Below are 71,822 nucleotides of genomic sequence, written 5' to 3' on the forward strand. Positions count from 1 at the left end.
CGGTTTTTGTGGAGGGAGGAAAACCGGAGAACCCGGAGAAAAACTCTCGGAGCAGGAACGAGAACCAACAACAAACTCAACCCACATATGGCACTGGGCTGGAAACGAACCCGGGCCACATTGGTGGGAGGCAAGCGCTCACACCACTGCGCCACCCCCTGCTCCCCATAACTCTTCCTTGTCCAAATAAGCATAGTTTCAAGAGTTTTGGTTTAAACTAATTATTTAACGGTAAACAAAACCAGACTATTCTCACGCAACATGAAAGTCGGTCGGTCAAAAGAATCGTCATTTTTACTATGTGCCTTATCTCAGAATTCCTTGAGATAAAGGTATTTCAACTGTAAAAGGAGGATACTTTCAAAATATGCAATGTTTGGTTTGGGAAAATGATTAAGCACTTGTAATTTTTTTTAAATCGTACAAAAACGGCATAAAATCACGCCAGCCTTCGAATGCGTAACCAACATTATTACCACCGTATTTGTTCTTTAAATCAATTTAAACGCAATACTAGCATTACCTAGGCATAAATCATAATAAATATGTTCAACTTTGCTTGATTATGATGTCCTGACCGTTGCAATACGTTTCTTTCCTGTCATTTATTCAATGGCTTTCCGTTCAGTTCGCATGTCGCTTGTTGAATCTGTCTTGCGACTGGTGAATTTGAAGCAACCACTAATACGTTTTTTATCCAAATATGTAGCGCCATGATTAATGGGCGCTACTTGTGTTACTTGATTAAGCCATATTTCAGGTTATAGCCGGCAAAGCGTTTTCAATAAGCCACTTTGCAGTGCCTGTTGACAGCCATTATTATACTAAGCGAAGTATAAATTTGCATACTTTCGAGACAAGCCTGACAGTTTTTTATACTTAAGGGGGTGGGGTGAGGTAAGGGTCTTGGTTTGAAAGTGCTTAGCGTTTAAGTTCTGCTTATGATCAAAATCAAAGAGAGAAAACCGTGAATTTATTGGCAAAAAGCCTCTGTCAGGGATGGTCATAAAATACGACTCGACTCTCTATAAGGCCGACACCTCTCTAAGACGGACAGTTGGGGCCGGTCCCGACGGTGTCCGTCTTAGATAGAGTTGACTGTACTCAGTTTAAGTGGCCCATCCCCAACTATATGACAAAATTGTGTCCACGCCATAAACTGGTACAGAAAAACCTAGTGTTAGAACCCCTGAAATGCTCTTTAAGGGAATTCAGCACTATCATAGATGCCGTTCAATGGATAACTGTCCCACGCCTAATGCAGTGCATTGTTTATTCCTGACCCACCCTTTTTGACATGTTGAAAAATACCGACCCACCCCCAATTTTTCAAAGTCCACCCACCTCCCCCCCTATACTTTATGACCAGGCCCTCAGGAAAAAAGTGTTTGTAATCGTTTTAATTAAGCCTTTCCAAAATGTCGTTCGCTTCTCGTTTCCGGTTTGGTGGTAGTCTATAATCTACTAATTGCTGGTTGCTTCTACTATAAAAACTAAAATTTATATCCATATTTCAGTTATGTACTTCGTTATTCTCCTAAACAACAAAGTAAAATATTTGACATCGTGTGTGCGAGAATTCGCATTGTTTACTTTTAGGAGACGAGGCTAATAAAAATTACTAAACTTGATTATATATTTTTTTAATAATTTATTTTTTTCTCACGGCACAACGCTGTCCCAAGGCTGTCCCCAGTCTCTTTATTTGTACTTGGTATACTAATAAAAGTTTCTTATTCTTTTAAAACGATAGTTGGCAGTCCTTGCTTATATGATCAACGGGAAGTCCCTTTGCTGTCTCGAAACAAGGATATAGAAAATCATAAAATTAAAAATGTAAGACCCCACCCCCACCCCCTCAGTATAAAAAACGGTCACGCTTTTCTCGAAAGTATGCAAATTTGTACTTCACTTTTCGAATAATAATGGTGCCAATTAACGGGCATTGCAAAGTGGCTTATTGAAAACGCTTTGCCGGCTATTACCTGGAATATGGCTAAATCAAGTAACACAAGTAGTGCTCGTATATCATGACGATACATATTTGTATATTCCTCTTAAGGAGTAAGAACCTCAAAAACCATATCCTATCCTGCTACTTTTTTGCCTGTTTTCTTTCTTCTTCTTCTTCTTCGCGCTAGTTTCAGTGCGCTTAAACTCGTCTCCTTGAGGATAAATTTACTCTACTTTACTTGTCGCCAAAGACATAACTAGATTTCGGAAAAATACATATTTTCTCAATATTTATACTTCGAATTCAGACCACTTTACTAAACGTTTAATTGTCGTTTTCCAGCCTTTATTTGGAAAAAACGGCACACCATTTCACCTTTCTCCCGCCTTTGTTTTCCATGTCGTTTTGTTTTGAAATTTGCATCGTTAATAACCACTGCATTTGTGAAAATCAAATTACATTGTTTTTTGATCAGAATTAGAAAAAATAAAGGGACTGGGAAAGTGTTATCTGAGCAATCGAAATTTAAGTGCCGTCTTATAAATAAAGTAACGACAATAACTTTGCAAACAAGAAAGTATTAGTGGTGAATGGTTGCTTTAAGTTTTTTGTTAAGGTGTTCGCGTTTGCATAGTGAAAGTGTCGTACGGACGTTTGGACGGAGGGACGGACAATCACGTGGCAACCACAATTTTTCAGCTCGATGTGTTTACCAAAATTTCTTTGGTATGGGGCTTTCAGTAGCTCAAGCCCAGACATTATAGTTGCTTAAGTAACATAATCATCATTCTATGTGCCTTTCTAAACAGGATTACAAACGATAGTCACACTTGTTACGAGGGATTTAAATGGGATCTATCAACAATAGGTGGCTCACAAGACCTGCTGATGTCTTGTATTATATTGAAATATGAAGGGCACTCGATTCCTTAAGGGTGACTTGAAAGCTTTCGAAAGACTACCTGTTATCGCTTGATGGTTTCAATGATAAAGGCGAAGGCTCTGTTATTGACGGGAGAGACAGAAATATATAAGTGTTTAGAGTTAGTTAGTTGATTATCCCCTTGGTAAGTAAAGCTTACTGCCCACAACTATGCCGCAAATTGGAGCGCTTGCATTGAGAGCTTGGATAGTTCATTTTTACAAGTACATGCAAATAGTCTCATTCTCTTATACTAGTATGGTGCAATACAATCGACTTGAAAACCAAAACCAGCTTTTATCAATTCCAAACCAGATTCATGGTCTTTGATGTTATTTACGAAAAGAATCGTGTATATTGTTCTAAAGTCCAGGTTGGGCCAAAAGACAACCTTTCTCAATCTTTAGGCACCTGCTACCCAAGGTCAAATTGTCATGCACCGAGTTAAGAGCTTTTAAAAAAGTACCGGTTATCGCTTCATGGCTTAAACTCAATGTCGGAATTAGGTAATTCTTCTCTGACATTTTCTTTCAGATCCACATTCTTAAGTCAAAGTTGAACAGTCATCTCAAAGGATGAGGATAATTTGTTTGTAGTCATATTGTTATTTTTCTATATATAGATGGAATGTTAATTGCCTGCTACCGATTGATATAGTACTCTGAAACCCAGTGAACTATCTGTTAAAAACAAACGTTTCGTTCCTTCCAGGTTGAAAAACTGAGTAATCTACATTGTCAGATATTTTAGCGCTAGTGGTTACTCATGGAACTTAGTAATCTATGACATTTATACGAAAACTTGGGATGGTCTTCTTGGTCTACGAGAACGTTAGCTTCGCAAATACATGCTGAAAATGCAAGGCCGTGCAGCGCATAATGCCAGGCAAAAAATGTACGAAAATTTGTTTTTATGTTGGAACCTCTCTAATCAAAGAAAATAAACGTCTAGCAAGAAGTAATCGGAAACAGGCTAAAGCACAAATATGCAGCTCGATATGAAAGAAACGCTTTCAAATGAAGTGTATTTTATTTTGCTCACGGCAGATTAAAGGAGAAGTTCACTCCAGAATGGCCATTTATTTTCTTTACGCAAATAAAAAGTTTATATAAAGATATGTTATTCACCAAAATTTCAGCATCCAACGTGCGCTATAACCCTGCGAAATATTTCCCAAAACTCGACAACTGAACGCCGCTATCTTGGAGCTGGTAATGTATGCGTGTTGTCAAAGAGCTCAGCCTAAAGTTTGGCGGGAAAATGTATATACTCAGAACTCCTTGTTTCTTCGTAGTTTCTCTTGTTTGTCAAAATGCCTTTTTGTGCAGTTCAATTTTGCTCAAACAGAGCTTCAAAAAATTCAAAAAACAAGGAGTTTCGACTATTAAAATTTTCCTGCCAAACGTCATGCTGAGCTCTTTGACGTCACGCATACATTACGTGAACTTGTCTCAGAAGGACAGGAAATATAAGCATTTTTTGTTTGTTGTTCTCATAATGGAAGTGGGTAAAGCCACTCTCCACGCAGAGTGACGTTTCGGTGAACTGGTTCCAAGCGCGGATACTTGATTTAAAACTAGGGAATATGGCTCTTATTACATACGCTGTCTTTAAATGTCATGACAAAGGAAAACTACTCCCTAATTCTTAAATAAGCTAAACATATTGCATTTACTCTGCCAATAAAGAATGAAATTGAGTGAATTAAATGCTAAAAAACCTTGTCAAATGTAATTACAATTATCTCGAAAACATGCAATCGTGATTTCCTTAAGAGGCGAATGAATTACTGAGGTCGGATCGGTGAGCGGTATATATCAAAGTACTTGAAATACTTACAAATCGGCTTTAGAATTTTTCACATCTAGATGAATAAACAAGTCTATGATCACCCTCGACAGATCTTTGACATTTGATACCTTTAGGGTTTTCCATTTGTTTGTTAAAAGCTTTACAACGGTCTACTTGTTGATGCTTAAAGGTTCAGTTTACTGCTGGGCCGTGACAACATTGGTATTTACAATTTTTTCACGTTCGTCAGACAGTTGGAATTGCACCCGTTCCTCTCAGCCACCAAAGAAAAATTCACAAATATTTTGTCAGCTGGTATTTCTAGTTAAGGCAGGGAAAATAATCTATTCAGTCATCGAAGTTATTATGATTTCACATCACTTAAGCCCTTCAGCCCTTCAGCCCTTCAGCCCTTCAGCCCTTCAGCCCTTCAGTCCTTCAGCCTTTCAGCCCTTCAGCCCTTCAGCCCTTCAGCCCTTCAGCCCTTCAGCCCTTCAGCCCTTCAGCCCTTCAGCCCTTCAGCCCTTCAGCCGCAAGTGCCGAGATTTTAACTAAAACATCCGATGTGCGCCATGAATAAAGAAACATGCATGTTTTTGGTACTGGAGATGTCTTTTCATCACATGAATTTATTTTTTTTCTAAACGACACTAATAAAAATCATTTTACTAATAAATCTGAATAAAACCAAAATATATCTTTAGTTAGCTTGAGACGTAAAGGGCACCTGAAGGCTGATAAAACACGAGCTTTTAGCTTTTATCGCTTGAGGGTTTCGTCTCTCAAGAGTCTGACGTGACGATGGGGGAATGTAGTTATAATCACGGTCACCGTGCAGGATAATGTATTTCAATGTATTTTTCCGTCAATCTCATTCCGTTTCGTTCTTCAAGGTGCAATTTAAATATCTTAAAATGTAAGTATAACTAACTACACGTTTCACAGACAGATCTAGACCAAAAAAAAATATTTTTTTAAGTTAGCCTTAAGACATAAAAGGGTGTACCATGCAAGCTTTTAGCTTTTATTCTTTGAATATTTTATGTGCCTAGAGGTGCCAGTGGCGAAATATGCCAATAAATATCGACAAGGCAATGCATTTATATTCATTCTTTCCGTTGATCTCGTCGGATCCGTTCTAAAGAAGGTTAGTATTTAATTTTTTCCATATAGTCTATCTTTGTTTCTGACGTAAAAAACTCATAGATATGATTTCGAGTGAGGAGTTTGACAGACTAACACAGTTCTTATTTATTTACTGTAAAATAAGGCAAACTTATTTATTCATCGAAAACTCGACTTTGCGAGAAATTAAGGTAGGGAATTCGAACGTAGAACATTTATCCAAGTACACGAAGACACTTTGTTCAATATTGTTTTAAAACAGTAATGCGGGGATTTTAGTCACAGGAGAGAACATTGTAAAGGTTAAGGTGTTGGAGCTAAGACATTGATATAAAAGTTTCGATAATATCGACGAGGCATCCACGAAAATGTAACAAATAACCTCATGGAGAAAGGAAGCGTTTTTCCGTTTCATTTATTAAATACTTCTAAAAAGTCTTACAGCGATTCCTTCAATTCTATTTTTACGTGATATTGGCGATATCAATTTGGCAATCAAGACTTATTTTTTTTTACTTTTTGTATCTAGTTTTTTTTTTTTTTTGCTCTATTGGTTCTTTGATATCATAAGAGTCTTATGTTCCTGTTTGAATATATTGCACACATCCCTACTCTTACTTACAGTGTTTTCACGAGAAACAAGTACAACCCGACGTTTTAAAATGACTTTGAACGTCCCACTTTTCAAGGTAAGTAAGTTTGTCATGTACCGTTATACCTGGATTTGTTGATCTTCTGTCACTTTTGTTTTTAAACTGTATAAGTGTAATTTGTAAATTAAGATATTAAGGGCTAAATTAATTTCTGACTCACACGTCAAGTGATCTCACAAGCTGTCAATCGAGCATGCAATTTTTGCACTGAGTTTCCCTATTTTGCCGGTGAGGTTTTCTTTGTCTTTTGTTACGGCAAAAAATCAACCGAATTTTTCCATAATCTTCACCCTGATTAAAATATCGCCAAAAATATCCAAACCTTTCCGATGAAACCACTCACCTGTGGCTTGTGGGCTCAATTAAGTTTTGAACATTTCATCACGTCATAACTTTGGTCTTTAAAAGTTTAGAGCACAGAAAAATGTAGTCGATATTTAAACGAACTTTCCAACAGATGAAGGGGAGTAAGTAAGTTGGTCATCTGTCCATAGCATTTTGTGGGTACGCGTCCCACCGAAGGATGTTTTTTTCTTGCTGTGCGTCTTCCTCTATTTACTTACTATTAATTAAGTTCAGATAATAGACTTTGCAAAACACAAAATGGTACCACATTTTCAAGTTGATATTTTTAAAAAAGCTCCATTGAAAGTAATGTTTCAATACACAGCGATGAAGTTATTTGTTTTTAACATAATTCAGATTGAAATTAAAGGGTTTTTTCCAATAATTAAGCATGTGTTGTTCGATTATCACACATCCGTTTAATCTTCAACGAGTTGCTTCGCGTGTTAATTTGGTAAATTGTCTCAGACTTCGCTTAACAGTTACAATCACAGAAAATTAAAAAAAAAAAACGTTCGGTCTAAAAAGATCTCAGAAGGTCCCCATTCTTTAAAGATTGCTTGATTTCGCTTTTTACTGCTATTCTGATTCTCCTTGCCGTTGCTCCTTACAGTTCGTCTGGCTTCTGTGCGGCTTACTCGCAGTCATTCAACCCGCTTTGAGCATAAAGTGCTACCGGCAACTTTGTGATGGCACAGATTGTTATGGAAGAGATGAAACAGTGGAATGCGAATCAGACGCCGACAGGTGCGCTATAATGACCTACAAAACAGACTACGACACCAACAATGTCAATAGGAACTGTGCAAGATCGTCCACTGATTGTGACCAAAGCCCTTGTGACCACTTGGGAACTGTTATGGCCGAATGGGATCTGAGTTTTTCAGACTGTCATAACACTTGTTGTGAAGGCGATGGTTGCAATGCTCCATCTAACGACGAGGCGAAATTCTTCAAAAACCACCACCACGTGGCAGGTAAGAAGATAGGATGGATGATAGCTGGATATTTTGCAATGTCAGTGGTCGAGAGAAATTTTTACGTTATGTCCGTCTAAATTTACAATCAGCTGAATGTTAAAGCGATTTTCACTTGATAGCGAGAAAAATTGATCTTACCGTCTATTGGCTTTGCTAGAAAGAAAATATGATGTACTAATCGTTGCACAAGAGAAAAATGTAAATTTAAAAACTCACACAGCAAAGTGTAAAGAAAGATTTGGACACTTTCTATCGATATAAGTTTTCACGAAAAGAAAAGTCCAATCTGGTAGTTATTTTCTATATTCTAACTGTGTCATGGCATTTTTGTGCGTACTTCAATCCTCTATCGAGATGAAGATTTTTTTTCATGACAACCGCTCAATGCTCGATATTTATTTAATTTTAGTTTTTAAACCCGCAATTACTTAAGTGGAAGAGCGCAACCTTTAGGCCCTCTCCAAGGCAAACCAATTGGCAATCACTCATTCGAACTTACAACAGGACCAACAGTAATCACCAACTAATTGCCACCCAAATTCCACTAAGATCGTCAAATCCCATACCCACGACAGAGAGTAAAATACAATAAAAATACCTGATGATAGGCGAAAATATCTTCATGGTTAAACAAATTATCGTAACTAGTGCTATCTAACCTTATGGGAGTATGTCGAACAATTTGCATGTTGCATTGTTAGCGGAGTTGAAAAGGGTGATTTTAAATGTCGAATTTATTTCAATCCTAATATATAATAGTAAAATAAGTCGGCATTCTTCGTCACGTAAATAAAAGCAGAATCCAAACAAAACACAAACTTTTGGAAAGTGGTAAAGGAAAATACAATGGATTGCGATTGTTTGTCGGTCTTTTTTATTTATAAGTTTTTATTGTTTTTGTTGTTGTTGTTCATTGGATTGTTATTAATTAATTAATGTTAAGGTAATAAGGTGAAAAGTAGGAAAGCGAAGTTGGCCAAGCTGTTATCCAGTCACATCTAAAATAACAGGTGCGTATAACAAACAGGAATGTTGGTTTGTTGATCATGAAGCCAAGTTATGACATCTACCTTAACCCTATTCAGTCCGGGCTTTTTTGGACCTTCTCTGACCGGGGGGAAGGGGAGGGGGGCGCTTCGGAGGCCCCCCCCCCCTTATGTAACTTCCAGAATATTTAAGCAATCACAATAAAACTTATAGGATGCATTGTATGTCCAAACATCTATCTTTTGGTATACGTCACGTGGGATGATAAAGTCACATCACGTGAAAATTACATTATGATGTCAAAACAGTCGCCATCTTGGATTTCAAAATTTTTCCAAAATGCCAGAAAACCACCCAAATTTACTTCAAAGTACACAAAAACAATAAAACTGTGCTTAAAAACCGTAGAAAGGTAAAAAAATTAATTGCATTTAAGTCAATTTTCATTAATATAAACACGAAAATTACAAATTTGGGAAAACATGCCTATCAAACTGCCGTTGCCATGGTAATGTCAAGTTCCTGACACAACATCTTATCCTACCAAATTATTCCCAGATAAATTTTAGATAAACTCACAAAGTTTGGCAGGGTTTGGTTAAATCTTGAGAAAGTTATAAGCGTTCAAATTCAGCGTGGGCCTCAAAAGCCCCCCCTCCCCGGTCTGAATAAAACACTCTGTTGCCGTACCAAATCGAAGCAAGTATTGCAAGTACTCAGTATGTGCGTTTTGATCACACCCCTCCCCCACCCTGTGACTCCCTTTCTTAGCCTAAAATAAGAAAAAAAAAGTAAACTAGCCCTATTACCGATATTGTATTTCAGTTAATAAATAAACGATTAATAATGATGATAATAATGACGATGACGAAGAGAGTGATAATGATGATGACGATGACGTTGATAATTTATACTTAATTTTATAGATTTTAATCCAAAACTATTCAATTTAATCGAGTAACATTTCATTTGTTTTCAATTTCTTTAAGGTCTCATATGCTAGATTGATCTGGACAGAGCCGGAGAACACAAAAGCTAAATATTATACGTAGATGACTCAAAGTCTTAGTTTGAAAGTAACTGATGTCTCCAAAACAAACGTCTATAATGGATTTATCCATGGATAAATGTGACTTAATACGATGAAGTGAATTACAATAAACAGGCTATAATAAGTACTGGTATGTTTTGAGTTGCTAATTGGTAAGCCTTATTTTTCTCAATATTTCTATTTGTTCTTTTTACTCTTAAGTTTCCATTTTCCCTCCTTTAATACATTTCCCCATCATCCTCTCCTGTCCTTAACGGTCTCCGTAGACGTGCAGTCAAGACGCAGGGAAATGTCGCAGCGACGTGAAGCAGCGACAAAATTATGTGTTGTTCACACTGAGAGGACATGTAGCAGGGACGTGTAGCGCAGACATGTAGCAGCTACAAAATCACAGTGTGTACACATGCAAGAAAATGTAGCGGGGACATGTCGCAGCGACATGTCCCCTTGTGTGTGCTGATATTTTTGGCGCGTACAAAACGAATTCTTGCAACATTTTGTCCCTGCAACATGGTGCACGCAGTCCATCGAGTTTAAATCCGTTCAACATGTCGCAGGGACAAAACTGCCGCAAAAATCGTCCCTGCTATATTGTCACCTCCGTGTGAACAACACATAATTTTTTCGCTGTTACATGTTGCTGCAAAATGTCCCTGCGACATGTCCTCACGTGTGCGGAGACCTTAAGTAAACCGTGCGTTGGCATTTATGTCTGCATTTTTTTTCTGGCATTCCTTGAAAAGCAAAAAGAAAAGGGCTTCCCTTAAAGAAAATGTCAACCGACATTGCAATGCAACTCCAAAAAGCACAGAGTGCAAGAGCTAGATTAAAGTAACCGTCGTCCCCAATTCCCCAATCATCATCAACAAATCTCTTCGTTCCAGTAGGCGCATAAGGCCGTCACGCTTTCTGACCAACACTCCATCTTCCGTGCCACCGCTTTGGCTACTTCCCAGCTTGCTCTTTGCTACCTGCCCTGCCCGTGTTGTTTCTGCCATGGTCCTCACATTCCAGCAACCGATGGTCGTCTGTTGCTTGGGGGATACCATGGGGCCCATCGGCCTTTGGGCTTCCCACTGTCTTTGACCCAAGAGCATCGCATCATCGCAGCCCCAGCAGTGTCACCCCCAGCTAGTGTTGTATCATTGTCCACGTTTCGAGTTTCTGTAACAATTCTGTTTTTATGGCGTAGGGTTGTTAACCCTACGCCCAACCACCAACCTGGAGGACCCGGGGTTCACTCTTTGTCTGGTCTCTACCCTTCGACCTGTTCGGCATGGGTGGCCCTACCAGGAGTACAAGACTCCAGCCGACATAGCTCATGGGATCATTGACACACACAAACCGCTCCACCAAGATAAGGTGGTGACCCCATTCGGAGCATCTTTATGACAAATCGACGTAATGAAACGCAAATAGAAATCACATGATCATTAAGTCATATTTAACAATTATCCTGCGAAATTGCGAAATAATCGGCCATATATTGGGAATTGGGACTTTTTGTTAGATAAGCTCCAAAGGTCACTTTCAGTCTTCCGTTGAGCGCCGAAATTCACATGTGGTTTATCTCTGACTAATACGTGACGGCTTGTGGATATTGTCGCCATCTGTACGCGTTTTATTTTTTATTTTACTGGAATACTAATTATAGCATTTATAAAATGCACTACGAGAGTTTTAGAATTAGGTGTTTAAAGCCCATTTGCAGTTTAGTTTAGAATTAAATTTAACAAAAAAAAAAAAAAAAAAAAAACGTAACCCAACATCTCCCATCGTCGGAACGGCCAACAAGATGAAACGTGATGGAATTTTTTTAAGTGTATGGACAATCGACGGCAAGGTATTAACAAAAACTTCGGCCGATGGTACCCCCTATCAATATAATCTGCCTTCACCTTGGATAACTTTCAATCATAACTTGTGTTTACAGTTTTTGAACTATTTATATTAATTAACCACTGATCATACTCGTTGTTCAGTCTAGTGAAGTTAATATGTTCAATATCAAGGTACCTAATAACAGGGCAAAATGAATGTATGGGATTTGTTTTAGGATTTTCATACTGAACATGTGGCTATACCTGAAGCGACCGCGCGCGGTGAGAATCGAAGTGAGAATCCGATTCCGCTTTTCTTTATAAGAACGTGATCGTGATCCCAGTCGATGTAATAGCAATAAAGAAACGATGCTACTAATAAGTTTAAGTATTTTTTCACCATTTTATTAATACAGCCATGATGTATATTTAACGTGCAAAAGAGCAAACAAAATAAACCAAACCCAAAATGAAGAAAAATAATAGGTGCCAAAAAGCACTTAATATCCATTAAAAAGTGAGTGTCCTGAGGTTAAAATTAATTCATTGCCGTATGATACAATTCTTTTCTAAAAAAAACGCCAAGTGCAAAAAGATGCCTATATAACACGAAGAAAATGTATCAAAACCAAATTACAAATATTTGCAGCTAACAACCGTCTGACCTCACCAAGAGATTTAAATAAATCATGTTAGTCTCTCCCACCAGAGTTTTTTTGTTTTTTTCGTTTTCAAAGTTTTTCTACTATTTTTCCTATTAAATGTAAATCACTTTCACGGTGGTGGTAATAATGTCCCTGTGCCTCCGAGCGTTAGGAAGCTTGTCGATCGTTGTGGCTTTGCTACTGAAATCGGAGCTCTTTTCTTGTGCTTGCTGTTTAGCTTAGAGTTTAATTTAACACAAAAAGCAAAAAGAAAATATAAGAAAAAGAAAAAAAAAACAGCAACACTAAGCCTGGTAAAGTAGGCTCATTCCCATTATCATCCCCCTTTCTGTCTTCTGGAAGTTCTTCAGCAGAATATCACTTGTTTTCGACATGGGTTTTCCGAAAAGTTTTGGAGCCCCCATTTCTCCTCGACCAATACGATCAAAAGTATTCATCAGATCATAACATATCGTTTCTCCAACAACCGAATCTTTTTTGTAGTCCGGATGTGCCTCCACGAATACGCGAATCCACTGCGCTGTTGTAAGCAGTTCACCTAATGCACATACGAAAAAGGTGCGAGTTACGTATTATCACTATCTATTGATGTAGTCAATGGTGTTTTCTTAACACACAACAACCCTGTTTCTAAGGGCCTGTTTACATGATTTCGGAATGACTTTCATTCCGGAACGAAACTCGTTCCGGAATGAAATTCATTCTGCATTAACATGACAGAGTCGACCGGTTCAACCAAAGGCATTTTCACGTGCACGATTTCCGCGCGAGATCAAAACAAGGTGGCGCATGTTTCGCGCGAGATCAAAACAAGATGGCGCATGTTTCGCGCAAACATGTTTTTGTGCCGTATCTGCAGTTTTGACGAGTAATTTGACCATTCATTGGGCTAAACAGAAAATGCTATTACGTTTTTTCGCTCTGAATTCGAACTGTGGACTCCGTATGCGGTTCAACAAGTTGCGAGTTCATCTCAGAACGCAATTCGTTCTATGTTTACATGATACCAGAATGAAATGTCATCCCAGAACGAAACTTTCATTCCGGAATGAAAACCGGAATGAACTCATTCCGGAATGACTTGACTTTCGTCTCGGTATCATGTAGACAGATACAGAGAAATGTATGGGGATGGAATGAACTCGTTCCGGAATGAAAGTCATTCCGGAATCATGTAAACAGGCCCTTATTATCGATTCATTGTTAGTAAATTAAACCAGATTTCAAATGCATCAATTTTGAATAGATCAACAGGCCATGTCACTCGTTTCTTTCACTTATTGCCCTTCACCTCAAAGTCTTTTAGTTACGATTATATTTTTATGAGGGCCACAAGTTTATCAGTTTGATTACTGTCAGGTGTCACCCTCGTTAAATAAAGTCATACTTACTTACTTACTTACTTACTCACCGGATGCCCTCCTCGAGATTAGTTCCAAGTACTGGGAAATGGTGCAGAGTGTTTCAATGTCAATGTCAACGTTGCCTAGGTAACTTTGGATCAGCGGTATCAGGCCGGGAAATTCACCATCCTAAAATAATAATAAACGATAGGTCGAATGCCACAGAAAATACACGATAGACCAGAAAAAAACAAAAAACAAAAACAAAAACAAAACAAAACAAAAATGAAAAAGTAAAATTTTGATGGATGCAATATCACTTCACTATTGTCATTTTTGAAAAAAAAAACTATGGCTGTTGACCTTAACATAAGAGTCCTTCATTTAATAACGTAGAAACTTCCCAAATATAATAATTAAATCATAAAGGTTGGTCATGATACGGACAAAGCAACTAAAGCAGGCTCCCCAAAAGATAAGATAAAACAAAAATAATTCCTTTCCATATTTGTTTTTAGTTAAGTATTTTAAATAAATTTAGTATTATTAATAGATTTTAGGTATTTTATTTGGTGTCCCTAATTAGCCCATGCACAAGGGCTGAAAACATAGACACTGAAATAAAGTTTTTACTTACTTACTTACTCACCTTTCCGTTAATAATCGTGTCTATTGACATTAGCTTAAACTCGTCGTCACAGTCTGAGTAGGAATCAGTCACAATAAAGGCTTGGGATGAAAAGAAAAGTGTACATAGCATATACACAACAATGAACAGATGCAATCGGCATTTTAATTTATATTTGCAATTCAAAAAGGAAAAACAAAGAAACAAAACCAAAAAAACGTCACATCACTTCTAGTGAATTCTTGTCAATAATGAGCCACTGAAGAGATTGTATTTTACAATAAGTGACAAAAGTGTTGACACATTATCATATTAGACCCTTTCGCCCCATTTTTCCAACCCCCTCCTCCTACTACCAATGTTGTAGTTGTTTTTGGGATCCCTTTACTACAATCAGACAACATTGAATGGGGAGAGGGGCCATTTTAGCAGAGTGTGATAAAAATTAATGACAAGTAATTAATTTGTCAGAAAAAACTGCAAAGCAAGGTCAATGTGTCAACTACTTTTGCCTAAGATTATAGATATGCCCCTTCCCCGTTTAAGTTGAAATGTTGAATTTCAGCTACAATACAATTAACCTGGGAACATCAACTCACATTTCTTTAAATTCTTTCTAAAATAAAACTTTTCCTTGCGGACAGCATCTCTCTTCTGAGCATTGACCATATTGGCATCCACCTATAGTACGTTGCAATTGACGTAAGCAGCCATGTACGTAAGAAGCCATGTATTTTCAAGAAAAAAAGAACAAACTGCTACAAAATTACTTATTAAAAGTTACGCTTATTACATTTAGCGAAAAAAAAGTACTATGATGTACAAGTACAGATATTCTTCGAAATATAACATCTATACAACACGTAGCGAGACCATAAATTGAAGATGACGTGTTCAGCCTTCCAATTATAAAACCCCAAGAATAGACAGGATGAGCGTCTCGGGGGTCCAAGAGTATTCTCCCTCGGGAAATTTTGAAAAATCAAGTTGCTTAAATTCACATTTCCTGCATCCTGAGAAACATTTTAACCCTCACTCCCCAATAAGGCGGACATTTGTGGCCCGTGGCTGGGCTCGGACGCACCCGTCGTACCCCCCTCCCCAACACCCCCCCCCCCCCCCCTTTCTACGGCCTTGTGTTTAATTATCTCACATTGAATTGGGTTAATTTACTAGTTTTATCGCGCGGACGTCCTGCCAATCATTGGCCGTGATGGCAGCACATACGTTTTACCTTCTGATATTTTTTTGAGTTTTACTGTGCAAAACGAGTCAATGAATGTTTAAATATCTTTTATAGTAATTGGACACTTCGAACACAATTAGTAAGAGAACAAGGTCGAAACAAAATGTATTAAAATTATTGTGAATTTGAATAACATTTTTTCGTGAAAATCGTCTTAGTTTTCAATTAATATGCTTAATAGATAATGCCGCTTGTTATTAACAAAGTTGAACACACTAATTACCCCTAAGCTCTTTCAACACACTAATTTCCCTTTAGCTCTAATGATGCTGGCGAAAGAGTTACCGCACGCGCCATTATCGATCAATCGATTCCAGCCTGCCTTTAAAAAAAAATCGTGTTCTTAATCTTGAAGGCTTCCCCTGTGGTGCATTTATGGCATGACCAATGAAATTTGGTCGTGTAATTTGTACGGTACAACATTACTGACACTTGCCTTCCCTAGCTCACCACCAGGAACCTTGATGAATCCTTAGTTAACCCTCGGACGTAATCGTCATTTTTAACATTTTTCTTGATTTTTTCTAGTTTTTTAAAACAGAAGTGCAAGATTTGTTTATTTTTACAATCCATAAGCATTCTAGCTTGATTTTGCATCAATTTCCGTTATTTTGTGACTTTGTAAAAAAATGTTGAAATCCAAGATGGCGGATCCAAGATGGCGGCTCTTATGACGTCACGTGACATGATATGACGTCACAGCCAATTAAAACTATGTCATCTTGTAGAGTAAGCTAAGGGCTTTCTTCTCAGAGCAAAATAGTTTTGCTACGCCTTAATATAACGAAAACTCCGGGGAGGGGTTCCATCAACCCCCCCTTGTACGATGATGGGGGTATGAGTTTGCTTGTACGTCCGAGGGTTCAACCAGTACCGTACAAAATAGCGTCTTAAATGTTGTGTATCATCTAAGAACAAGTATTAGAGTAATTTTAAAACTATTTTATCAGCGACCAAAGGAAAAGCTGCCAAGGTCATTTCGATGACCAAAAAAGAAGACAAACCGCTCTGTCACTCACTCTCGCTCTATACTTTTTTTTTTCACCTTGGATAAAGGAATAAGTAGGTTGATGTCCAACGATAAAATGACTCTTGAAAGGAGAACGATGAATGTCACATAAGCTGCATTCTCGAAGTCCGTCAGTTGTACCTTGGGAAAAAAAGAAAAAGAAACATGATATCATTGAACAATTTAGATCTGTTTTAACTCTTTTGTGTAAGTAGAGTTTCTTAAAAATTGATTTAGGTTCTGATGTTCAAAAACGCAATTTAAAATAAAGGACCTTTCAGCCCGATAGATATCTCCGGCCACTTTACATGTTTAAAATTCTAGTCAAGTAAAAGTAAACGATAATAACGAACGACGTTTCGGAGTCGTCATGACACCATTTTCAAGTTCAAAAATGAAAAGAATAAACTGTCAGAAAAACTTCGCTTAAGATTAACATAATAAAATATGCAATGTCACGCAAATAGTTTGGCTCGGATTGAGTCTGATTGGACATTTAGAGATGGTGACAATTCTCTGATAACTAGCATTTCATGCACTAAACAATCAAACTTATTCTTGCACTTCTTGATGACATGAAACTGTTTGTCAAGGTCTTTTGAAACAATACAGTGTTTGTCTCTATAATGCTTGCCAATAGATGATGTTTTGTTCTTGTGCTCGTCCACACGTTGATGTAAATGCCTCAGTGTATATCCTACATAACTTGCATCACACAAGTCGCATTGAAATCTATATACAACACACTGCTTGTTTACAATAGGTGTTTTTTTTCTTTTGTACTTTAAGCTTTTGTTCGATTTTGTTGCTAACAAAAACTGGTTGAATGACTGTGCGCGTTTTATGGCTTAGGTCGTTGAGTTGTTTCCGTACAAAATCTGCAGAATCCTGATCTTTGAAGGGTAGTACTATTCGAACTGTTGGACTCTCACCAGTGGCTGGTATTGGTTGTCGATCTTCGGTCTTTGAACTAACAAAACAACGGACGGTGGTATTCATTTTTGAGCTTGAAAATGGTGTCATGACGACTCCGAAACGTCGTTGCCTGTGTTTATCAAAACCATTGCTTATAAAATTCTAGTGCAGTTGATTTTGCGCCAGACTTCAATTTTCAATACTTATAGTCTTATTAATAACATCGCGTGCACAAGTTAATCATCTTAATGAACGTCAGTACTTAAGCCCAGTTGGCGTGCTGCCTACATAAGCTACTATGAATAGCCTTTATCAGTTGACAAAAGCAGTGGTCGTCAGTAGCCACTTTCTAAACATAAAAAAAATTAAAAAGAGCTTGATTTAAACCAGCTGGAAGTGGAAGCCAGAAATTAAAAAAAAAGTATTGTGAGTTCAAATATCTTAGCGTTAGCAAGGGCAGTGACTTACATCAGTGGACCTGAACTCCACCCTCCATCCGATGGACGAATTGAGAGGAGGAGGTTTGAAGCGCATGGTCTGCCAGTTACTGGACTGGATGTTCTGATAAATAAAACAAGGAAAGTGCGTTCCAATAGCATGAGCTGCAATAGGGTCATCGTTTTTACTTTATTTGTCTCATTAGCATAAGCGCTTCACTTTCCTATTGAGCTATCACAATATCAATTCTGATTATTCAAAGTGCCATGGTGTTACAGTGGAACCCCGATATAACAATCTTCGATATAACGATATTCCCGATATAACGATGGAAATTTAGCGCACCGAACGTGAAATCTTCCCCGATATAACGATATTTTCAGTTTACAGTCACAATTAAAGCAAAATATTGAATTTACTACAATAACATAATAGTAAAGGGGGTTATCTCTAACGTTTCTGACAATAGCTTTGCAAGTCTTTTGTACGATGATATACGACAATATATAATTAATGACACTGTATTTTAAGCCTCTTCATCCAGTAAAAAAGTATATGTTTGGTTCACCCCGATATAACGATATTTTCGTTTATTTTACGGCGATATCGTTATATCGGGAACTTCGATATAACGATTCCTCGATATAACGATATAAATTTACTGCTCCCTTGGCATATCGTTATATCGGGGTTCCACTGTATTGACTTTCTCTGATGTATTTAAAACTTTTTTTGTGACGCAGGTTTGAAAACTCGATATTTTACAGAAAATGTATGGGGTCATTAACTCTTTCGTCACACTGAAATTTTGCTGTTATTAAACGCCTAATCAGATCTCTTTGAATATTGCACACATAGAGCTGAAAACTTTCGCCGATAATTAAGTTTCACATGAATCACTTTGTATATAGCATGATGCCTTCTCTACACAAAGTCGTATACTAATGAGGCAAAATGTAGACAGTGACGACAGCAAAGATCGCCCTCTTAGGGGGCGAAAAGAGGTTCTTGATCTTTGCTATTGTTTGGCCCAATAAAGGTTATGATTTTGATGTTCGTGAAGTAAATGTTCTGATTTGAAAACAAAGGTGGCTTGACAGCTTAACCACATTACTGCTCTTTAGTTTACCTCAAAGTGAGTCGAGTTCTGCTCATCGTCTTCATAAATGTCCTCACGGAACAACGAAGTCACAGGGTCTCGGATGAACAAATGAGCGAAATGGCGAGCTAACTGTTCGTCCATGCCTGATATTAAAAAAAAAACATAGAAACTGAGAAACACGCGTTTATGGATTCGAAATATAAGGACAAAACAGAAAAACACGATTTTGAATTTAGTCTTACCGCAACGTTTTTAAAACATTTAATATAATTCATCTCTGAATGTTTTACTTAGCATCAGAAGCCCCTAAACAATGGAGTGTGTAACTAACAAAAGAGGCAACCTATGTCTTGGCTGAGTTATATTCAGATTAGACACGGAGGTAGACTTTGTGCCCTATCAAGGGGCACAAATAATTAGTTAAGTGCCCTATTAAAATAAAAACGCAGTACACTTAAAAGTAACATAATTTATTCCCAAATTCAACAAGAATGTCACACATGAACAATGCAGTCATTCAAAGAAATTTTCCAATTAAAAATAGGCATTTCCATCAAAAAAAATATATTTGAATTGGACATGGTTTTTTATCTTTACCATATACAGGGTTGTCGAATGGTGTATGCAAGACTTTGCGAGACGACGAGGATGTCGTTAGGTTTTCTGTGTGTCCAATACTTTCTTAGCCTTGAAAAAGAAATTGCAACTCCGACGAGGCCTCCTAAGAATTCGAGACGACTGAAATATGGTAAAAAATTTGCGAGAGTCGCATTTTTTGCAGGACCACTTGCCATCCCTTATAGAATGGAGGGCGCGCTCACCGTTTCACATACTTGAACGGATTGTTTGGTTTTAAGATGCCATTTTTTTTTTTCAAATAACCGGGCGTTTATTAAAGCTGTTAGAATTTAGGTACCCTATCTAAGGATCACAGCGGAAACAAAATGCCAAAAGGAACAAATATGATACCCTATTTAAGGACTGAGAACCTTAAAAAACCATACCCTATCCCGCAGCACATACCTATATAGGCCATTTATGGGCGTATCCCCCCCCCCCCCCCCGGGACTACAGTACACGTTTTTTGAGAGATATGACTTACCAGCATCCATAAGCTGCTTACAGATTTCCTTATCGTAAACCAAGTCAATGTCGTTGTACATATTTCCCTCAGGCGACAAATATGTACTGATTGAATCATATCGTGACTTTGGAATGACAAATCTATTTTCCTTCAAAGGCTGCAAAAGCAAACAAACAAAACAGAAAAGAAGTGATTTTTGCCTTTTTTTAATTGTACATCATATATACACAGTACGCATATATCCTGCCATAGCAATTACAAGCTTTAACTTAAAAGCCTTTGGATGTCAGTTTTATCTTCGTTTCGTTTTTTGTAATTATTTTCCAAATTTATTCGCTGCGATTTTGTCATATTCGGTATATTCTCCCTGACTTCCATTGTGAAATTCCAGTTTTATTAAAAAGTGACCTTTACCAGAGGGCAAACTTTCCAAATGCTTCTCCAAATGCCTCAAACTAGAGGTAGTGAAAAATGCTGCTTGTGGGAAAATGGCAAATGTGGTACCAAGCAAAATTTGACTCCTGATTGACATTCGCCTTCTAATTTATTTTGCTTTTTTTTACGGGTTATCGGGAAAGTTGAACGCGGAAACGTTATAAAAAGTAAGTAAGCCTCATTTGCTCACTTGTGATCATGACTTGATTTAACATTTTGCAACTGATTCCCTACATTGGCGTAATTAGGCAGTATGTCAAAATAGATCACCGTTCAGAACAATATTTGCTTCTTTTTTACTCGCCTCAAGCCCTCTCTCCTCAGGAGTTCGATCATCCATTGCCGCAGATATCACACTCCAACGGCAATCCGTATCTGCCAGGTATCCACGAATTATGGGAGTGCCTGCAGACAGAGCCATCTTTACAAAACAAAACACATAAAATAAGCATAGAAATATACTATCTTTGGAATAAAAAAAGTTCTTAAGAGCACATTAAAATTATAATCATAATTAAAATAATAATTATAATTATAATAACTATAATTAATAATAATTATAATAACTATAATTATAATTATATTAATTGTAATTCTAATCATTATCATTGTCATTATTAAAATATTATTCTTATGATAATTATTAATTTATTTTTTATCTAACGTGTACTCACAACGATAGGACTGATTGCTGCCAGTTGATCGTACAAAAACCTTGCTTCGCTGATATTGCAAGCCTGAAAAGTCGCCTTAAATTTTTAAAAAACAAAAAAGAGTGCATTTGTAATATTTTTACAATATTATATAGCTTAGAGCGTTTTATAGAGAATACCAACTAAACTATTCTTGTTTTGTATTCCCAGATTTTGTCAACTGGTCCATCGTGTTAGGACCAATACTTAATACTGATTGTTATGCGGCTATAGTGGAATTCAGAGTTAAGCTATTAAGAAAAATTAGGTGGTTATATCATTGTTCTATGGGTTAAAAAACAGCATATATATTTGCTCTCGAATGTTTACTAAGGCTAACATTTTTTTTTTCGTGGACAAACATTAGTGTATAGGCCTTCAACAGAGACACCCTGTTGTTTTAATTAACATTTATTCTTTAAAATCGAAGTGAATATACCGATTTTTTTAAAGAATAATTCTTTACGTAAACACACACGAAGTGATCTCAACAACAAGCGATATCAAAGTATTCAGAAGGAGACCATTTAAAGTTGATTTAATTGACCTCAAAATTTATGCGTGGAAAACGTACATACAAGTATGCAGCACTAACCGGCATGCGCGAAACAGTTTACAGAATCTTCAAACATGGCAAATCTAGTTAATCTTCGATAAAATCATGTATTTTCTTTTTCTTTTTTCTTCTTAAGATAATGTGCACCAGCCGTACATTACTAGCCTGCGCCGGGGTTTCGTTCGTCTGCAACGCAGGCTATACATTACCTGAAGGCAGCTCATTCCCAACCCACAACCGACGCTGTCCATATAGATGTGATCTGGCAAGGCAGCCTTGACACTTTCTTCATCAACATCAGTGAATGTTTCGATGAATGGGGATGGAGTGTTCACATCCTTGAAAACTGTCATTAATAAACAAATCAAAATCAACAAATCTCCACAAGACATCTACATAAAAAACTTGAATGTATTACATGGACGTACACGTCGTAACTTACTTGGAACATTGATGACAACTTTGGAGCCCCTTCGCTCTTTTATATTTCTGGTCATGGAGCTAAATAAAGACAAATGATTTTTCTTCTCTAAAAATTAGATCATTTGCCACAATAATATAGTAAGATGTACGCTGCTAGTGAATAAATTAATGTTATTTTTCGGCCAAAAGCAACAATGATTCCTTGAAAAATATACTTTTATTTGCGTTAGAGGCGGATAACGTTTCATACGCGAACAACAGTTCGACTTAAGCACCCAAACTCACGCTGATCACACTAGACATATTATCGTTATTTATTTATTTATTTATTTATTTATTTTGATAGCACAATTAAAAACCCATTGGCTCGGTAACTCTGTTTGTTCAAAGATTTTCTGTTTTTGTCTCGTAGAATGGGTTGGAATGAAATTCTAACGAGGCCCTGTTAGGAGTTTTTGGGTTAAGGGATAACAGGAAAAATAATTTTAGGGATAACGGATAACGGGAAAAATAGTCTAGGGATAAGAGATAACAGGATTAGCTTAAGGGATAATTGAAAACGAGCTCTTTGAGGTCCGGGCTCTGTTTTTATCACACTCGACTTGTGCTTTTTACACTTTTCCTGCTTTTTTTAGTTCAAGCATCACTTTGCACCAAGAGCACCGCTTTTGTCCCGGATGGCCTGGGGTGAGTGACCACACGCAGTGTGTCTGTTCCCAGGTGCGCTTTTTATTCTCACCATCATGCCATCATGAAGTTACAGCATGCAGTTACAAACAGGGTGATGAATGGCTTTGTCAAACACGGTACACCAACCCGCCTTGAATAGTTGGATTCCAATTCCAATTCTCAGGCTCATATTACAGGAAAACTCATTCCAGTTTTTTGGTAAAAATTACCTACAAACACACGGAACTTCCATGGGCACTAAAATAGCGGTCGCTTTTGCCAATATATATTTATGGGCTGAGTTGAAACAGACATTCTTTGAGGCAAAGCGCAATCAAACCTGGAAACGATATATCGATGACATTTGCTTCCTCTGGAACACCAACAGACACCAACACCAACTCAGTTCATTGAACAAGCAAATAATCATCATAGCATCCGAAAATTATTTTCACGGCTGAAATTTCCGATACAGAAACTACTTTCCTGGACACCAGCGTTTACAAAGGCAAAAGACTCATATACAAATCAGTGTTGGACATACGCACCCATTACAAGCCCACTGAAACATTTCAGTAAACTTATTACTCCTTGTGTCACCCACCAAGAGTTAAGGAAGGTTTCATCAAAGGGGAGGCCTTAAGAGTGCTTTGACCAAATTCCTCTAAGGAATGTTGTCATAACAAGTGTACTGGACGAGGACCCACCTTGTGTAGGGGTAAGGCGGCTATGCAATATTCCACCTGTCTGATTAGCCAAATGAACAAAATGTATTGGCCTAAAAATTCAAGTTGAGACCTTCATATTCGGTGTGCATGAACCTTGTATTGCTGGAGAAATGACACAAGGAGGTTTCAATCTTATTCTTAGTTTCTACTTCTGATAAAGTGGGGGTTATGCAAACAAGACACCATCTTTTAAGGTGGGAAAGGTAGGGTACATGCAGAGACCACCTGTCTGTTTGCAATCAATCAATCAATTTATTAATGTCATGCGCGGGATGAGGTTGCCCTCTGTATCCGAGCCAGAGGCTCGTGTTAAAAGCGCATGACAAAAGTGGTGGGTCCTGTTTGAGTACAATAGTTTTGACCTTTTCCCTCAAACAAAATTTGAGGAAAAAATCAAGCACTTCCAGTCACATCTTATCAAGAGAGGTTACTCAGAAAACCTAGTCTTAAGAACTCTCGCCGGGAGTTAATTTTGAAAGCAGAAAGCAGGCCCTACAACTAAGTACCTTAAAACAAATAAAAAATATTGCCTTTTTGTAACGCTATACCACCCAGCAGTACCAAACTTGTAGCAAGAAAATATTCAAAGAATGGTTAATACCGTTGCGCAAGCCGTGAGAAGTGCAGGACTGTCAAGTTATATTTATCACAGTTATAATAGTTAAAGGTAAACATAAATAAGATATTTATTGCATCTAATGAGACATTTATGCAAGATTTCACTTTTATTTACGGTGAAAACTCCACCATAGACTTTTAGGGATAACACTGTTGATACTTTTAGGGATAAGGGATAACCGTGCTCCGAATTAAAGGGATAAGGGATAACTGAACCCCCCCTAACAGGGCCTCTCTAACATCAGGTAAGTGGTAATTTCCCTATTGGGTAAGATCTTTGATAGACTTTCATCTTTAAGGCTTGACCCACGCATGCGACTCAAAGCAAGCGCAAACACAAATACAGGCGAAAATACCAGAGAGATCAATGGCGAATTAACTATTCTTATAACTGGCTTGCGCTTCCATTCGCTCGTTTTCCACTAATGAACATTGCAGACGCAGGCCAGCTAAGCGTGATTTGTCCGCCATCTTGGAAAAGACCCCGACTGCGCCGCGATTCTTACGTTCTTTGCGTTTTCATTATACGTGTGAGAGTCGCTTGAATTTTTGATTGTAATTGCTTATGCCTTTGCGTCGCACGTGTCACGCCACAGGCAACCCAAGCTCACGTTTGGAGCGGTCGGTAGGTATAAACAAACTGGTGTTGCATAACACTAGACCGTTGAGAATATTATAAGGCTTTGTATGGGATTTGGGTCGATGTTGCCGTATTTATGTTTAAAATACTGTAAATATACAAAATAAACTTACTTTTGCCATTTGCTGTGTCCTCTTGCCTGTTTTGCGTATAGAAGTGGTGTTTTAGTCGATTTTTCTCTTTCCTGTTCCTTCCTTCTTAAGACGGAGTCAAGGCAGAACACTGGCATAGCGATCGATCCGCCATCGAGCGGCGATTTTTAGCCCGAAAATCGGTCCCAACGGCGTTTTTTCATTTCTCACGTAAAGGTCGTTAGCTTTCCTCCTCCCACGAATCCACAGCTTTAGAAAATCTCAATGCATACCCTTTGAAATAAACCGATTTGCACGACTAATCCATAGGTTTCGGAGGTCTGCAATACCTGTGTAATTCAAAGTCGACACGACCGTTTCAAACTCGGCTTAGCGGCCTGGCCTGGTGTCAAATCCACACACGTCCTCGGGAGGGAAGGTAAAAATTACTTAGCCGCAATCCTTAGTAATTTTTACCTTTTTTCCCGTGGACGTGTGTGGATTTGACACCAGGCCAGGCCGCTAAGCCGAGTTTGAAACGGTCGTGTCGACTTTGAATTACACAGGTATTGCAGACCTCCGAAACCTATGGATTAGTCGTGCAAATCGGTTTATTTCAAAGGGTATGCATTGAGATTTTCCAAAGCTATGGATTCGTGGGAGGAGGAGAGCTAACGACCTTTACGTGAGAAATGAAAAGACGCCGTTGGGACCAATTTTCGGGCTAAAAATCGCCGCTCGATGGCGGATCGATCGCTATGCCAGTGTTCTGCCTTGACTCCGTTTTAAGAAGGAATGAACAGGAAAGAGAAAAATCGACTAAAACACCACTTCTAAACGCAAAACAGGCAAGAGGACACAGCAAATGGCAGAAGTAAGTTTATTTTGTATATTTACAGTATTTTAAGCATAAATACGGCAAAATTGACCCAAATCTCATACAAAGCCTTATAAAAATTCTCAACGGTCTAGTGTTATGCAACCACAAGTTTGTTTATACCTACCGACCGCTCCAAACGTGAGCTTGGGCTGCCTGTGGTCACGCAGGCTAAAAAAGTGACTTCGACAAGTTTTGACAGCGTTCATGTTTATTTGCTTATATTTTTAGCACCCCACTTCCGTAACCTTATTCAGACCAGGCTTTTTTAGACCTTCTTAAAAAAAGCTTTTCATGTAACTTTGAAACCCTTAATCTTGTGGTTACCTCAAAAATACCACCACTGACATGACAGCTAGAAATATTTGAGCCATCGAAAACTTCTGTAATGGCAGCTTGACAAAGAAAATTCTATAAAAATCTATAAGAATATTTTGCAATGGGACAAGTTTTCTGTGTGCCAGGGGAAACAGATCTTTGGTCCAGTTTCATGACACATTTTCTGGCGTGTGATAAAATGTTTTGTACAAGATTAAACGACAACCTGGACAGCAACTCTTTTTTAGGCCAAAGTTAAAAATCAATTTCCAGTAGTGGAACTTGATTTTGTAAAGTGACACGTGCTGTTGAGGTAGCTATACTAAGCTTTGTTTTTATTTTATGTATCCTTCCTGATCTTCATTTGCTGTCCGACCGCGTGTTCTCACGTTCGTTTTTCCCAGGTCTGACGAATCTCTGTTTACAACAATTTGCCTAAGTTGTTATCCACAATTATTTTCCCTTTTACTTCCTATTATATTTCTTTTCGTGCTTCATGCAAAATGGACGGTTGATCTACAAGAGATCTTTGATATTTGTTTTGGCATCACGCTGTTATTAAAGGCATAATCTGATTATCCAACTATTTTTATACAGCTTTTTTCAGACACAAGACTCTGTGTTTGCGGTACGTGTTTTTGTATCGTCTAGTAAAGACTTCATTTTATTAGGGAAACAATCGAATCTCTTAGCATTGTTGAGTCGCAGCGAAAGAAGACGTCTACGGGTCGTTAGTTTATACAAAGAACGAATAAGACGAGAATTACAGAGCAAAATGGCCTGCAGGTAGATTTTATCACTCACCTTGGATTTCGGATCTTTAATATTAATGTTCAACTCAAACCAGTATTATATAAACTTATGTGATGCATTGTTTCTAAATTGGGCGTAAAAATGCAAATGCAGTCATAAAATAGAGAAAAATGTTGACCAATACACCAAAAGTGTAAATTTAGGGACGGAACATTACTTTTTTGGAGGGGGGGGGGGGGGGGATGAAAAATATTGAAAAAAAATGTTTGCAGGGCATGGAAAGACAAAATAAATTGTTTGCAAACACGATATGTATAACAAAAAATAGTAAGAATTTCGAAAAAAAATGTTTGCAGAGGTGCATAAACTAAAAAAAAAGTTTGCAGAAGAAAATTTTTCATCCCACCCTTCAAGAAAATAATGTTCCGTCCCTTAGCATACCACAGCTATCACAAAATGGTTGTCAGAGTTGGTGGGCACGTGGCATTAGTGTCAAAATGCTACCAGAACAACAAATAGGAAAAGTCGCCAAGTTTTGTGGTTGTAGCTTTTATCCTTTTGAAGTTACAATCTTCAAAATAAGGGTGGGCCTCAAAAGCCCCCACCCCCCCCCCCCCTTCCAACCACTCCTCTTGCCTCAATAGATTAAAGTACTATTGTTTTACTTATTCAATTGCTCTTTTTTAGATAAATATTTCTCTTACAAATACTTGACAAATTTTGCAGTGCCCACCTGAATCGTGAATGTTCTTGGTAAACAGCCTGGTCAGGGAAAAATAAGGAACACGATAATCCTTCTTTTGGGGTCGGGCAGACATTTGGATAAGTAAAATTTGGGCATCCAAGTCTGAAATGAAAGACGTTTTTTAGTAAAGGATCCACGTAGCAGGCAGTATTTATCGGTATGATGATAGAACAACGGATTGTCCTCGTTATGTCACATTTATCACTCCAGGAGAATGTCCACTTTTGGAAATGTGGAAAACAATAGCGTGACGTAACAACATGGCGGTTGTCAATTCTTCCCGAGTGGATTCCACTAGAATTTTATATTTGCCTTTTTTCAAGTTTTCCCGTGGTGCGTTTCCTGCCAGATGGTAACACAACACAAAGAAAGCATTGAAGAAGCGTTAGCGTGACAATTGTGTAAAATCACGGCGGATTGTGCGCTGAGGTTAGAATTTACTTTCGATGCGTATGTTTGTTTTGGTTGCCTTTTGGGTCGTTTCTTCAGCTTTAATTCAGTGTATCTCCTGTGAAAATTTTTTCGGAGCCTTGAAAAAATTCAGGGATGTTCTGCAGTTATTCAAGTTGCTCTGTGCGAAATCCAATTTGAGTGGATGGGCCGCGATTTGTGCTGGAAGCCATCGTCTACGCAAAGTGAGACTGCTTACAACTAATCTGTTTGTGGATAATTGACGTCAAAGAACAAAATATATCCAGGATCGCCACAGATTATCTACTGGACGTGTTTAAAGACACAACAAGGTCAACAAGGACAACAGGATGCGAGCTTTGTTTTCTTTCTGGTTTCTTTGGACGGAAGGTCGACGCGCGGCTGAAAAGCGCAAAAGCACATTGAAATGTATTAAAAGGAAGGGTATCTGGCAAAAGAAACCAAGCATGGACTCGCCTGAAGCGAAGGAAATTATTTTCTCGATTAGATTCAATTTCTTGATAACCTGGAGTTAGAAAAACATGGAAGGAATGAGAACCCTGGCGAGCTGCGTGATTGCGCCATGCCAGGGAAGGCGAAGGAGACTTCAGTGAAAGTATGTTCGCTCATTTCAGTGTAGTCAACTTAATTCTAACCAGCTAGAAGTTCTTACGGTTTTGTTGTTATGTTTATAAGGAGCTCCAAATGCCATGATGTTTTCAATTGATTAAGCTTGCCTTCGAGTTGAGGTCATCGGTCTGTTTGATTTCCTGGCCAGCTATTTTGCGAAGCAGAGTTGACACCTTTTGACGCCTATTTGTTGGTGAAATATATGTTAGAAAGTTTTGTTGTGACTCATTTTTATTGTAAGATAAAACTCAGTACAGCTCACTTTATGTGTTCACTACAAGACCAACAGATTATGAGGTGCCGCGAAGGATTTTTCTTTTCTAATATTTTTATTTTGTTGCCAAGCCAGGCTGTTTGATTTGCAGCAATGTAATGCCACTGTAATGTGTCGCTTACTTCGACGCGTGTTCTATTTTCTTGACTCAGTTGCGCCAAATATTCATATGGCTTCTAGGAAGCTATTTACTTTTTCGTTTAATTCGTAGAAAACAAGTAATAAGTTTAACGGCTTATGCAAACCTTCGACTATCAATTTGTTAGACCGGTCAGTTCTGGCACGATACCAACTGTAAATGTTTTCATGTCAGTTTGCGACATCGTATTTAATTTTTGAATTCGAGACGCCGCCAAGCTAATGCCCGGGATAATTGTGAGAGTATCTTATCTGAAAATTGGAGTTCGTAGCTCCTGTTAATTTACCAAACCAAGTGCTTAGTGTGTCACTGATATGTACATCGCGCTCGACGGAAAACGTTCGTTTCCGCTTAACTCACCCTCGGCCAAAAGAGATCAACGGCATATTTTTTTTTCTTTCTACAAGCAAAGTTAGGCCCAGGATGCTTAAATCCTTGCATAATTTGGCGTAAACTGCGCGAGTATCTTATTTTAAAAGCGGAGTTCATCGCTCAGTTCTTTTAATTTACCAAAACCAAGTGCTTAGTGTTATGGGCATAGCGCGCGACAGAAAAGGATTTAAAATGCAAGCGCTCGTCTCCGCTTTACTTATTCCTGTCCAAGAAAGGTCAATGCATATTTTCTTTTTTCTGTAAGCTGTGAATTTTCGCTTAGTTAATAGAACGAAGCTTGTTTCATTCGAATTCGAGTTCTGTACACTTCGATCGACAGAGCCAACAGAAATATTTTATGTCAACAAGCCTCGCATCATGTGACTCCAAATTCGAGCAATGATTGGATAACTGTTTGTTTTGTTCTGCGGATCAAAACATTTCCAAAAGTGGACATTCGTCTGAACTGTTTATTGGCCTGCACCAACCACACTATTTCGCAACTTTTCCTTTTTTTGCGATAACATTGTCGTACAAGAATCTTACCTAGCTAACAGAAGTAAAATGCTAACAAAACATGACTAGTAATAGCAACAAAGTACGAATGAAACAATTGTTATTAAGCACGCTCATTAACACAGACTTATTTTAATTAATAACCTGGGAAATGCTACGATAGTCTGAACAGTTTCTCCTGGCGCTGTCAGATTTTTTTGAATTTCTTCACGTCTGTTAATCAAATGACAATAAACATATGTTATAAATTAATGGCAGCTAATAAGTGCAGATATTGAGATATTGACGTACAAGCTAATTAGTTTAAATCACTCAGATATATAACGCCGAAGGGACGTACATGGGCCAAAGGGCCGCACGGAGCCCCATGATAATATAAATAGACGCATCATGCTAGCACAGAAATTGGAAAACCATGCATTTGATATTCCATGGTCATCATGGGTAGCGGTATGGGTCGCGGGCGCGTGTGCTTTACGTCCGACGTCTCGCAACACGATACTCCACAATTACGTTAACATATGTCAGCTTTCATTTTTGATATTTTGATATCCATGTTATGATCAATTGACAGCTGTCAAAACAAGGTACTTGCTGACCTGTATTTTCAATTTAGCGCCGACCAGTTGATGGTTTTCCATTGGGTCGCGGCTTCAATACAGTAAATTCAGATTTAAATGAAAGACTGTTGGGCTGCATGCCTCGTGTCACTTTTTGGAGCTTTATTTAAAAAAAAAATAACATTTTCGCGTATACCGTATGCGGTGCACGTGCCAAATTTTGGATGTCAGATTCGCACATGCGGTCTACGATTCTGTATACCAAAATTATGTTGCGTGATGTAATTGTTATTAAAAGCATACAGTAAATCACTGCTCGACAATTTTAGGAGATTTGCTACATTGTACTATTGTGTCTATGAATTGTGGTTAAGGTTGAATGCCACTTTGTTGCTAGAACCATTATTAACCAAACGTCGCGCTCACTTTTAACAACCCAAATCATGATGTGACTTTACGCTAACAGAAATGCTTGCGATGTTTTTGGAGATAGAAAAGGAACAATGACCAACATGAACTGAACTACATCTAAATCGAAGAAACGAAGTTTGTCTTGCATGTCAAGTGTGGTTGCAATGGCAATATCGAGAAACATGGACTTATTTCGCGCCGAACAATTTCCGCCAAACTGAATAAAAAATCGATAATTTAAATAAATAATAATAAAAAACAAGCATCACTAAGTAAGCACCATGTTTGATGCACGATGCTCGATGGTTTTCTACATCAGACTCTCGCATTTTACCTTAGTCTCATATTTGCCTCTATCATGTTGAAATATCTCATGCAACCACCTAGTGGTTGGGCAGGTGATCCTACAAGAATAATAACAACAACAAAAATAGATAAATAAGGTACTTTGTTGAATTGCTTATTGATAGTGAACAGCTTGTCAGATTTCTACTAACATCAAACAGACATCCGTTTAGAACAGAGGATATAGTTTAAAGTCTAAGAAGGAGATAAAAAAAATTAAATGTATAACAAAACTTTTGAACCTTTAGGTCGCGGGGGACACCTTAGGCTCATCATTATGCATTTATTTAAAGCGTATGCACGAAGTACAACGACTGACATTGACAACTTTACGAGATATTTATGACTGGACAAAAAAATGGGCGCGTGCGTGTGATTTGTAAAAAAATCCCTGTTTCTTTGATATTTTAACCAATTTAAAACAACACTTAGCGATATACGTTCATATAGATTGTAGGAAGTCTTTGAGCTTATTTTCATTTAAATTTGAATATTTCTGCAACTCAGAGTAATCACAAAATATTTGGCATAAACAATCGTGCCCTTTTAAAAAACGCATTGTTCTCACCATAAAAGCGTGGAATATAATTACCATAATTACATCTCTCCTTGGCAAAATGATCGTATTTAGGTCGGGGCACCTTCGGAAATCTCAAAGTTTGGACTTTTCCGACAATTTTGTGGCAGAGAATACAGCGCGGATACAGACCTTCATTACTTGCCACTGCAGATAGGTAAACTTTAAATACTGTAGTGTGTCATAACAGAAGCGGAATTTTAAAAGAGCTCTTTTAGAAAGAGGTAGAAGACATTAAATTCAAATTTGCGCACTTAAACCGCCATAACATGCTGGCAAACTTTAAATTAAAAAATCCGCATCTGTTATGACACTCTTGAGGTATTGACTGATTAGTTTTTGACAAGATCACAGTGTACTGTCTCCTACTCGCTCCGCAAACTTTGCCACAAAATCATGTTTTTCCCAATTTGGCACTAACGAGGCTATAACATCGCCGTTAAATGCAATCTACCAAATAAAAGATGACATTCACAATCTTTCGTCATTTCTTTATGTGTCTGTAAAACTTGAGCTTAATCGCACCCATAACAGCTGAGAAATAAGCGTTTTAAAAGATGCAGGTCAAGCAAAATTTCCCTTCATGAATTTATTCATGCAGTTGGTATCCCCCGCGACCTTAAAAGCATTGGAAATCGATTTATTACAGAGTTGTTGTTTTGGACTAGGAATGAAAGAGTGAAAAACTGATACCTTCAACCATGTAACTAGCATACTCAGGTCTCAAAGCAGTCACGTTGTCACTAAAAACAATAATACAATATATCGTGAGAATAAAAACAAGATATAAGCTATAATTAATCGGCCGCGAGGACGATTTATAATTTACCCTTTGGTCGTCCTAGACGATAGTCTCCTGTCGGCCAAAAACGACGGGGATTGCCTGGGCCTACTACAAAACCGCTACGGGTGACGAATTTCATTATGGTTTTGACAGTTAATCGTTATAGGCACACTGGGTCGACTTTTGGGCTAATCTGGAATCAGGTTTTCTTCTTTGCTTCGGCGGGAGGACAGAGAAAAAAAGCTTACGAGGCAAAGTACTGATATTCACCATTGTGAAACTGTAGTTGCTTCGAGAAGTTGAAGCTATTTTTGGAAACAAAAGAGGTTACGTCGTTCATGTCACGCAATGTTTTTGTGGCAAACTAGACGCTTTGCTTGTTTCTACAATTAGCGGTGTAATCTGGCGTTACATTTTTGAAGCGGACTCCACTTTTAAACTATTTTTTATTTAGCAAGAAGTGTGTCGATTTTCATTTCCGCACAGTAGAACTCACAGTTGGCCGTCAAAGTCGAAAATATTTTAGATTTGGTTAATAAGACACTTTTGAAGACTTCAGCAAAGGATTGGCAATATACAGTATTGGTTGGAACTTGAATGGAATTTTTCACAAGATGGGTAAAGCTATCAATTGAAAAAAAGGACTTCAAAATGAAAACTTTGAATAATTAAATGTTATTTAATTGGATGTTGTTTTAATTAAATTTTATCGCGGCTTCAATGGATGCACAATGTCACAGATTTAAAAGTCTTCAAATAATTCAAAAGGTTCCTTCCTTCCTTCTGATCTTATTGTTATTTTTCGTGTATTAATTATTTGAAACTGTTTCTCATTGATAAGGAGAAAACGGGTTTTCATTCAACTGCATGCTTGAAGTATTTATAGAGGTGATGATATTGGCTTAATCAAATTACATTTTGCACGAAATATTCTCTACCCTTTTGTCATAAAGGCAAATTTCCCTTATTCTCTAATTGCTTGGTACAGATTAGTACGTATACTAACGAAAAAACAAGAAAAATATATATTAAAACGGACAGCAAATGTATACAAACATTGAATGAAAAATGCCGAAAATAGCATTTCCAAGTATTTATTGCTGGTTTTCGCTGTCACATCTGTAACGCTACTGTCACGCGCTACTAAATAATAAATCCAAAGCTATTGAGTCCAAGTGTCAGGTCTGTACGGTATTCCGTACTTGAGTTATCCCGACTTATCCATCAAAATGTTCCACACAAAATTAGAGAGCACAGTATGGAAACGCCATGTAGGAGTCCGTGTGAAGTGGAACCCCGTTATAACGATATACCAAGGAAGTAGTAAAATTATATCATTATATCGATCGCGAGGAATCGTTATATCGAAACTCCCGATATAACGATATCGCCGTAAAATAATCGAAAATATCGTTATATCGGGGTAAACCTAACATTTACGTTTTTACGGGATAAAGAGACTTAGAATACAGTATCATTTTCGTATATCATTGTATAAAGCTGTTGTCAGAAACGTTAATGTTATACTTAAATTGGGACTGTGTTCTGATAATATCGTTATATCGGGGAAGATTTTATGTTCGGTCCGCTAAATTTTCGTCGTTATATCGGGAATATCATTACATCGAATATCGTGTGTGTTTAGATTGTTAAAAATAACAGGATGAGGCATTTTCTTTAAGCATACGTGACAGCATTCAGGCCGCCATTTTGATGTCGTGTGGCGCGAAACTCCGAAATTCAAAATATTATATCTTAAAGACGGCGGATGCTATCGAGCTGAAAATCTTCAATAAGATATATATTACGTAAGGACGTCAGGGATCTCGAGATTCTGGATTTTAGAATTTTGATGTCGTCATGTGAAAACCAAGAATATTTCCAATTTTTCTGGTGGAGGCAAGGCACCCTAGGGGGCTCCCGCGTTTGGCGCTAGAAAAGTAACCTGCCGCCTACTTCCCAAGTCAGAACGTCTCCTTGAAAACTTATTGACAGCCCTTTTTCGCAATTGTGAAAGCTTAAACGCTTCTTTATTATATACAGGTAGGGTGAAAGGCTAAGGAGAGGGAAAGGGACGGAAAATCAACCTCAGGGTCTCTCTCTCTCCGCCCACCAGACCTCGTTCGCGTTTCAAGGAATCCAAAAAAGCTTCACTCATTCCATATATCTATGTATTTAGGTATTTTGTAAATTTTTGGGTCATTGTGGGGATGTTTGAGAGGCGACAGTTTGTCTCAAAGGATTAGTAAAATTTAGACACACAAGAAATATCGAAAATTTAATGTGATTTTAACATTAGAACTTGAAGTTTGTAGACAAAGTGTAGTGCTCTTGCATAGGGGTCAACTGTCTGATGATGTTTTCATTTTTTTTTCTTTAATCCCTTCTTAAAACCTCTTAAAATTTCATTTAAATTTAGATAGGACCCCACCTTAAGGTGGCTGATAATGGGTTTCAGTGTTTCCCAGTCCTTATACTTTGGGTCAGTACTACAATTCTTCATCAATTGCTATTACAGTAATGGTATGAAACAAATGTCCAATCAATGGTCAACAAGTTGTTCATGATCATTCTCTTGACAATAGTAGTTACCCGATAAAGAGATGTAGTACTGTCTCATCAAAGTGTAATGGCTGGAAAATACCGAAAAGCGTACAGCCTTCAGGTGAACCCGCCTTAAAGTATTGCGAAGTGTTAAAAAATTATATTTTTTAGTCGTTTATTTGTATTGTGCGAAATACATTCGCACAATACAATACATAAATTGTTTATTTGTATTTTTGCGAAATACATTTATAAATTGAGACAGTAATAATGCAGTCTTGAAAACATTCTAGATATTATGTTATGCACACTAATACAGCTTATGCAAACCGTGTGACTTACGCAAACCCAGTCGAACTGAGCGGTTACTTAACCCTATTCAGACCGGGCTTTTTTTGGTCTTTTCAGACCGGGGGGGGGGGCGAATTCCGCCCCCCTCCCCCCTCCGTAACTTCCAGAATAATTAAGCAATCACAATGAAACTTACAGGATATATAGTATGTCCCAATTTCTATCTTTTGGTATATTTCACGTGGGATGATGACGTCACATCACGTGACAATTACATCATAATGTCAATACAGCCGCCATCTTGGATCCGCCATCTTGGATTTCGAAATTTTTTTCAAAACGTCAGAAAACCGCCCAAAATTACTGGAAAATACTCAAAACCAATAAAAATGTGCTTAAAACCCGTAAACAGGAAAATATAATTGCTTTAAAGTTATTTTTCATTAATAGAAACACGAAAATTACAAATTTGGGAAAACATGCCTGTCAAAATGCCGTTGCCATGGTGACGTCAAGTTCCTGACACAACAACCTACCCTACCAAATTATTTCCAGATAAATTTTAGATAAAGTCGCAAAGTTTGGCAGCCTTTGGTTGAATATTAAAAAAGTTATAAACGTTCAAAGTCGGCGCGGGCAGTTTCCGCCCCCCCCCCCCCCCGGTCTGGATAGGGTTAAGTAACTGCTTCGTTGTTTTTGCTGTACTGAACCCTGCCTTTCAAGACAAAGCGGATAGTTAATTATTAACCGGCCGATTTTAAGCTTCTCAAGCTTCTTGTTTATTCTATATTATGCTTAGAGCCCGATTATATGGCGAATTTAAGCCCGGTTTGCCGGGCTGAGATTTCTGCCCGGCTTCCTGAACAAATCTTCTTTAAAAGACATTTGCGATTACATGAGGATAGTTTCATCCCGGGCAAAATTACAGCCCGGGCTGAAATTCCCAGCCTGGTTGTTGAAACCAGGCTGGAAATCTCAGCCCGGGAAAACGGGCTGAAAATTAAGTTTACGGATGCGCAGTGGTGGTTTTCAACATAAGAAAACGGCGGGGACGATAAATTTTTAGGTTTTAAAATTGTTCAGCCCGGGCTGAAATTCCCCATGTTATAGCAACAAAACTCCAGCCCGGCAGACGGGCTGAAAGTTCAGCCCGGGATAAAATTCGCCATGTAATCAGGCCCTTAGTTAGTTATCTTTATTATTCATAATGTATTTGTATTGTATGGAGTAAATCGTAATGAATTAAATTAGGCGACTGAGGCGACATCCCACATGGTACAAAGTGCGAGTAAGTGTCAAAAACAGACGGATACCATGGAGCATACGCGCACACCAAAGTCCTTTAGGGGACTTGAAAAGAATGGAAAGTCAACCTCCCTTCCACTCCCTCCTTCGGCAATTACTCTACCCTGACCTGATCCGTGCCTTGGCTGTTATTAAAGAATACAATACCCTAAACCTTACCGATTAACCAGAAGCTAGTGTCCTCCTAAGTTTTGAACATATTTTCTCGTCAATGGCAATCGAAACACTCGGATGTATATAGATAAGCTAAACAATTATCTTTACATATGGGGTTTACCTTAAAAAAAAAAAAAAAAAAAAAAAAAAAAAAAAAAAAAAACTATATTGACAGGAAAAAAGAATATGAAAAACTGATCATGCTAGATAATGCTTTCTCACCTGGAATTATTTAATTCCTCAGCTTCCAAAGCGTCCAGGATTTCTTTAGCCTTTAAATTGCAGTAAACATTCTTGTTGTCATGGTCAAATTTTATCAATGTGTATTCCACCTATGACATTTAAATTGAAGTTTCTTTGAGTTATGCTTTTAGGTTAAGGTTAAGATATACAGTAGTTCGAAAATTTATACAAGTAATTCACTTTTCTAAAATTCTGTATAAAACGTTTTAGTGTTAAACGACAAACACTTGCGGGCCGCGCATATTTGTATCACTAATATGGTGAATACCTTGTCGTTAATTAGATAAAGTGGAGAAAATAGTAAAACGTAACCGGAGAGGTTTTGAACGAAACTCACACTCACTCACTGCCCATTGTGCCCACTGGCACGTAGGGCAGCAACAAAGGTCCTCCACTGCTGTCTGTCTTTGGCCAGCTGTTGGATGGTGTTCCAGCTTTGGTTTAAGCCCCTCAATTCTGTCTCTACTGTACGTCGCCATGTATTCTTGGGCCTGCCACGCTTGCGCTTTCCTTCGGGTGTCCAGTATAGTGCTGTCTTTGTGATGGATTCGTTTTCCTTTCGGATGACATGGCCAATCCACCTCCAGCGCCGTTGCATAATAATAGTACCCATGTCCTCCTGTTTGCACCGCAAAAGTAGATCCTTGTTGGAAATTGTTTGAGGCCAGAAGATGCGAAGTATTTTTCGCAGACTTTTGGTATGGAAGGTTGACAGCTTCTCTAGATCACTTTCTAACATTCGCCAACATTCTGACCCATACAAAAGGGTAGACAGGACACAGCTTTGATAGATCTTGAGCTTGGTATGTGTACCGAACTGTGACGACCGCCACACATTGCTCAGCATCCTGAAGGTGTTTCTGGCTTTGTTCAGCCGGCTCTGGATATCTATGCCTGCACCACCATCTTGCCTGACAATGCTGCCCAGATATTTAAACTGCTCGGTCATTGGGAGGTCTTTTCCATTCACCTTGACGGGTTGAGGGTTAGAGTTGTTTAGGGTCATGACCTCAGTTTTGGTGAGGCTGATGTTCAGTCCCACCTGGCGAGCGTATTTGCTTAAAAGGCTGGTCTTCTCTTGCATGTGGCTATGGATATGAGAAAGCAGAGCTAAATCATCCGCAAAATCTAGATCCTCTAAGGTGGAGAAGAGGGTCCACCTGATGCCCCTGGGATGGTCTTCCGTAGTACGACGCATTACCCAATCGATAACTAAGTTGAATAGCAATGCAGACATCACGCAACCATGTCTTACGCCTGTCTTCACCTCAAAACTGATATCACTGTTCTCTACGCTACAAGTGAAGGCTGCATAGAAGCTCTGGATAAGTTGGACAATCTTCTGGGGAACACCATAGGCTCGAAGTATGCGCCACAAGCTGTCTCTGTATATACTGTCGAAAGCCTTTTGGAAATCTACAAAGTTTATGTACAGCTGTCTCTGCCACTCGGTGCACTGCTCGATGATGTTGCGTAGTGCGAATAGTTGATCTGTACAACCCCTACCCCTGCGGAATCCAGCCTGTTCTTGCCTGAGCTGCTGGTCTACTGCACTCGAGATTCGTTGGATGATAATCTTTGCCAGGATTTTACTTGGAGTGGACAGGAGGGTGACGCCACGCCAGTTATTGCAGTCACTAAGTGGACCTTTCTTGTGGATCTTTATGATGGTACCTTTGGTCCAGTCATCTGGCACCTTCTCCTGCTCCCACACTGCAGTAAACAGGGGCTGTAGAATCTTTGCTGAAAGATCAGGGTCAGCTTTGAAAAGCTCTGCATTCAGTTTGTCTCGGCCAGGAGCTTTGTTGTTTTTTAATGTTTTTATGGCTGCAATGATTTCCTGCGTGTTTGGAGGGTCTATGTTCACATCCAGGTCGGTCTCAGCCTCTTGAATGTCAGCTTCAACTGTGGGTGGGGGTCTGTTGAGGACATCCTTAAAGTGCTCTGCCCAACGAACTTCCTGATCTCTTTCGGTGGTAAGCAGCCTACCCTGTACGTCCTTGACAGGGGCCAGCTTTCTGCCCCCATACTTGCCGCATACCAGTTTTGTGATTTTGTAAACCTTTCCCTGCTGTCCTCTGTTGGCTGCATTTTCTGCCTGGCTAGCAAGCTCATCAATATATGCACGTTTATCAGCTCTGGCCATTCTCTTAACACATCGGTCAGCCTCTCTGTACTGGGTCTTATAGCGCTCTTACAACCTTTCTGATTTGGTGTCAAATAGTTTCTTCTTCAGTTTTCGTCTGTCCTCGATGGCTCTTAAGGTTGCTGGCTTTATCCACTTCTTTTTCTTTACAGCCTTCTTAGAACCTAAACATGCATTGCTGCTCTCTGTGAAAGTGAATGACACTTGCTTCCATATATTGTTGACCTCATCAGGTTCAGGTTCAGGTTCGGGCTCATCAGACAGATCCGCCAAGGATTGGAATCGATTTCTGAGCTGAGTGATGAAAGCATTTCTCACTGATTGCTCTTTCAAGTTGTCTATGTTGAAGCGCTGGTTGCATGGTGGCTTGCGACCAGTGCTTCTTAGCTTCAGCTTAACATACGCCGTGACAAGGTGATGGTCACTGCCAACATCTGCTCCTCTTCTCACCTTAACATCTAGAAGTGAGCGTCGCCATGTGCCATTAATCATCAAGTGATCAATCTGGTTCCTATCTCTACCGTTAGGAGAGCACCATGTAAGCTTGTGAATATCACGGTGTGGAAAGATTGTTCCTCCAATGACTAGGTTGTATGCTGCACACAGTTCGGCAAGACGTTCTCCATTTTCATTCATAGCACCACAGCCTCCTTCCTTTCCCATTGCTCTGTCATAGTTCGAATTATCACTTCCCACCTTTGCATTAAGGTCACCCATTATAACCAGCATGTCATGGCGCGGTAGTTTCTCCAGTTCTGCTTGCAGTTGTGCATAGAAGCTGTCTTTTGTGGTGTCATCGCTGTCATTCGTTGGTGCATAACATTGGACAAGGGACAGGTTAACATGCTTTCCCTTCATTCTAGCTGTCATAAGTCTGCTATTGATTGGTTTCCACTCTAAGAGGTACTTTTCCATTCCTTTCTTGAGTATGATGGCAACTCCCTCATGGTGTTGGTTGTCATCTCTGCCAGCATACAGCACAGTTTCTCCTGTTGATGCTTTCACTATTCCAGAACCTGTCCACCTGCTCTCACTAACTCCTAGAATATGTAAGCAATAGCGCCTCATTTCAGCTGTTACTTGTGCCAGTTTTCCCGTTTGATACAGGGTTCGCACATTCCAAAAACCTATTCTGGTCTTAGTCTTTGTGCCTAGGACTTTCATAATCCTGTCAGCGGCTTCCTTGCGGATTTCACCACTGCCATTCATCCGTGTCATTCGAGGTGACTCTGAAAGGCCATGGCAATCAGTTGTGGTTGTATCCTCTGTTGCTGTTTCCGTAACATAATCATTTTCTACAGGACAGGGTTGTTAGCCCTGTGCCTAACCCCCAACCTGGAGGACCAGGGGATCACTTTTTGTCAGGCCCCTACCCTTCGACCTGTCCGGCATGGGTGGCCCTATCAGGAGTACAAGACTCCAGCCGGCATAGCTCTCCGGGTTGCTGGGACACGCAAACCACCCTACCACGATAAGGTAGTGATCCCATAAGGGTGGTTTTGAACGAAACGAATGATCAATAAAGCCTGGTTTTCTCTAGCGACGCAAGCACAAGCGCAAGTATAACAGCTCTTATTTCATAGTGAAAACGGCCTCGACGCAAGCATTAGCACAAGCGCAAACACAAGCACAAGGATCAAAATGTTTCCCTTTCTTGTGCTTGCGTTCCTGGGAAAACGAAACACTGCATAAACACGAGAATCTTGTTTACGTCTGGCTGTGTCTAGCATTGAATAAGTTACCATATATATATGGACATAGTCTTCCGTGCGTTTGAAATACTACACTGTTTTTTTTTTCGTTTACAGTAGGCAGGACGAAAAGTACGTCGCCATTTACCACCTTTTTTGTCAATACTTTGGTGCTTCTTTTAAACCAGAAACCGGCTGAACATTCCTTCAAACATCCGAGATGTATGAACCCTTTGCATAAACTCCAAGTTGACATTGTGAACAAGAAAAATAACTAAAATCAGTCCGGATCTATTCGCTTTTTATCAAATATTGTGATAGACAATGTTCTCACTTATCCCGCTTAAAGTTCGCTCAGACAAACAAGAAATGAAAAATTTACAGGGATTAGAGCCGGTTCACTTAATTGGAGGAAAGCCACTTGAGAACAACAATAAGTATTGCGTTATTGTTATAGAGAGAAATTAACCAGACTAGCTCTGCGTTGCTTAAATAGTTTCTGATCAGTCTGGATAACAACGCGGTAAATTGGTTTACGGCTGGGTATGGTAACACGATATATGATAAAATAATTCTACAATTTTCATAAAAAAGTATGCTTATGACGCGTTCAGTATTTCGGGATTGACTCAACTTATCCTTTTGATAAAGTTGTCTAACTTACCGGTATCGCGGAGGTCACGGGTTCGAATCCCCGGCCGTTGAAGTCAATTTTTTTCTGTTCTGTTTTCTTTGCAATTCTTTAATTGCAATTCATTGCAAGGATCATTTCTTCACTTTAGATCTCATTCGCAGTTCACATATATAAATTATTTCATATACTTTACGTCATATTATTATTTAGTTATTCAAAAAATGAAGCTGCGGACAATAGTACATAAAGATAAAAGTATCAACGAGAAAAAAAAAAATCATCCCTAAATTAGGTTATTGATAATAAGAACAAAAGTTCCAAACACTGCGTGGCACTAAAAAATTAAAGTGAAACGAAATAAGTTTGAAAGTGCCAAAAATGATAAAAAAAAAGAAAAAGAAAACCAGACGTCTCGGGCAATAGCGCTTCTTCACAAAGAGATGAATGATTATTGCCTGAAACTACTGGTTTTCTTTCTAAAAAAAAAATCAATTTTGGCACTCTCATACCTTTTTTCATCTAACTAAGGTTACCTCGTCTCCCCACTTCAAAGAGTCGTTTTCTCGGTCTTTTTGTTTATGGTAGATGTGGATTAACTGCAGTATACCGTGTTTCCGGACATGATCGGCGTACTGTTTTGTTTCTGACCACGTTAAGGGAGTTCCAAGAGAGAGCAGCCCCATGCTGAAGACTTAGGCTATAAGAAACAAAGGTTAATATTATGTCACAGCAAAATGTTACGTCACAGCGTATATTTGCCAAATAAATCCCCAAAACAAGCGTTGACCGGGGATTTTCGTGAAAGCAATGCCTCGTGTCTCAGGTCTTAGAATAGAGTATAGAATAGGGTAGTGAGTAGAATAGAGCTGAATGTCATATACAGAAAAGAAGTACTTTAACCAGCAACAATTACTTTCACACTTGTGTAAGGAGAGGAAATAAAATCATAGAAAATCCAACGTAGAAATTATTAGGTGTGAGATTACAACTTTAGACAACTGTTTAATTGGCTTCGCGGGCATCATAAACCACTCGTCTCTGGCAATTAGAAATCTCTTTTATTTGGACCAAATTCGAGCTGTCAATCAGCTGCCAAGAATGTCAAACTCGCAAATTTAGCATTACGTAAGTTAGTGCGCTGTTCGTTCTATATTCACGTGCGGGTGCGTCGCATGCCACCTTAGGCGTGTTCCTTTGAAAAAGTTTATTTGCGAGGGATATTTTCTCTTTTTAATTTTTTTCTATCATTAGAAGCATGTTTTTTTTTTTTTTCAAAAAAGGTCGCTCGAGCATTATAAGATTTACAAGGAACATGTTTACAAGGTAACAGTTAAGAGTAGTGCTAAGAAGTGAAAGTCGTAGCAGTGTCTTCTAAAGATAGCTTGACTTTTCGCCTTATTTTATATTTGTCGTATCCCGGTTATCGTGTATTTGAATACACGTGATTAATTATATGAAACAAAAGGAGTTCGACAAGGTTGCCCTCTCTCCTTATTTGTTTATTCTATCTGCGGAGGTACTCTCAAATAAGATACGTCAAGATTCTAACGTGAGGGGAATCAGTCTCTTCGGTAAGGAAATCAAGCTGACCCAATTCGCTGATGATACAACTCTATTCAATGCGGACACACAATCTTTAGAAATGGTCCTAAAAATTGTTGGGGATTTCGGAAGAATTGATGGTCTGTCTCTAAATGTAAAGAAAACGAAAGCGCTTTGGTTAGGGAAATGGAAAAGTAATAGAAATAAGCCTCTGGGTTTAAAGTGGTTCCACAGCCCTGTTAAGATATCGGGGATATATTTATCGTATAATATTAAAGAGAATAACGAGCTCAACTTCGATAAAAAGATCCAAAAGTTGCAAACAAAACTAATTTATATGTGGAGTTCACGGGACCTGACGATATTTGGAAGAGCCATGTTAATTAAAACCTTAGGTATAGCGCAACTTATCTATTCAGCATCTAATCTGACTGCTCCCAAAGGAATTGCGGAAATTGTTACCTCTGGAAAAACACAGTACACAGAGCAGAATTTTTTTCCTTCATTTTAAGAAAGCCGTTAAAATTAATATAATTTAATTATTTGACTGATTAACTGAAAAAACAATCCTCTAGGCTTAGTGTCTCGTGACACTTTAATTGTAATCAGAGGTTATTTGAATATAGATCGCTTTTCACGTCTATTTATTGCTTGCTGTGCAAAAATATGGAAAAAAAGCGCGATCTATCATAAAGAAACATTTAGACCCCTCACCCTAACATTTGAACTAAAACTAAAGCTACCTTTGTCGCTCGATAAAAGTTGCGACATTCACGACACGATACGCGAAACTCTTAATTCAGGTCAATTCAAAAACCTTATCAATATAAGCAATTTCCCAAGCAGCCGAAAGTAGGCTTTACTAAAATTCAAAGTACACTCCAGGCATTCAGATAGGTACTTAGCTGTGCAAAGACGCTGTATTGCTTTTCGATTCACTAAGCGTTCATTCTATGCTTATACCATGCAAAGGACCTACTTGAGAATATCCGGTATATGTTACAGAGATTTCTTCAATATCTCAAAAAAAAAATCAACAAAGTCACAGATTCTCCTTTGTTGTTTTGTGGTTGTGACTGATAAGAAAGTTTCCAGCCTCGTGGCGTTTCAATAAACTCACGCACTACCAAGCAAAGTTTCCACATTTTTTATTTTATTTTTGGATTTCCGATTTTCTGCTATTATTTATTCTTTTGAATGACATCCTATTCGATAAATCTTCGAAAATCTTTCACCCATGGCCACTATCTGTTTCCTAATAGCCCTTACTTTGACTCTCTCGTTGGGTGTAGGTCTCAAATGCTTCAAATTTGTCGAATAATTCATAAGATACGTACGTGTATAGCGTCTGTTTTTTCAGAGAGGGTTGTGACATCCCATTTTGGTGGCATATTTGATTACATTTTCTTTCTCAAAGCGATGAGTTGTCCTTTGGTGCGTGTCTTCGTGAATTCTGTTTTAACACGCCACTTTGAACTGTTTCCCAAGACGGTCTAGGGTAATACACGAATTGAAGACACGCAAGGAAAATGATGTCCGCGGGATCTACCAGTTGTTTTGAACTAGTTTAATGAGCGCAAATTCCAACTTGCACAAGCTATGAAAAATGTAGTGTGGCGGCGGAGTTACAAAATTAAAGGCTTTTTAGAAAGAGGTAGAAGGGCATTAACTTTAAATCTGCGCATTTAAACCACCATAACTTGCTGGCAAACTTTAAATTAAAAACAACCGCTTCTGTTATGACACTCACACCTATTGGCGGATTGGTTTATGCCAAGATCACAGTATGCCGTCTCCTACTCGTTCCGCAACTCTGCCACAAAATCATGTTTATCCCAATTTGTCATATACGAGGCTATAACATCGCCGCTAAGTACAATCTACCAAAGAAAATATGAAATTCATAATATTGTATTGTTTCTTAATGTCTTTCGTCAACATTGTATTTCAATTATACAAAAAAGCTTGGAGTATGCTCTGTTTTATAACGCTTGTAAGTGTCATTTTAAAATTTTAAAATTAAAACCAATTTGTGTTTATCAAAATTAAAAAGAAGCTTATTAGATAAATATATTTATAATATCGTTTTCTAACATGCCTGAAACTACCAATGAAAAAGAAATTGGGTTTTTGAAAACAACATTACTCGGCATTTCTTGTCAATTGCATGGATAAATATTCCCCAATACACTTGTTTCCAATTGGTTTTGAGGATACACGCTTCACGTGCACACAGTCTCAGAGTTTTCCGTTTTTCTTTTACCTAACAGGGGGTGGTAATTAGTATTGATAATTATGATTATTTTATTTTCATCGCTTGGAAGGATAACTTTCTTTTCACTTTTTTTTTTATCTTTCATATATTTCTTGTATATATATAGGAGAAATTTTTATTTTTTTATCTGTAAGCACATTCATTGTATAGTGGCAACTATGACTAAATGCTATATTAGTAAACTAGAACTTTGCACTTGATGGGTCTTTGACAATTTAACGCTTTACCAAACATATCAAAGCGGAACGTTAATTGTGGCGTAATGCAGCTTTGGGAAGACAGTTGTATACAAATAAATCAATGTTTGGTCTCCAATTGCAGCACGTGCATCTCCTGATGAACTACGTTTCTAGAACGTCTAATAGTGTTTATATAATTGGTGATAAGAAATTAAACGTTTCATTTTTTTTTTTCTATTTGAGTTCTCCTCGATAAACAAAAAAATGTTATCGAGAAAGAGCGTACCTGGATGGTACGATACCAAACTACAAGGTTGCATTTATTCACCGATAATCATCTGTTAAACTATTTCAGAAGCACCTACCTTTTTGGTTTTTCCACTTTGCTTGTCAACTCTTTAACACTAGAACTTCCCGTCCTAAAAAAGCTTTTGAATTTTTCATCACGCTATATGCATATTGTTTAATTTCCACCCCGCTAAGCATACGTTCTGAATATATTAGCCATAGTTTTCCTATAGGGCCGTTCCCGCAGTTACAGACTCAAAACTTCGACGTGATTGACAGAAAAAAAAAAAGAGAAAAAGAAATACGGATTCATCGCGGCCTTAAAAGTAAAAGTTCATTTAATTTCAATAATATATTTAACATTAAAGAAAGTAATGAATAAAAATAAACAAGTCAGGTGTATTTAATTTTTATCTGATTTTTTCAATTTCAATATGCAAACAATATCGACATCGCAAACGGAAAAAAAAGCACGCTGTCCATGTTTTTTTGTTGTTGCAGAGAATACAACGCGGATACAAAACTTTATGACTTGCCACTGCAGATAGGTAAACTATGAAAAATGTAGTGTGTCATAATAGAAGCGGAATTTTAAAAAGGGCGCTTTTAGAAAGTGGTCAGAAAAGCATTAAATTCAAATTTGCGCATTTAAACCACCATAACTTGCTAGCAAACTATAAATTAAAAAATCCGCTTCTGTTATGACACTCTAGACGTATTGACTGATTAGGTTATGCCAAGATCACAGTGTGCTGTCTTCTACTCGTTTCGCAAACTCTGCCATAAAATCATGTTCACCCCAATTTGGCATAAACGAGGCTTTAACATCGCTGTTAAGTGCAATTTACTAAACAAAAGAATTATTATCGTTATGTCTCTTTAAAATTTGAGCTTAATCGCACCCACAGCTGCCGGAAAATAAGCGTTTTAAAAGATGCAGGGCAAGGAAAATTTCGCTTCATTAAATTATTCACGCTGTAGGTATCCCACGCGACCTTAAATCTTAATTTATCATGTGTGACGTCAACTCGTCATTATTTACTAAAGCCATATTTACATAGGCAATAGCTGCATCTAGAAACGAATATTGCAATTCAATTACAAGCATCACTGGAGCTTTTAAGCAGGAAAAAGAGAACCATGATTTCGTAAACATTGTATTATGAAATTATAAAAAGGGCTTAGAGCATGCTCCGTTTTGTAACGCTTGAACGTGTCATTTTAAAATTTTAAAATTAAAACCAATTCGACCCCCGTGTTAACCGAAATTAAAAAAAGCAATAAGATAAACATATTTATAAAACCGTTTTCTGAATATTCAAGTGAAAAAAAATGGGATTTCGAAAACAGTATTAACATTTCTTGTTAATTGGATAAATATTTCCTTATACACTTGAGTTTACTCATTTTCGCTTTTGGTTTTGAGAATGCACGCTTCACGTGAGCACAGTCTCAGTGTGTTTCCGTTCTTTCTATACCTTACAGGGGGGCGTTTATTAGTATTGATAATTGTAATTATTTTATTTTCATGGCTTGGAAGCATAACCTTTTTTTCAGTTGTTTTTTTTATTTTTAATATATTTCTTGTATTGGGGTATTTTTGTTTTATATTGTTAACACATTCATTGTATAGTGGAAAGTATAACTAAATGTTATGTTGTTAAACAAGAACTCTGCACTTGATGATGACAATTTAACCTTCGAACAAACATATTAAAGCTAAACCTTTACTGTGGCGTCATGCAGCATTGGGAACACAGTTGTACATAAATAAAATAATAGTTGCACGTTGTTGCTGCATTTTCCTCTCCTGATGGGCTATGCTTCTAGAACGGCCTATAATATTGATATCATTGGTGTTCAGAAATTAAAAAAATCCTTTTTTTGCGACTCGAGTTTTCCTTGATATGGCAATTGGTATTATACAAAACTACAAAGTTGCATTTATTCACTGATAATCATCTGTAAAACTATTTCAGAAACACCTACCTTTTTGGTATTACCACTTTGCTTGTCAACTCTTTAACTCAAGAACTTTCCGTTCTAATAAGCTTTTGAATTTTTCATCACGCTCTATGTATATTGTTTAATTTCAACCCCCCACTAACCATACTTTCTGAATATATTAGCCATAATTATCCGATAGGGCCGTTCCCGTGGTAACAGACTCAAAACGTCGACCTGATTGACAGAAAAAAAAGAAAGATATACGGATTCAATGCAGCCTCAAAAGTAAAAGTTCAGTTCAACAACATATTTAGCATAAAAAAAAAATAATAATTAATAAAAATAAAGAAGTCAGTTGAATTTAACTTATATCTCTTTTCGTGTTTCCAATTTCAATGCGCGAACAATATTGATATCGCAAACGCAACAAAGCACGATTTCGATATTTCTCGAAAATTACAATTAAAAATTGAAAAAAAATACCTATATGAGTTAAATACAACAGTGCGAACAACAAAACATAACGTCAAATGAAAGATGTAACGAAACAAGGGTAGCAACGTAAGGGGAAAAATGAACTCTTCCATGTCGTGACACATTTAAGTCGTTTTTACTCGATATTGCATAGACAAAATCCTTTTACATATGAGGACTTATAATATGGTCATAACGGCTTTTATTTTAAGCACAACGCTTTAAATCCTGCTGCGTTTCTTAATGTTTGCAATTGTTGTTTTAAAAATTTAAAATTATAATCAATCCGAACCTCACGTTAGCCGACATCCAAATAATGGTAATAATATTTCTTGCGTTTCATTTTAACGACCATATCATCGAACTTGAAATCTAATCTAAATATCCTACAAACGTTAGTGGGCGGTTAAACTTAATTTTTTTTTTTTTTTGTAAAAGAACATTCTAAGATAGAAGAAATGTAAGGCAGCAATAAAATTACAGAGATAAATGACGTAGTTGCAAATACAGTCCCGGCCAGCTTTCATCACCTAAGTACGTAAGAAAGAAACCTTCAGCGAGTAGAGCGGCGAGACTTGCAAGTATATCGTAAAATGAATGTATCAGTAACTTCAAGCAATGTAGTCATAGTAGAGAAAAGAAAACAAAGGCCGTATTCGTAGCTCGAGAGAATTCGCCATTTTTATTAAGAAAGTGACAAGGTTCTCCAAAAACTACCTGTTAAAAGACTTTGGCGACTACTTACAGTATTTTTTTTATAGGCCGGTAATTCGACTGATCATTGCTCTTTTCAGAATATTTATAGAGTGGAGTAACTCTAGCAAATTTCCATTCAACAAGGATTGATTAAAATATAAGTGTGAGAGCAAGACAAGGCACTTCATCATTTTTTTGTTTGAGCCTTCAGTGTTCGAGAGATTGACGAAGCGCTATAGTAAGCTCGGTGATATGTTTTGTTGTTGTTGTTTTTTCTTGTTGAATATTTTTTTAATATATTTTACTTTCCGTCATTGTTTGATTTATATACTTTGCTTTTCCGTCGTTGTTGAATTTTGTTGATATTTTGCGTGGATTGATTTGCTGAGTTCTTTTTTAACACAAAAAAAATATGTAGAAGTACATGTAAGAAGCTTAGCTCAGGAACAAGAAGCTTAGCTCAGGAACAACCGTTACCTTACTAGCGTCAGAAGATTCATCAGCTATAAATCGCCCTGACAGGGACGGTTATCCAAGCCTTTATATATATATAAAAAAGGAGTAACAAAAGAGAATGTCAAAAAAAGGATATTTGCGTTGCATTACCCCAAGCAATTTTCTGTGACCACTTCAACTAACTGGTTCCCGGTATTAAATCGTGCTGTTCTTAGAGGAGTCTTCTATCGGGGCTACATGTATTAAGCACAGTTGAAGGAGCTGGGACATAACCAAGAGTATAATAAATGCAAATTCTGCGAAGCTTAGCACACTAAAGAAGAATATAAGGTACATTATAAAATGTCCGAGTAATTGCGCGCGCGGTGATTGGTCAGTTTGACTTCATTATAGCTCCATAAAGCACGCTACATACGTCACGCGCGTGCTTTATATACTACTTATTAACCCAGAGTGAGGTCATTACAGGGGAATCTCAGACCGAGATCTGAGATTGCCCTGTAATGACCGAACGGACGAGGTTAATAAGTTATTTATTATATGGCCTTTTAGCGCTATTCTAAAGTGAAATATCTAAAAAAAAAAAAACACCGAGGTGAAACTCGCTCTCGCTCTCTGTGGCTCTCTTCGTCGCACATACTAAAGAAGTATCGGTATGCTAATATTTTTCTTTCAGTTGTTGAAAAGATAGACATTTTGTCGGTATTTATTGTCGTTCTCGCAATTGCGCTAGTAGCTTTTACTTACAACTCAAAACACCGCCGAGCCGAGAAAATTTTTCATAATGCCCGGTCATTGCAAGAAAATAATGCCCGCTCAGCAGCCAATCAGAGCGCGCGTACTATTGTAGCCATATGATAATGAGTTATAATGCACGCTGCTTACGTCACGAGTTTAAGCGCGCGATTTCTTTAAAATTTCATAAAAGAAATAAACTTTCTCCTCGTGCATTGTTGAGTTATATAAGCACTTGGGAATTTTTAAGAACACTCGAGAAGAGCGAGAAGCACTCGGCTGCGCCTCGTGCTCTCTATGCACTTCTCTCGTGTTCTTAAAAATTCCCGCGTGCTTATATAACTCAACAATGCACTCGGGTGCGTTTTTTATTTCTTTACTAAAGCAGTGGAGATAGCGACAGCCAATTCAAGGGTGCTGTGCAAATTGGTCATAATTCCCGCAATTTTCTTATCGGAATTAGTCTGGAATTACATTTAAAGAAAAGCGTTTTTAATTTATTGCTTCTTGGAGAACACACAAATTAATCGAAGTGCTAAAGAAATGAACAAAAGTTTATATCAGTAGTTTTTATTTTTATTGTCACACTTAAATCAATGTATAATATACATCATGTCAATAAATGTGTTTTCTCAGTTTCGCCTTTGCTGTACGTGCTTCTAACATCTACATCACTTCTGCGACTGTGTCGCTTTATTTTTAATACAGTAATCAGGCCTGTTATCTACAAAAGGAAACAAAAAGGAGAAACAAATCAAAATTATGAAAAAAAAACTCGTTTATAATTAGTGGTATCATGTGAAAAAAATCATGACAGAACCAATTTCAAATTTTCTTAACTATGTAAATGTTTGGTATTTAATCAACGGTAAGTCCAAGTGATTCTAGGCATGGCCAATCTTTATATCATTAATTTTACCCCTTGAATTGGTTGCTTTTACGTACCGACCATCTTAAAAGCGGAAGCTCGAAACAAGCTTAGGCAACTTCTTCTTCGTACTTTTCTCCGATGCGGAGTTTTTCTTCTTTCCATGGAGTTTTAGTTGGCGGCCTTTCTTCTTCCCTGCGCAATTTTTTAGTAATAAATTAGAAAGTAATAAAATAAATTAACGCTTCAAAGGTAACACATGTAGCGCTAATAAGTTTATCAAAAGCAAGAAGATCTAAATTGAAAAAACATCTAAAAAAAGTCCAACTATAGCTGCTAGAAACATTGGGAAGTTTAGAACTATACAACTGGATCGAATTCATTGTTAGCAATTACAACATAATCAGCAAACTAACAATCAGAAAAAAACCCCGCGGCGACAACATAACAATTTTAAAATACATATCATAACCAAAAGAAAAAAAAGTGTGGGAATGTAACATATCGGTCCTCACCCAATGTCATGTGATATGCTTTGATGGCCTTTTTCTCGCTGTGGATTGAGACAGAAGTTATAGGACCCTCGTCTACATGGTCGTCTTCCTCTTCCAGCTTAAGTTCCTCTTCTGGTGCATTGCATACATCACCTTCGCAACAAGTCATCGAGCAGTCGGAGAAAGCAAGACCCCATCCGGCTATGGCATCCCCTACTCGTTCACAAGTGCTCGCCTGGTTACAATCCTGGGTCGATCTGGTGCAATTCTTTATCACATTGTGGGTGCTGCCATCTGTTGTGAACGTCAGAGTACCGCATCTGTCGTCGTCCTCTCCTTCGCAATCTACTTCCCCTACGTCTCCGAAACACATGCCGCCTTCACATACCATGCGGTAGCATCTTATGCTCAAAGCGGGTGGAAAAACGAAGAGGCAACCACACAGCAACAACATGGACTATACGAATTAAAAAGAATACACTCGTTCATGAGAAGAGTTATGTACCATACGATGCCAGGGAGTAACCGGGAAAAAGAACACAGTTAAAATGACTCTAGAAGAAGTTCGAATATAAGGATATGATGTTGTCAACTATGTTGCATTGATAACGATAACGGTAACGATAACGGTAACGATACCAATAACGATAAAGATATTGATGATGATATTAGCAAACCATTAGAAAAAAAATAAATGTCGACTTGTTTTTCCTATCGAAATGGATTGCGACAGAAATTTAAGACGTTTCCAACTGGAAGTGTTAGCGTTTGACCCCTTTGAAGATGCGCGGTAGAACGTTAAACAAAAAAATATTGCATTTGTTTAATAAATTTTACAAGTAAGAAGAGTAAGTATAGAATGCTTTCTTACCACAATCGAAGAAATCTTGATCGCCATTTTTGACACAGAAGATCTGTATTGTATCTCTTGGGGAAGGCTACAAGTGAAAGATCGTGTTCAGTAAAGGTCTTTAAACCTGAAGCAACCTAGGAATAAGCCTCACTCTACATATCAAAATTTTAACATAACATCTAGAATGTTCGCCAAATTAAAGGTGCAGGTCGACTTTACAAATTCCCTTTCTGATAACTTAGAAAACGAGTCAAAATAGCTGTATAGAAATTTCACAACTGAAAAGCACGTCCAATGTTTAAAAAATTGACATATCTAACGTGGGAAAATTGTTTTAAAAGCAAATTAAACGTTATTAAAAAAAAGAAACAAATAAAATGAACTAGTTGACCACGGAATATTGCAGTAAACAATGGTTGAAACTTGGGCGTTAAAACTGGGCTTAAGTGGCCTAAACGGATGAACCTTAGTCCGCGGTGTCTGTGGATAAACAAATTACGAAGTTTCATCTGAGTGAGATGCTTGTTCAATGACAGGTTGTACCGACTTTTAGGTTGCTTCTTCTCTTCTTTAGCATAATGATCTTATTTATCCGCACCTAGTAAAATATTTTATACTTCACGCAGAAAGCCTGCCGACTGTAAATATATGAGCCGTTCATCAGGATGAACAAAATTCCTTTTACGCCATAACAAGTGCCACCTGCCACTTCTTGAGTTATTCAGGCCTTCAAGCACTTACAGGTGCTGTGTTAAGAGCGTTTAAATCAGGTGAAAACTTTTTTTCCGAGTTTTAAATTGACGAAGGAATTGCCAGAATGTTGACAAAAGGTAAAACCGACAACTATTTTTCCCCTTTTTAAAGTGAAGATTAGGAAAATGATCCTGTTATAGCGATAAAGTTCTGTACTCTGTACATGTAGTCAAAATCGACTACTGACAGCCCGTAAAAAAAACACATTTATATTGCAAATCAAACCCTTAATTTAGCTATGGCAAGTGCTTGTTTAAAAGCCTGTGATTTAAATCGGTAAAAAAATCCCCTAAAGCGACCGAGGGCTCTTATGTTCTCTTCTTATGTGCTATTATTGACTCTATCGTTTTTGCTCTATTTATGTAAGTTGAAAATGAAGGGGAATGGAAGCCCGTCTCTGTTATGGAACTGCTTGCAAAATGTTGCTAAAAGTTTGTTTTTTTTTTTTCAGTGACGAGATGCCATCAGTCGTGACTTGAATGCGACGGTTTCATAGGCGATGAAGTAATAAACGAGATCAATCTATAGCATTATCTCACTTTTTCTATAAGCCAAAAATCAGACAAAAACTCGCATGAACGAGAATCCGTTAAATTTCGTATATTATGGAAAAAACCTGCCAACATTGACATTACAGTCAAGCGGTGTAAAAGATGAATGTAGGAACCAGTCATGGTGGCGGATTCCTCTATCAGAAAACTGAACAACCATTTATCTAACTATTTCTCCCAAGTAAAGACTTAAAATCTATTTTAATGTTTAGTTTTCACTTAAAAGAAGTCTGTCGAGAAGATCGCTGACGTGAAGCCTTCAATCCAAAGCGACAAATGCCAGCAGAAAACAAATGTTTTAAATAAGCTTTGGGTTATTGTCTTAAGGCCACAGAAATGCCAAAAAACAGCTGTATGTAATATTTTAGTAGCAAACTCTGATACCTCGCTCGCACAGCGTTAAAGTGTTTTAAGATGGATTCCGCTGAAAGTTCGAGCAATGAGTGCAAAAATTAAGTACCGAAAATCCACTTATTGTTCGGTAACATTTTATACACTATTTGAAACATCTCACTGAAATTCATTTGTCTTAGTGACCCCGTGATAAAACTCTAAAGCGTTCCCGAGAAAATATAAGTCAAACCTCGTAAAAATGTTTAAAAGGCGAGCCATTTTGTTTTAAATATATATAAACCGGCGCGAAACGTCCGTTTTAACTGAAATGTATATAAGTTCAAATCCATTTTTCTCTGGCGGGGTCAGCTTAAGAGCTAAAGTTTTGGTAGGTTTTTGTTAGGTATGCTCAAACTGTTTCCATGCTATGAGATCTCTTTGTTAACTTTATTTGTGCCTGTTTTGCTCGAATGTTCGGCGGAAACCATCTTAAAATGCTAAAAACCGGTCACCATGCCCACGAATGAAGTATGATAAAGATATTATCCTTTGGAATATAAACTACAAAATATTAATTTTCACGTGCTTAGTTCATATGTCGAGCGGGAATTATAAAGTTTGTTTTTTCGAAAAAAAAAATCGATGAACAAAATACAGGCCTAGGCTATCATGCGAGTTAACAAGAAACGGGCTATTTTATCTCTCTGACTAGCATTGCTGCAATGAAAAAGTTATAATGTGCGCGCGCTTTATTAACCTGTGTATATATATTATCCAGTGAAATAGAAAGTATTCGATTTAATAACACTGACCTTTAGATATATATCTTTTTCTCTCTTGTCAGAAGCACAACCTCCGGAACGCCAAGAAGTATAAGAATGACCCAGCACTGAGAAAACCTCTAGCTAAATATAGACACTGGCGCGCCTCACTAATTCAACCCTCAAGCAATACCAGACAGGTAGTTTGTCGAAAACTTTTAACACGACATATGGAATCGAACGCCCTTAAGGAATCAGGCTTCTCTCATATTTCGAATATAGAGAAGATTACTTTATCGAATCCAATGACTGAACCGAGTAAAGGTGTATCGAAAACCGGTGCCTTCAAGCAAAACGAAAATGGTTATCATCGAGCCGTCGGGCTTGTGAATTGGAAGCCTTTTTCGCCCTTGCTTACAAAAGTTTAGAACGAGGCAATCTTGTATGTTAAAAAAATTAATTCAAGTTTCTAAATGCTTCCTATCTTAACATATTGCTGGTTTTCACTGTCACGCAATCAAAAAAAAAAAAAGACTAGAAACCATTGAACTGCAGAAGCTATGAATTTCAAATAATTTATAGATGATAAAAAGGTAAACAATTTCTTCAAGTTTCGGGTCTGTGCGGTGTACCGTTCGCGAGTATTTTCCGAACCTTTCCACGCAAATTTATAAAGCTTAGTATGGAGACGCCATAACTGTGTCCTTCCGAGGGACACAGTATTGGCCGCCGTGATGTCAGAGAAACCATCTGGAGCTCAGCTCTGTTTACAACAGCGGCTATCCTTGGCTTAAAAGCTAGTACAATTTCACGTAAACACCCCTTATTATATCTGAAATGTTCAATCTGCACAAAACAAAACAAAACTGCTTTGTCACGGCACTCAGCTTGATGTCACATACGACGGAGAACTCAAATATTCAAAATGCTCTGTTTTAAAAACGAATGACACTATCGATCTGGAAATTTGCAAAAATATACATGTTTAGTTTATCTTTCGCCTAATGACAACGAAAATTTAGTAGGCCTAGTGAATTTGAATTTCAGATTTTTATAACGTAACATGAAAACCAAGAATACTTTAATTGAAATTTAGAGTGGCTGTGGGTATCTTGCAAAGCTCTGAATGTACTACAACAAATTTAGCTACATAAATAGGTATATTCCTCTTATTAATCCTCACCTTTTAAAATATTTTCTGCTCCACACAGTCTGACAGACTGTTAGTATGGATCTCAAGAAAAAAATATATAACCGGCAATAAAGATGAACTAAATTTCTTATCATTTTAACAAGTGCTACCTGTCACTTCTTGATCTTGAGTTATTCAGGCCTTCAAGCACTCACAGGTGCTGTGTGAAGAGCTTTTAAGTCAGGTGAAAACTTTTTCTCTGTGTTTTAAATTGACGAAGGAATTGCCACAATGTTGACAAAAGGTAAAACCTAATGTGATCTAGTCATAGCGATTAGGTTCTGTACATGTAGTCAAAATCGACTACAGATATATAGCCCCCCAAAAAACACATTTTTATTGCAAATCAAACCCTAAAGCAATGGCAAGTGCTTGTTTAAAAGCCTGTGATTTGAATCGGTAAAAAAAGTTACCCTAACGGGATCAAGCGCTCTTTTTCTCTTCTCATGTGATATTATTGACTCTATCGTTTTTGCTCTATATATGTAACTTGAAAATGGAGGGAAATGGATGCCCGTCTCTGTTATGGAACTGCTTTCAAAATATTGCTAAAAGTTTTATTTCAGAGACGAGATGCTATAATTCGCGACTTCAATGCCACCGTTTCATACGCGATGAAGTCAATAAACGACATGATTCTACAGGATTATCTCCCTTTGTCTATAAGCCAAAAAGCAGACAAAAACTCGCATGACAAGAATCCGTAAAATTTCGTATATCATGGAAAAAAAACCCGCCAACATTGACATTACAGACAACTGAGCGGTGTAAAAGATAAATGTAGGAACCAGTCATGGTGGCGGATTCCTCTATCAGAAAACTGAACAACCATTTCTCTAAATATTTCTCCCAAGTAAAGACTTTAAATCTATTTTAATGTTTAGTTTTCACTTAAAAGAATTCTGTCGAGACGATCGCTGACGTGAAGCCTTCAATCCAAAGCGACAAATGCCAGCAGAAAACAAATGTTTTAAATTAGCTTTGGGTTATTGTCTTAAGGCCACAGAAATGCCAATAGACAGCTGTCTGCAATATTTTAGTAGCAAACACTGATATCTCGTTGATCACTGCGTTAAAGTGTTTTAAAATGCTAAAAAAACGGTCACCATGCCCACGAATGAAGCATGATAAAGATATTATCCTTTGGAATATAAACTACAAAATATTCATTTTCACGTGCTTAGTTCATGTCGAGGGGGAATTATAAAGTTTGTTTTTTCGAAAAAAAAATCGATGAACAAAAATACAGGCTATCATGCGAGTTAACAAGAAACGGACTATTTTATCTCTCTGACTAGCATTGCTGCAATGGAAGAAATATAATGTGCGCGCGTGCTTTATTAACATGTGTACATATATTATCAAGTGAAATAGAAAGTAATTGATTTAATAACACTGACCTTTAGATATATATCTTTTTCTCTCTTGTCAGAAGCACAACCTCCGGAACGCCAAGAAGTATAAGAATGACCCAGCACTGAGAAAACCTCTAGCTAAATATAGACACTGGCGTGCCTTACTAATTCAACCCTAAAGCAATACCAGACAGGTAGTTTGTCGAAAGCTTTTAACACGACATATGGAACGCCCTTAAGGAATCAGGCTTCTCTCATATTTCGAATATAGGGAAGATTACTTAATCGAATCAAATGACTGAACCGAATAAAGGTGTATCGAAAACCGGTGCCTTCAGGCAAAATGAAAATGGTTATCATCAAGCCGTCAGGCTTGTGAATTGCAAGCCTTTTTCGCCCTTGCTTATATATTAAAATCCTTTTAGAAAGTTCAGAACGAGGCAATCTTGTATGTTAACAAAATTAATTCTAAATGCTTCCTATCTTAACATATTGCTGGTTTTCACTCTCACGCAATCAAAAAAAAAAAAAAAAACTCGAAACCATTCAACTACAGAAGCTATGAATTTCAAATATTATAGATGATAAATAGGTAAACAATTTCTTCAAGTTTCGGGTCTGTGCGGTGTACCGTTCGCGAATTATTTTCCGAACCTTTTCACGCAAATTTATAAAGCTTAGTATGGAGACGCCATAACTGTGTCCTTCCGAGGGACACCGTAATGGCCGCCGTGATGTCAGAGAAACCATCTGGAGCTCAATTATGTTTACAACAGCGGCTATCCTTGGCTTAAAAGCTACCGTAATGATTCGATTTAGCGCCCGGGGTGCTTATTTACTTTTGGAACCTCAAGGGAGGGCGCTTATTCGAGGCAGGGCGCTTATTCGGGACAGGGCGCTTATTTAATTTTTCGAGAAACAACCAAATGTTCAAAACAAAACTTTAATAAATGTTAGCAAATTGTTGAAAGTTCAGCTACTTTTAAAAGAATTGTTCATTTTAGCAGTAAATATATACATGTACGGTACGGTAAATGTTCATCGTGCGTTTATCTATTCGACGTCGATGACTTCAGTAGGGGCAGTTATCCGCAATAGGGGGCGCTTATTAGAATGGGGGCACTTTTAAGAATGGGGCATGGGGACGCTTGTTAGAACGGGGGCGCTTATTGGAATAGGGGTGCTTATTTACAAAAACACATTCGAAGGGGGGCGGTTTTTCGGAAGGGGGCGCTTATTGGAAGGAGGGCGCTAAATCGAATCATTACGGTAATACAATCTGCACAAAATGGAAAGGAAAGGCATTTTTTTCAAACTAAACTGCTTTGTCACGGCACACAGCTTGATGTCACATACGACGGAGAACTCAAATATTCAAAATGCTCTGTTTTAAAAAAGAATGACACTATCGATCTGGAAATTTGCAAAAATATACATGTTTAGTTTATCTTTCGCCTAATGACAACGAAAATTTAGTAGGCCTAGTGAATTTGAATTTCAGATTTTTATAACGTAACATGAAAACCAAGAATACTTTAATTGAAATTTAGAGTGGCTGTGGTATCTTGCAAAGCTCTGAATGTCCTACAACAAATTTAGCTACATAAATAGGTATATTCCTCTTATTAATCCTCACCTTTTAAAATATTTTCTGCTCCACACAGTCTGACAGACTGTTAGTATGGATCTCAAGAAAAAATATATTACCGGCACACAAGAAAAAACTAAATTCCAGGCCCTCAAGCACTCACAGGTGCTGTGTAAAGAGGTTTTAAGTGAGGTGAAAACTTTTTCTCTGAGTTTTAAATTAAATTGACAAAGGAATTGCTACAATGTTGACAAAAGGTAAAACCTATGGCCATTTTCCCCTTTTTAAAAAGGAGACTAGGAATGTGATCTAGTTATAGCGATTAGGTTCTGTACATGTAGTGAAAATCGACTACAGATATATTTATAGCCCCTAAAAAAACACATTCATATTGCAATGGCAAGTCCTTGTTTAAAAGCATGTGATTTGAATCAGCAAAAACTTTACCCTAAAGCGACTAAGGGCTCTTTTGTTCTCTTCTTATGTGCTATTATTGACTCTATCGTTTTTGTCCCATATATGTAAGTTGAAAATGGAGCGGTATAGATGTCCGTCTCTGTTATGGAACTGCTCGCAAAGTATTGTTTAAAATGTTATTTTCAGTGACGAGATGCCGTCAGTCCCGACTTCAATGCCACCGTTTCATAGGCGATGAAGTAATAAACGAGATCATTCTATAGGAATATGTCTCTTTGTCTATAAGCCAAAAAAGCAGACAAAAGCTCGCATGACAAGAATCCGTAACATTTCGTATATTATGGGGAAAAAACGTCAACATTGACATTACAGTCAAGCGATGTGAACGTTAATAGTTAACAATTATTCACCGAAGTGGAGGTAAATATCCACTTCAATCACCGACACTGAGGTGAATAATTGTTTTAGTATATACCACACAAGTTGAATAACTACCGGACTAAAACATCACTTTCGGTAAGCAAAGCGACGCGCAAAGGCGGTTTGTTTCTTTTTAGCTGCTCAGAGCTGAATAGTTCTTTGCTAATCACCTCCGAGTTAACCAATCAGCGCGCGCAAAAAGCATTATTCACTTGTGTGGTATATACTAATAGAAACTAGTCACGGTGGTGGATTCCTCTATCAACAAAACTGAACAACCATTTCTCTAACTATTTCTCCCAAGTAAAGACTACATCCTTAGGTTTAATTAAGCGTATTAGAAATTTCGTACCATTTCACACCCTTTTCAACATCTTTAATGGTTTGGTAAAGCCAAAGTTTTTCTATTGCAGCACTGTTTGGGGAGGCTGCAGTAATAGTCTCGCCGACAAACTTCAGAAGCTGCAAAACCGTGCGGCTCGCATATTGTTATCCGCGCCTTATGATTCCAATACTGCTGACCTGTTCTGCAGACTTAATTGGAAAAATCTTAGAAATCAGAGGCTATTATATATACCAAACCAATTATGATGTTCAAATCATTAAATGGAGAGACACCAGATTATTTATCAAATAAATTCATCTTTCGCAATGATACAACTAGCCGATAGATTAAGAAATAATGAAATGAGGCTGGCTCTTCTTCATCCATCCATCCATCCATCCATCCATCGATCCAGCGTTTTGGGGTAATTATAGAAAAATTCACAGTGGCATTTTAAAAATAATCGCACTTTATGAAAAACGAAGGCTTCCAAAAATCGCTCATAACTTAAACAAATCGCGTTTGATCGTCATAAATCATTTGATATAATTTAAGCATTCTTCTTTCTGATTCTCAAAAATCTAAGCAATCGCTTCACGTTTTCTTGCTTTAAAACGCGCTTAAAAAAGGGAACTGTCAGCCTCATAAATACCCGCGGGCCACCTTAAAGAGAAACAATGAGGTCTTGTGAACAATCGGTCACCGATAAAAGCGTGGTTTGCAATGTGAATAAACGTTTTTATTGGCAATATTTCATCTGCCGAACTTTTCCACTTCAACTGTTTTGTATAGTTCGACATGACTTCGGTAACTGCTACCACTTCTTGTGATCAAAAGATTTATCAAACAGAGCCGTTGTTTTTACATTATAACAATGTCACCTGCCACGTCTTGAGTTGTCCAGGCCTTCAAGCACTTACAGGTGTGGTGAGAGCTTTTAAGTTTTAAATTGATGAAGAAATTGCACCACAATGTCGACATTAAGTATAACAATTGTGATGTGGAGATAGGGATTCGGTTCCGTAGTCAACATCGACTTCGGATAGGTCTAAAAATTAATAACATATTTATATTGCAAATCAAACCCTTAAGCAATAACAAGTGCTTGTCATAAAGAATGTGATTTTAAAAATTTAAAAAAAGTAACCCTAAAGGGAACAAGGACTCCTTTGTCCCCTTTTCATGTGATATGTTCGACTCTTTCGTTTTTGCCCTATTAATGATAGTTGAAAGTGGAGGGGTATTGATGCCCGTCTCTTTTTTATGGATTAGAACTGAATTAATAGAAACAAATCAGAACTGTTTGCAAAATATTGCTAAAAGTTTAATTTCAAGTGTCGAGATGCCATCAGATGCGACTTCAATGGCATCGTTTGACAGGCGATGAAGTAATTAAAGAGATCATTCTATAGTAATATCCCCGTTTGTCTGATCTATAAGCCAAAAAAGCAGTAATACTGACATGGACGAGCCAACATCTACATTATAGTCAAGCGGTGTAAAAAGTAATAGTAGAGTTTAGTCACTGTAGCGGATTCTACTATCTTCAAAACTGCAAAACTATTTCTCTAACTATTTCTTTCAAGTAAAGACTTTATAAAACCATTTCGAACTTAAGTTTTCACTTAAATAAAATACGTCGAGAAGATCCCTGACGTGAAGACGCACAAAGTAAAAAATGCCAGCAGAAAGCAAATATTGTGAATTACAGAAATGCAAGGAGACAGCTGTCTGCAATATTTCAATAGCAAACACTGGTATCTATTTGGTTCCCTTTAAATATGAGCTGTGGTGAAATCAAATACAGGCCACCATGACGAGAAACGGCCTAGCGTTGCAGTAATAAAAAAAGTTTATTATATAAACCAACGAGGAAACAGTATCTCGACGTGTGTAAAATTACGATAGCTATTTTAGGTGTGTTTGAAATTACCAATCACGCGCTGACAAGTTTGCCATGCCTCAATGGGTAATGGGGCAAAGTTTATCGATGTTAAGTCGAAACATCTTCGGATCTTCCTCGGAAATCTTCGATAATCTTCGGAAATTTTTGGAAAAGTTCGGAAAATTTTCGGAAACATTCGTATGACCTTAGGGCAACATTTTGAAAATCTTCGGAAATTTTCAGGTAATGGTTGGAAATCAAATGTAAAAAAAAAAACATTAAGCGGTTTCTAATTTATTATCACTTTTGTTAGCCTCCTACGAAGACGTTCTTTGGGCTCGTCACGCGTTTCTCCCCCACGAACGTCTGCTCAACCGAGCTGCCACTTCCGTTCGCCGGCGGTTAGCCAATCATGGCTCGTCTTCCAATGTCTGGAAAGTGGGACTTTGACCTTTAACGCTCCAAAAGCTGAACATCACGCTCAAGTGACAAAACGCTCGATCAAAATAGCGCAGGAAACATAAGCTTTACGCGTTGTACAGCACAGAAATCTCTTTAAAACAAACATGTAGCCTTCTCGAAGTAAAGCTCGCGTCAGGCAAAGCCGGACGAAAAAGAAATATGTCACAGATATTCATCCGTAATAAGATGTAACGCATCTGACGCCGTCACAGATATTAAATGCAAGTAATCAATAGCTCACGCAAAGTTTCAGACCTTGTCCTTCCAGAAAGAAAACTTTGAGTGCTTCAAACATGTCTTTCAAACAGAAATCAGCCAAAACAAACTGCTCACGCAAAACACAAAGAAAATTACAGATTGCCAAAATCTACGAACAGGAAACAAGCAGACCCGAGGCCACAGACTTGCGGCTCTATTCAACTTCAAGCGCCTGCTAGAAATACAGCATATAGTACCATTCAAAAACAAGTAATAATTAAGTAAAATAAGTCGGAGGACTATATATAGAGAACAGTAAATGTACAAATGTCACGAATGTTTATAGTCGTGTAAGCTTTCGACGCGAATCATTTTGCGGAAATTGCCCCGCGGGTGAGCTGCGTCTGTCGAGTTCCATAGACGGATGCTGATTGGTTTCTTCAAAACAAAGGCAAACCGCCGGCGAACGGAAGTGGCAGCTCGGTTGAGCAGACGTTCGTGGGGGAGAAACGCGTGACGAGCCCAAAGAACGTCTGCGTAGGAGGCTACACTTTTGTAGGCATACACCAAATTATAAACAAAAAATGACAACAAGAGCACCGGAACGCACGCTCATCAAATTCTTTTTTCTTCCAATCGACCAAAGCAATCCCCACCACTGTTTTACCACGATTTCAAATGGAATTAAACTACTAAAAGATGAAATTGCAAATAAAAGGCGGGTCGCTTTCTTTAGATATTACCCCATTTTCTCTTTAGTATGTCTTTGACTGTGTTTATAGCCCCGAAAACTTCAGCCCCAAATATTTCGAAAACGCTCTCATAGAATTTATTCGAACTTTACCAACATCGAAGCAGCCATGTGTGGTACAACCTCCTTTGGGTGATTTCGAAAAAAAATCTCTTGGTGCCGAGGAATAAGATCGAAAGTAAAAAACGTAATGACGTAATTTTATCGCTATGGCAACTCCGATGTCAATATAACACAGGTCATAAGAAAAATTTCATCTTTTAAATACAACTGTGGTGATCATTTTTTCGATAGCATTGTTAATGGCGACGAAGTTAATTCTCAAACTTGAGCGGTGTCACCACTAAAAGATTCAGTTGAGCCACCTTAAAAAGGGTAGAAAACAGTACAATAGGATTTAAATTATTGTGGTTCTCGATTGATGTCCAACCAAAAATAATATAACTCGATTTCCTGAAGAATCCGGTCTCAAGCTCACCTTCCTGCTCGTTCGTTATTTTCTAAGACTTTTATCATTCAAAATCGACATGGTACTGCAAAATGCATTTTTTTTTTGTTTTCTAACAGTATAATACGTGATTCTTTTTTCTGACATGTTTTAACTTTTTTGTTGATATTGTTTCCTTTTTTTTTTAAGAAAAAAAAAATGCAGTCAAGAAATGGCAACAAATGAACTTAAGTGAATGTAAACATTAACTTTTCAGCAGAAAATGCGTTTATTTTGCTACGTAAGATTGTAATTCAATATTCGTTTTCACATCAACAGTTAACCGAGTGTCGTGCTTGTGCGACCGAAAATTAAAGTGCAATGCTTGTTCAATAATTGCAAGGAAAAAAAAAACAGGCGGGTAAAACGTATTTTAACCACCGCCGCCCCGACCCCCCCCCCCCCCCCTTTCCCCTGCTCGATTTTCTTTTTCATTTTCCTTTTTACATCACGACAATGTTTAAATTGGGGGAGGGGAGGGAAGGGGAGGAAGGAGAGGAACAGAAAAGGAAAATGAACTGTGTTATCAAAATAAGTGAAATTTCCGCCAAATGTCTCAACAGTTTTGTCCATTTATATAGTTTTTTAGACATTAATCGAATAAAATTGCTAAGGTCAAGAATTAATCTCTTATTCTCTTACTATATTTAATGGACGAACTGTGTAAGTGCTTGTTGTTTACTTCTTTGCCTTTTTCTTCCATCGGTAATTTGTTAACTTTTCGCTAAATAAAGGTAATGCACTAATCTACGATTTATTATTTAATTCAAAATTTTTGTTTAAACAGAAAACCTGATTAATTTGATTAATACAAATTAATTGTTATTTTACCTGCTATCACTCTCAATTCTGAATCACCTTTTTCATTTTGTTTTAATTGTTTTACTAATGTGAAATTAGTAACTAAACGCCTTCGCTCAGGCATTGTTACAATTTATTGCATAAAAATTTTCCTGGCTAATGTTCATCATATCAAATCAAATGTCGTTTTCATCAATACATGCAAAGTATAAACAGAGTATTCGAAGAACTGAATAATTTAAATTAATACAACCTACAATTTAAAAAAAAATAAAAATAATGTATACCTCATATAGTGAATCTCGATTTTCTTTATGTTTTAAGCGTCATTATGGAGTGACAGCTGTCACTTAATCGTGTAACAATATATTTCAAAACCCGATAGCTTATTACGAAAAGCACTTATTGTCAAGGAAAGCTGATCAAACGAAAAACACGATAAAATGGCTTTTTTAAAGGACAAGAACTTGCAGTTGACTTACGCTGTGACAAGTACGATCAACCAATCTACCATGAAGTTTATGATTATTCCTTTGGTTGCACTGTTACTTGGAGCTTTGAAAGGTAAGAAACAAATGACAATTTGAGATTTCATTGCAATTCCCTGTGATATTTGCATGTTTGTTTCTTTTGCGCTTGGAAGGCTGTTGGTTTTGGGCTTATAAAATGCGCTAGGAGCTAGACCGGCATCTCTGATTTCTTTCACTTTCACTTTGCTTCTTAAATAGTATTCGTCATGTTATGTTTCACGGCTTTTTTTTTTTTTTTTGATGCACATGATTACTTCCACGATCTGAGAGGCACTAAAACAAAACGAACAAAATTACCAAGGATTGCGAACGACAAAATCGACAAAAATACTGCCAGGTTTTGTTGACAAGACTACATCAATCGGAAAACTATATCTATTGAAAATACCTCATCAACTGCAGCAATCGAAAGCAAGCCGCATCCTCACTGTAAAAATAAAATTAAAAAAGTTAAATTTGTATTGTAAGTAAATGAATGAATAGTGAGGCTAAGAATAACTAAAAAGCAAAATTTTGATTTCTTATTTTTATTATTGTTAATGACATAAAAATAATATCAAAAACGTAGCTAGCTTTGTTCTGTACGACACATTATATGTTACAAATTAAAATTTTTCTTTAACTGTGTTATTTTCTTTTTAAGTAAATCTCGCAGACGGGTTATTATGCCATAGCTGTTCCAGCCCCCTGTCGATGGACGACTGCACTGAGCATCAAAAGGAACTGCAATGCCCGCAGGTCGCGAACCGCTGTGGAACCATGATTGCTCATAAGGGAGATATTTATGCCTATATAAAGGCATGCGCCACGGAAAATATTTGCTCGAATTACTGCAAAGAGGGAGTCGACATAAAGGGTCGACAATGTGAATTATCCTGTTGTGAAGGAAGCTTGTGCAACTGATCGTTTGTCCGAAAGAATCGCCACGAAACATTGTTATATACGAGTTATTAAAAATGTGCTTTGTAGGTTAAATGAAATGTAATAGGGATTTAAGAATTAAAATCTTTTAAAACAGCGATGTTATCCCTGTGCCTCTTATTATATTACACCACTCTGTTATGATCCAAAATTTATTTTTGCGAAAGGTTCTTGTAAAGGGCCTGCAAGCATTTACTAACATAATCTTTTTTTAAGAAGAAAATACCTTCTTTTGGCAATTTTTCTATAACATGGAAGAGTAAAATTTTTCGTTCTTTCCTAAAAGATCGAAATACATCATTTTGAAAAAACAAAACCAGGACGGGTTGAAGTCCGCAACACACCAATGTTCCTTCATGGAACTGGCATTTATTACAGGATGTGAAGGTGGTAGGGGTCGGTGCTGTTTTATTAGGTGCGTTTTACATACCTCTCTCCAATTTTGTGCAAAGATAAAGTGTGTGTGTTTTTTTTTACATCGCGTGGTAATATGTATCAAGGAAAACAAACTTTAACTTGTTTAACAAAATAGCAGTCTTCCATCTGAATACCTCTTAGTCGATTAAATGAGAGGGGAGTACTTAAAAGATGTCATAAAGAGCGGAAAAGAGTTCGAAAATTATTGAGGGATATTAATGACTTCTTATTTCATAAAATTTACTTAAAACATTAATAAAAAAGTCCGCCATATAGCGCAAAAAATAACGTTATAAACATTAATAATTCCGCTATAGTGTTTTTTGATGTACTTATATCTGTATGGTAAATTTCTGGGTAATTTCAAAATTAAGGTGTCTCGACCCATTATATTTTGTAGGAGCACCTTCCAATTTTGAACGTCCCATTCTTAAACAGCTTGACTTCAATTACGTATCCATTATAACACATGGATTGCATTTAGACTAATCTAAACATGAGATCTTAAAATCGAATTTAAACCCATATCCGCATTTTCTCTGAAAATGCTTTACGGTATTTATATATATTGGGTGTTTGCCTTCTTCTGAGCGAAGTTTCACAAAAACTTATAGGAATTAAGGGTATATTAAAGATTTGACTTCAGATAAAGAAATTTCCTACTTTCTGGATGTTGACTGAAAGTTTTTACCACCATGCTTTTAACAGATGTCGCGTTTACTTTATCGAAACCACTAGAAACAGGGAGACTCACGTGATTTCGAAAAACAAGAAAATATGTGAATCAGGGGGAAAGTCAATGTTAAGCTTTTTTAAAATTTTTAAGGCTAATTTCATGAAACATAATTTTTTTTTTTATCATTATTTTTTCAGGGCTACAATAGATCAATGCACTTTCAAATCCCTGAGTTTATTATTTTTTCAGGGCTACAGTCGATCAGTGCACTTTAAAATCCCTGAGTTTCATGTTCCTTGAAAAACTTCTAAGGTTGTCTATCATAAACGCAAAATAAAGTAAACCTTGCAGCAATGTCATTTTTTTTAAAAATGTGTTCCGGAGTTGGCTGCCCTTCGAAAGTTGTTTTAGGACATTTTTTTAGAGATTTTAATATTTTATTTAGTCATTTTTATTTATTTATTTTTTCAACGTATTTGCCGTTCCTTGAAAGTGTTCGCTGGAGCATGCACTCTAACAGTTTCCCATTCTCTAAAAAAATAATAATAAAATAAATAAAACTGGCGAAACGGCAATCACGAGTAGAGGAGTAGAGCACTCTGGAACCAGTCAAGCCAACTTGAGGTAATAAGAATACGCCCCGTCGCCCAGCAACACACGCACAAAAAAAACGTCAAGTGGAATCTTTACTTCCAATTAAAATGATCATATAATATTATGCGGTCTTATCCCTAGCTTGTGGGTGTTGGTTAAGAACCACTCTGTTATTTCACTCTCGTGTTATCATTTTTCTACTTAATCAAACTTTTTTTGTCGATTATTATTATTTCTTCTTGTGCTTTAGATTGTATTCAAACTAGCCTTCTTACCCATTCATTCATTCATTGTTGAATAAATTGTGTTCCAACGTTTCAAAAACTATATAAAACTGCGTAGTACAATTATTAAAGGCTTTGCAAAAGTATAATAAATGACTGTCCTTTTAAACCTCTTTTTTATATTGTTGTCTCATATTTACTCGCGTTATGCAGAAAAACCATTGGCGACAAATTAAATAAGCTTAAGTGATCACAAACATAAACCTTTCAAAATAAAATGTGGTTATCTTTGTATCATCCATCCAACAGCAGCTGGACGAATCTCGTAGTTGTGAAACAAGAGATGATTAAAGTGCGATGCTTTTTTAATAATTCCATAGATAGCCTGGTTTAAAAGACCATTCTGTAACAAAAGAGACAGACTTTCAATCCAGAAGAAAACTTGCTGAGGCAAAGGAATATCACACTCTTTTTACGAATGCCTTGATTTACAAGTGGGTAAATACTAGTTATGCAACGCTTTCGAGTCACTTGTATTTTCTCGGTATACACACGAGCCTTTAGGCGAGTGTGTATGCCAAGAAAATACAAGTGACAAGTGGGATATTCCATAGTATACCACGAGAAAGTGTTGTGTAAATATTTTATACCATGCCATAGAAAATACGCTTACTAAATTTCGTCGAGAATACAGTCGCAGCGCACTATGGGAAGGTTGGGTTGAATACCGTCGAATATACAACGGCTTTCCTGTATTCCGATTGGCTGTATTTTCTATGGCATGGTATAAAATACTTTATTTCCCACTGCTCCTCCTCAAGTTGTTTCATGGGTTTACAATTCATCTTTTCTTTTATTGCAACACGGCACCATTGACAACATCGAAAAGGAAATGATGGGTTAAAAATGAGTTGTGGTACCCAAATTATTGAACATTTGGTCAATAGTCTCAACAATATTTGTCTTAGACTATATTTTTCTAAGACATCGAAATGTAAAATGCTTTAGATTAAGATTTGCCCTTTTATGTTCTTTTTATTTTATGGAAGAAATTTGGCAAGCGCGGTTTATTATTATTTTTTATTATTATTATTGTTCATCGGTCCTTGAGTAATCAAATATATCAAATATTTCCTGGCTTTAATGGCCAACCTAATTAATATAATTAATACCAAGTTAACCTGTTTGCAGTCTCAAATTTCTAATCACGCTTTTTATTTTTCTGCTTTATTGTTATTGTTTTTTTTTTAACGAGCGCCTATGTTAAATTGTTTTCGCTTAAGCTAATGTTCATCTCATATTAAATGATCTTCTATCGATATATACAAAAGATATACAGAATATTTGAAGAGTTTGATAATTTACTTTGCACCCACCTACAACTGAGAAAAAAGGAAATATTTACTTTTTCATATCGATAACTGATTTACGTTATTTAGTCACAGCGTTATAAGTCGCAGCTGCCACTTAATCAAGTATAAAACCCGATAGCTAATTTCGGAAAGCACTTACTGTCAAAGAAAGCTGATTAAACGCATGACCCAATAAAAGAGTGGCGTTTTTTTTTTTTTCAAACGGAACACTATTGTTTGCAGTTGGCTGAAGTTGTTACAGGTACGATCAACGAGTTCACCATGAAGTTTGTCGTTATTCCTTTGGTTGCACTATGTTTCGCAGCTGTGAGAAGTAAGAAAAAAATACAACATGAGTTTAAGTCTTGGTCTAAAATTTATTCCTTTCCCTTTTTAGGCAGTTGTTTCCCAATGTGCTTTTTCGGTTTATAAAAATCCTTTCTTTTGGACCTGTGGCGGGACATGATATTTTAAGTATGAGTTTCTGATACACAGAAATACTTTCAAGATCAAAGAAGTACGGATGATGAAAGATTATGAAAGATTACGAAAAACGAAACAAAAAAACTTTGTCAGGCTTTGTCCGTGCCATCCTCGGAGACCCAGGGGCAGTTTGTGGGGCAAGAGAAACGCGAAAAAGCGGGTAAAAAATAGCGCGAAACTGCCAGTTACATAAATCAGCATATAAAAGTTCTATTGACTGAAAGTGCCCCTGGGGAAAGATTCTTACCAGACCAGTTCAAAAAGCTCTCTGAATACTGCCTCGTGATTGGGCAGAAAAATCTTTTGTTTTCCCTTTGTATTATTCTGCCCAATCGACGACCAGCTTGACTTCGGTCCTTTTGTACACAAAAGCCAGTGCTAGAATCGCTGCTGCACGCTTTGCACGCGTAGCTTGTCGCGATCGGCCGCTTGACACATCTGCCTGGTTTGTTCGTGAAAAATATACTCTTGTTTGGAAAAGTTTCGCCTCAAACTGTCATCAATCTTTCCGTAAAAGATCTGAAAACATCCATTTTTATAGCAGTGCAACAAGCTGCATATCGCACACAAACTTTAATAGCTCGCAAGTAGCATTCAAGTGTTACGATTCCTGCGATCGACCACAATCTGAAGAATCCGCCGTTTCTCCGCGGGCATGGCCGTCAAACTTTCGACGTTTTCGACCAGGGGAGGCACTAGCCGAAACGTTTCCTTCCCGAGCAAATTCTCTGCTAAAAAGCAAGACAGATATAGCGAGCGAACTGGCTTTGTGTACATACTTCGTTTGCATGAGAACACAACAAAAGGACCGCAGTCAAGCTGTTCGCCGATTGGGCAGAATAATACAAAGGGAAAACAAAAGATTTTTCTGCCCAATCACGAGGCAGTATTCAGAGAGCTTTTTGAACTGGTCTGGTAAGAATCTTTCCCCAGGGGCACTTTCAGTCAATAGAACTTTTATATGCTGATTTATGTAACTGGCAGTTTCGCACTATTTTTTACCCGCTTTTTCGCGTTTCCCTTGCCCCACTAACTGCCCCTGGGTCTCCGAGGATGTGTCCGTGCGTGACGCGGTTCATTTATTGTGTTTGTTGTTGTTTAGTTTATTTTATCTGTTTTTGTTTTTCGTCAAAGTGTTTAATATTTCCCTGTAAGAATTTTCACCACGCTGGCCTCATTGTGATGATTACGGATTTATTGCGTTCTCAGCTACGTTTCTGCGTTTACATCACACGATTGAGTTATTCGACCAGGAATTTTTGCGTGTTTATCCGGGTTCTACTGCCTCTAGTCTCTTGACTGGAACCAGAGCTAGTGCTATTTTTTTCATTGATCGTTTTTTTCTGATCTTTGCATCTTTTGTTCTAATGTTCTAAGTTAAGAAATTTAAAGGAAAAGAGCAGAAGAACTATGCTATATTAATTTTGTTTCTTTCATATTCTCAACAAGTTCACAGTATGCAGTGTTACCAGTGCTCGGATTCATCTTTAGATGACTGCACATCGAACGAAATCCGTGTCAAATGTCCAGCAGGACTTAACCAGTGCGGCATTGTGGGGTTCACAAATACCAACGGCGGTGTAACGACTCACATGTTTGTAAAAGGTGTTTGCTTTTGATCACAACTTTGAAGGACTTTTAATCTCCCCATCGGATCTTCACTGCCAACAGACTTCTCACCATTTTTTTATATAAATGATAAAAAAAAAAAACAAGTCAACTATCGTCGACTGTATTTAAGTGGAATGGATACTATTTTGGATAATAATGTCATTTTATTAATAGTGATAATATTTTAATAATGAATGTAAAGCATTAATATCGATGCAAGTTCCTAGGATAAAAGACCTTTGACACGAGCTTTGCTTAAATAGGATACTACACAGGGACGAATTAAGCGATTTTTCTTGCCTTTACATAGCATCAC

General features: G+C 37.5%; 5 protein-coding genes across 5 annotated transcripts in view; 2 read left to right on the forward strand and 3 right to left on the reverse strand.

The window, feature by feature from the left end:
* Positions 1-5,790: 5,790 nt before the first annotated feature.
* Positions 5,791-9,918, forward strand: LOC144641130 (uncharacterized). Its single transcript, XM_078500177.1, has 5 exons — positions 5,791-5,814; positions 6,417-6,481; positions 7,404-7,767; positions 8,714-8,780; positions 9,747-9,918. Exons 2-4 carry the CDS (start codon positions 6,455-6,457, stop codon positions 8,770-8,772), a joined length of 450 nt encoding a protein of 149 aa, XP_078356303.1. The 5' UTR covers positions 5,791-5,814; positions 6,417-6,454; the 3' UTR covers positions 8,773-8,780; positions 9,747-9,918.
* Positions 9,919-12,098: 2,180 nt separating this feature from the next.
* Positions 12,099-46,018, reverse strand: LOC144641133 (glutamate--cysteine ligase catalytic subunit-like). Its single transcript, XM_078500181.1, has 19 exons — positions 45,974-46,018; positions 42,146-42,309; positions 37,121-37,230; positions 32,512-32,561; positions 31,231-31,300; positions 30,070-30,138; positions 27,572-27,685; positions 22,184-22,242; positions 21,951-22,087; positions 21,168-21,242; positions 20,798-20,914; positions 20,077-20,215; positions 19,002-19,117; positions 17,903-17,995; positions 16,556-16,660; positions 14,864-14,945; positions 14,286-14,365; positions 13,705-13,825; positions 12,099-12,831 (listed from the first exon to the last, which is right to left on the reverse strand). Exons 2-19 carry the CDS (start codon positions 42,293-42,295, stop codon positions 12,578-12,580), a joined length of 1,941 nt encoding a protein of 646 aa, XP_078356307.1. The 5' UTR covers positions 42,296-42,309; positions 45,974-46,018; the 3' UTR covers positions 12,099-12,577.
* Positions 39,336-40,139, reverse strand: LOC144641137 (uncharacterized). The gene has a single exon (XM_078500185.1). The coding sequence runs from the start codon at positions 40,014-40,016 to the stop codon at positions 39,336-39,338; it is 681 nt and encodes a 226-aa protein (XP_078356311.1). The 5' UTR covers positions 40,017-40,139.
* Positions 46,019-50,774: 4,756 nt separating the features above from the next.
* LOC144641123 (uncharacterized) lies at positions 50,775-55,009 on the reverse strand. Its single transcript, XM_078500168.1, has 5 exons — positions 54,869-55,009; positions 52,438-52,504; positions 51,588-52,023; positions 51,150-51,267; positions 50,775-50,928 (listed from the first exon to the last, which is right to left on the reverse strand). Exons 2-4 carry the CDS (start codon positions 52,462-52,464, stop codon positions 51,158-51,160), a joined length of 573 nt encoding a protein of 190 aa, XP_078356294.1. The 5' UTR covers positions 52,465-52,504; positions 54,869-55,009; the 3' UTR covers positions 50,775-50,928; positions 51,150-51,157.
* A 10,123-nt stretch (positions 55,010-65,132) lies between these two features.
* Positions 65,133-71,822, forward strand: part of LOC144641139 (uncharacterized) — a 7,743-nt gene continuing 1,053 nt past the window's right edge. Inside the window, exons 1-4 of the mRNA XM_078500187.1 lie at positions 65,133-65,262; positions 65,872-66,128; positions 69,656-69,746; positions 71,345-71,500. Of these exons, the coding sequence (XP_078356313.1) occupies positions 65,142-65,262; positions 65,872-66,128; positions 69,656-69,746; positions 71,345-71,500 (625 nt within the window). The 5' untranslated portion in view covers positions 65,133-65,141. The remainder of the gene's footprint in view (positions 65,263-65,871; positions 66,129-69,655; positions 69,747-71,344; positions 71,501-71,822) is intronic.

This window comes from Oculina patagonica, unplaced genomic scaffold (assembly GCF_052425735.1).
Source record: "Oculina patagonica isolate OP01 unplaced genomic scaffold, crgOcupat unplaced7, whole genome shotgun sequence".
Lineage (NCBI taxonomy): Eukaryota > Metazoa > Cnidaria > Anthozoa > Scleractinia > Oculinidae > Oculina > Oculina patagonica.

What these genes read in the sequence shown, in the direction of transcription:
- LOC144641137 (XM_078500185.1), bottom strand. Translation starts at nt 40,016, where the DNA reads ATGCTGGTTATAATGGGTGACCTTAATGCAAAGGTGGGAAGTGATAAT.
- LOC144641130 (XM_078500177.1), top strand. Translation starts at nt 6,455, where the DNA reads ATGACTTTGAACGTCCCACTTTTCAAG. An exon ending in TGAACGTCCCACTTTTCAAG is followed by an intron (nt 6,482 to 7,403) that starts GTAAGTAAGTTT and finishes TGCTCCTTACAG; the next exon opens with TTCGTCTGGCTTCTGTGCGG. An exon ending in AAACCACCACCACGTGGCAG is followed by an intron (nt 7,768 to 8,713) that starts GTAAGAAGATAG and finishes ATTAATGTTAAG; the next exon opens with GTAATAAGGTGAAAAGTAGG.
- LOC144641123 (XM_078500168.1), bottom strand. Translation starts at nt 52,464, where the DNA reads ATGGCGATCAAGATTTCTTCGATTGTG. An exon ending in TCAAGATTTCTTCGATTGTG is followed by an intron (nt 52,024 to 52,437) that starts GTAAGAAAGCAT and finishes TAATTCGTATAG; the next exon opens with TCCATGTTGTTGCTGTGTGG. An exon ending in AGCATATCACATGACATTGG is followed by an intron (nt 51,268 to 51,587) that starts GTGAGGACCGAT and finishes AAAATTGCGCAG; the next exon opens with GGAAGAAGAAAGGCCGCCAA.
- LOC144641133 (XM_078500181.1), bottom strand. Translation starts at nt 42,295, where the DNA reads ATGGGGCTGCTCTCTCTTGGAACTCCCTTAACGTGGTCAGAAACAAAA. An exon ending in TAAGCAGCTTATGGATGCTG is followed by an intron (nt 19,118 to 20,076) that starts GTAAGTCATATC and finishes TTTTAATATCAG; the next exon opens with GCATGGACGAACAGTTAGCT. An exon ending in AATCTCGAGGAGGGCATCCG is followed by an intron (nt 12,832 to 13,704) that starts GTGAGTAAGTAA and finishes TATGTGCATTAG; the next exon opens with GTGAACTGCTTACAACAGCG.